Source organism: Danio rerio, chromosome 11, assembly GCF_052040795.2.
Source record: "Danio rerio strain M-AB ecotype USA chromosome 11, GRCz13ab, whole genome shotgun sequence".
NCBI lineage: Eukaryota > Metazoa > Chordata > Actinopteri > Cypriniformes > Danionidae > Danio > Danio rerio.
This window is the reverse complement of record NC_141031.1, coordinates 38,043,850-38,094,619: the sequence shown is the minus strand read 5'-3', so window position 1 is coordinate 38,094,619 and position 50,770 is coordinate 38,043,850. Positions and strand designations below refer to the sequence as shown.

General features: G+C 36.2%; 2 protein-coding genes across 4 annotated transcripts; one reads left to right on the top strand and one right to left on the bottom strand.

Annotated features, from left to right (window-relative positions):
* Positions 1 to 4,387: 4,387 nt before the first annotated feature.
* mon1a (MON1 secretory trafficking family member A) lies at positions 4,388 to 17,802 on the bottom strand. 3 transcript variants are annotated; one of them, XM_087271680.1, is made up of 6 exons: positions 17,702 to 17,802; positions 15,046 to 15,307; positions 13,225 to 13,617; positions 10,661 to 11,426; positions 9,351 to 9,498; positions 4,388 to 7,397 (listed from the first exon to the last, which is right to left on the bottom strand). In XM_087271680.1, exons 2-6 carry the CDS (start codon positions 15,188 to 15,190, stop codon positions 7,257 to 7,259), a joined length of 1,593 nt encoding a protein of 530 aa, XP_087127806.1. In that variant the 5' UTR covers positions 15,191 to 15,307; positions 17,702 to 17,802; the 3' UTR covers positions 4,388 to 7,256.
* Positions 17,793 to 26,508, top strand: traip (TRAF-interacting protein). The gene is given in 16 exon segments (NM_205607.1): positions 17,793 to 17,942; positions 18,042 to 18,146; positions 18,651 to 18,708; positions 18,791 to 18,877; positions 19,055 to 19,094; positions 19,174 to 19,301; positions 19,402 to 19,496; positions 20,925 to 21,038; positions 21,245 to 21,332; positions 21,427 to 21,516; positions 22,887 to 22,975; positions 23,063 to 23,215; positions 23,301 to 23,343; positions 23,436 to 23,546; positions 25,665 to 25,715; positions 25,816 to 26,508. Coding segments are annotated over 15 exon segments (1,362 nt in total). The 5' UTR covers positions 17,793 to 17,942; positions 18,042 to 18,048; the 3' UTR covers positions 25,933 to 26,508.
* The last annotated feature ends 24,262 nt before the right edge of the window (positions 26,509 to 50,770 follow it).

The window sequence follows — 50,770 nt, the reverse complement described above, 5'->3', positions numbered from 1 at the left end:
CTCAATCTATATATTTAAAATGAGCTGAATCAACACAGTTGAGTTTTTTGTGGGGACAACTTAATTATTTAGTGTTCAATCCACTTATATTTGTAAATAATACTACTAATAATAATAATATGCTAACTTAATTCCCAACCCATATTGATTACGTAGAACACAAAAAAAAAACCAGTGCATAAACAGTGTAATTGTAACTATGAGTAAACGCTATATATTTTTTGTTTGACTAAAGGGATAGTTCACCCAAAATGTTTAATTTACTAACAACTTACTCACCAATAACTCACCCTAAATTAGTTTCAAACCTTTATGAGTTTCTTATGTTGAACACAAAATAAAAATGTACAAAATAAAAATGTACAAAACCAATAACTAGAAGAAATAAAAGACATCATATCAAAGACAACATTCTTCAAAAGATCTCCTTGTGTGTTCCACAGAAAAAGAAAAACTGGAACAATCTTTGGAACAAGCAGGACAACCCGTTACTATACAGCTAAAGTCAGAATTATTAGCCCCCCTTTGAATTTTTTTCTTTTTTACACATTTCGCAAATGATGATTAACAGAGGAATGAAATTTTCACAGTATGTCTGATAATATTTTTTCTTCTGAAGAAAGTGTTATTTGTTTTATTTTTGCAAGAATAAAACCAGTTTACATTTTTTTATGATTCATTTTAAGGTCAATATTATTAGCCCCTATAAGCTAATTTATTTTTCGACAGTCTCCAGAACAAAGCATCGATATAAAATAACTTGCCTAATTACCCTAACCTGCCTAGTTAACCTAATTAACCCAGTAAAGCCTTTAAATGTCCCTTTAAGCTGTATAGAAGTGTCTTGAAAAATATCTAGTCAAATATTATGTACTGTCACCATGGAAAAGATAAAATAAATCAGTTATTAGAAACGAGTTATTAAAACTATTGTGTTTAGAAATGTGCTGAAAAAAATCTCTCCATTAAACAGAAATTGGGGGAAAAAAATAAACAGGGGTGCTAATAATTTTGACTTCAACTCTAAACGAATGTTATTTGACATTTGTGTCGTGCACAAACTTATTTTAGGAAATGTTTTTGAATGTAATTTTTATTTGCATGTTGCATTTCCCCTACAGGTGAAAGCAGATGTAATCTTTACAATCTCAAAGCAAGAAAATTTGCAAGCCTCACTGATTACATGCTATGATAAAACCCCCCTTTTCCTACATTCTGCTGTATTTGAATATTAGCGTGGGCGATATTCCAAACTTTACCCTTTCATAAACATCAGTCTAATTTAGAATTATTTATTTTCTTATACACTACCTGACAAAAGTCTTGTGGTCGATCCCTGACTTTATTAATCAGTTATTTGAGTCATTGCAGAGATGTATGGATGCAGTCCTCCAAGCTCACAGGAGTCATACACAGTATTAATTATTTTCTCACTGCAGCATGACTTTCTATTCTTTACTGTACATCATTTCTGTTAAGTGACAAGACTTTTGTCTAAGCAAAGTCAGACCTTACTGTCCTAATTAAATAATTAGAAATCAAGGCATGATCATATTTTATTTTGGTAAAATAATTGTAATCTAGAGACATTTGCCTTTCGAGCCACTTCTGAAACCAAATGATCATCTAAAAGCAAAGTTATTATTTGTTGTTCCTAAAACTTGGATAGGCCACAATACTTTTGTCAGGTGGTGTACAGTATACTGTACATCTTAGACAGAACAGAATTTTTCTGAGAAAAACAATTGAAATCATAATTAACTCACCCTCTTTTATTCCAAACCTATGCAGTATCTCACATTCATCTGTAAAACACAAAGCAAGACAAGATGGGTACTGATTTTAAGCTGAACTAATCTATTCAAAGACAAAAAATAAGAAGTTACATGAAGAGAATGTCTATCAGGAAATAAATAAATAAATAAATAAATAAATAAATAAACAAAAGAAAATTATTATTTTAATATTGATTACATTTTGACTGACACAGATTTATAGTTACCATCACTCTGGTAAAGAAATCTATCAAATATCCATTCATCTTAATGATTTTAACCCTTGTTTACATAATATCATTGTTGTTTTTTAATCAATAATAACATCAATATTATTATTATTCCATATACTAAAAGCTACGCAGGTATTATTTGTATTTTTTGCACTAAACTGTAATCCAAAACAAAACAAACTCTGATGTTCACCACCCACATAAGTATAATTGTATAAAGAATAAAAAAATAATTATTTGGCAAATTGTAATTTGACAGTAAATAATATTTGACTAGATATTTTTCAAGACACTTCTATACAGCTTAAAGTGACATTTATTGGCTTAACTAGGTTAATAAGGCAGGTTAGGGTAATTAGGCAAGTTATTGTATAACGATGCTTTGTTCTTTAGACTATCGAAAAAAATTATGCTAAAAGGGGCGAAAAATTTTGACCAAAATGGGTTTAAAAGAATTTTAAAATGCTTTTATTCTAGCCTAAATAAAACAAATAAGACTTTCTCTATAGAAAAAAATATATATTATGTGACATACTGTGAAAGTTTCCTTGCCCTGTTAAACATCATTTGGGAAATTTGTTTTTTAAAGAAAGAAACTATTCAAAGGGGGGCTAATAATTCTGACTTCAACTGTAGTTTGCATCCTTTTATTTCTGCTATATTGTGATAAGCTTCACACTTATTTGCATAATTTTCATTTCCTGTTTTGTTTTGTTTGTTTCTGTCTCCTCATGAAAAGCTTGTTTATTTGAAAAAGGGACAAAAGGACAACTATTTTCTTTAAGCATCAGTTTCCATATTTGTTTCTCCAAAGACACATGTGAGCAAACAGTTAATCAAGTATACATTAAACTGATCAAAAGTGAAAGTAGAGATTTGAATTGTTTTCATTTTAAAGAGTGCTTTAATAGCTTTATTTTTATTCATAAAAATACTAAAAGCAAGATGTAATGTTTCCAAAAAAAAAAAACAAGCAAAAAAAAAAAAAAAAACATTTCAACAATCACAGTGCCAGTAAAGACAATGGTAAGGTTTTAAAAAGTTTAACACATGCTTTCACAAATATACAGAGCAAAACTTTTTACGTTTTCATACATTATATTTTTTAAATGATTTATATTTTATCATATATTATTTGAAATGTGTCTGAATTAGCATATTACAATAACTTCTGAAATATAGGATGACAACTGATGTGATGTTGCTAAAAATTCTTTTTTTTTTTTCCAGCCACAACCTGGGACAACACCCATACACACACATTCACACACATACACTATGGGCAATTTAGCTTATTCAATGCACCTATAATGCATGTCTTTGGACTGTGGGGGAAACCAGAGCACCCGGAGGAAACCCACGTGATCTTGGGGTGAACATTCAAACTCCATGCAGAAATGCCAACTGATCCAGTGGCCCTTTGCTTTGATTTGCAAAATTCATATAATCTGGAATAAATTACCAATAAAATCTTGAAATATAGAGAAGCTGAAATTTGATTATTTACAATATCACTAATTTTACTGTATTTCAAATCAAATAAATGCAGGTTTGGTGAGCAAGACTTGTTACTAAACACTAGACCACATACTTTTAAACAGGACAACATGAAAATAGTCTGGGTTCTACACAATCGATCATGTGTTGAGACAACATAAAGAAATTAAGTTGACTTGTTAGTTTTTAACAAATTTGTTGTTTTTTTTTTGTCAGAATTACACTGTAAATAATGGGTTCTACGCAATTGAGTTGTGTTGGGACAACATAAAGGAATTAAGTTAGCCTATTAGTTTTTTTTACGAATCTAATTGGATAAAACATAAAAGAATTAAGTTGTCCCCAAAAAACTTAAGAATTGTGTTGTTTCAACTGCTTTTAAATTAGTAGTTTGAACAACTAGCAATTTCTTTTTTTTTTTTTTTGGAGAGTACACAAAAAAACACTTGATTTGTGTTGGGACAACATGAAGAAATAGAAGTTACTTATTAGTTTTTACAAATTTAAGTGGATTGAATGTAAAACAATTAAGTTGTTCCCCCAAAAAACTCAAGATTTATGCTGTTTTCATTCATTTTAAATAAATAGTTTGAACAAACATGCAAGTGTAAATTTCTGACTGAAGATACGAGCCTGTAGACTTCTAGCTTTTGTAAACGACACAACAACCATAAAGAAAGATTTAATATTTGCCCATTTTTTCTAACAAATGACAACATCTTATACATCAACATGTTGATCTGATTACTCATTAAGTCAGTTCTAGTTTAATTTTGCTACTGCATATGCTTTACTCTTATTTTACTCATGTGTAAAAATATGAGAATAAAAGTAATTTGACAAATGATTAAGACATCATGCAAAAACAAACGTGGCAAAATGTTTAAGTCTTCTATAAATGCATTTAATTTCTTTAAATGTTTGTTAAATTGATATCGAAGCATATAAGTGTCGCCACCACCATTTGTGCAAAATTACAACCAATTTTCCTCTGGCTTCATTAACATTCAAGTCCTACAGCACTGAAATAAACAAGAACATGAATGGATGAGCACTTCAGAGGTCCTCTAGACACACACAATGTCACTTTTCTCACTCTTTCAAATTAGTAAAAATAGAAAAAAAATCTGAAAATCTAAACATGACAAGTTCCATTTACCTCAGATTGATTGGTCCTCAGAAATTTACTTAAATATCACCTGATCAGTCACTGACAAACATTTGACAGAAATACAGACCGATTCACCTGTGGAGCATCTTCAAGTTAGTAGCGTCTGAAATTAAACACCTATTATAAACAGTCAGTTTGGTGAGATAAAAGATACTTTTAGTCCCACTACACTTATTTATACACCTGTTATATACCCCTCATGAAAAAAATTTCATATTAAGGCCACCGTAAAATATATTAAAGTAATTAGTAGCAATTATTTAAAGGATAGTTCACCCAAAAATGAAAAATATGCCATTATTTAAATGCTGTAGTGCGGTTGCACGCTGTAAAAAGCCATAACACTGCAAAAAAATGTTGTTTTTTTACTTAGGGTTTTTGTCTTGTTTCTAGTCCAAATATTTTTTTAATTCTTGAACCAAGGATTGTTTAGACAAGCAAAAAATATTGTCTTTTTTTTTTAGAAATAACATGTGAAAATTAGGTGTGTTTATCATTAAAACAAGCAAAATAATCTGCAAATGAGGTAAGAAAAAAATCTTATATCAAAGAGAAAACAAAATAATTTTTCTTACTCCATTCACTTTAAAAAAATGAAGGGTTCCACACAATTCCATCATATTGTCCCAACTTAAATAATTTGGTTAACTTGATCATTTTTGCAAATTTAAGTGGATTGAACATAAAACAATTACGTTGTTAAAAAAAAAACACAGAAATTGTGTTGATGCAGCTCATTTTAAATATGCAGTTTGAACAAGCACCAACAATATTTTATGTTTTTGAGTGTTGGCTGATTATTTTGCTTGTTTTAAGAGAAAATCTCGCTTAATATTTCTGAAAACAAGACTTTTTTTTTTTTGCTTGTCTAGAAAATGCTTCTTGATTTAAGAATTTTTTGACATTTGGACTAAATAAAAGACAAAAATTTGAAGTAAGAAAAATATTTCTTCAGTGTAATTGACTGTGCTTTAAAAAAGTGAGTAAATACATTGCCTTAAAATTTTTAAGTAAATGAACTATGCACATAATTATAAAAATTAAGTCAACTTAACACTTTCAAGTTACAAATTTACTCACTTTAAGTGAAGTCAACTTGTTTCTTTTAAGCCAATGGCATTTACTAACTTTTTTCCAAGTAACTAATTGCCTTTCACAGTGCAATGCCATAAGCCCTTTTGTCTCATTCAAAATATTCAACCAAAAATAACAGGAAAATAATGGTGCATACTGTAATTAACAACTAAGATAAAGTTATTTAAAAAGATGCAAATATATCACAGAATTGTCCCAGATGATATGTGTCATTTATATTTAAACTATTTAGTGGGATACCAAAATTGTATGTATTATTCGATAAATGACAAGATCTACCTGATGTTTGTCTTCATGCACGAGCTCTGTTAGTGTGTCAGTTTGCTCAACGTGACTAGAAAAGATGCATCAAAATTAATAAACATGAAATCAAACTCATAATAAAAAAGTGAGCATAGTTCCATCACATCGGATGAAAGTCTGAATGACAGCTGACACATGAATGCAATAACTTTATGCTGTGAGGGAAAAGAAATTGAATATTCCCATAGAGATGCAAGTATATAAATTTGTGGAGTTGTTTTTCTACTTATCTTAATTTTTTACAACTGCAAAAATGTAAACAAGCAGCTTTGCTTGTGGCTGTTGACTACTTTAATACATGAAAAAAGCAGGAGGATGGGGGGAGACACACATAGGAACAGCACAAGGGTGAGTGAATGATGATCTTAATTTTTGGGTAAACTATAGATTAAACTTGGCTCATATAAAACATCTGATGTAAAGTTGAAACAGTGGTAGGTCTACTCAATTAAAAAGCAGAGGTCTAAATGTTCAGAATGCAACATTGTGAGCATTTATAAGATCTTATCTACCTCCCTCAATGTTTTTTCACTGAATTATAGGCGCACTTAAAAGCATTTATTAAGGGATAGTTCACCCCAAAATTGAACATTTCTTCATCATTTTCTCACACTCAAGTGGCTTTAACTATGCATTTCATTCTTCTGTTAAGCACAAAACAAGATATTCTAAAGAATGTGAAAAAAAGCTGCCACATCTATAGCAGGAATAAAACAAAATCATATGAAAGTCAATGGATGCTTTGGGAAAAAAAATCTCTTGAAAAAACTTTAGTGTTCAACAGAAAAAAAAATTAATAAAGACGGAATTTTGAAAAATGCCAATGAAAGACTAATGCAGGAAATCAATGAGTCCCAGCAAACAGCATTTTTAAAACATCTCCTTTTGTGTTCAACAGAAGAAACTCAAATAGGTTTTGAATAAGTGAGGGAGTAAATATAGACAGAATGTTCATTTTAGGTGAACTGTCCCTTTAAATGTTGCAATTCATGCTTTGACAACTGCTAATAGGAATGATTAGATACTCTTTACTAAGTTTAAACCTTCCTGATTTACACTGACTGCCGTTTATGAGTGTGAGAAGCCCTCAAACAAGCAAGCAAGCCCTTTATATCACCATTGATTCATTCAAGTATTAGCACATTCACTAGTGTTTCTGGCGTTCAGGAGTGCTGAACTGGCTCAGTATGTTAAGGGACTGAGTATAAACAGTCGGTCCTCCTCTTTCCTGATCCACTTCAGGAGTCTGTTGACAGCAGATACAGCGAGACTCTTTGTTCCCAGAGGACTGAAGCACAGGTAGAGCTCAAAGCCACTGGTTACCTGAAGAAACAGTGGGGTTTGACAAAGTAAGAAACACAGAAAGCAGCAAAAACAAGGGATAGTTCACCCTAAAATGAAAATTGACTCATGATTTATGCAGTTTAAAACCATTATGTCGTGTTCTTTCTTTTGTTGAACACAAAAGATGCTATTTTGAAGAATGCTGGTTTATGGCACCCATTGACGCCATATTAGGAAAACAAATAGTAAGGAAATCAATGGATCCCAGCAACCAGCATTTTTCAAAATATCTCTATTTGTGTTCAACAGAAGAAACTTAAATTTGAATGATGAGTAAATGATGACAGTTTTGAATAATGAGTAAATGATGACAGTAACTTAATTTTTGGGTGAACCGTTATTGTGCTGCCAATCAAGACAATCTAAACGTATGTGTGTGTGTATAGAATTATGTGATTTACAGGGACACTTACACACACCGGCCACTTTATTAGGTACACCTGTCCAACTGCTTGTTAACGCAAATTTCTAATCAGCCAATCACATGGCAGCAACTCAACGCATTTAGACAGGTAGACATGGTCAAGATTAGTTGCTGCCGTTCAATCTGAGCATCAGAACGGGGAAGAATGATGATTTAACTGGCTGAGTATTTCAGAATCTTCTGGGATTTTCATGCACAACCATCTCTAGGCATTACAGCGTATGATCCGAGAAAGAAAAGATGTCCAGTGAGTGGCAGTTCTGTGGGTGCAAACGTCTTGCTGATGCCAGAGGTCAGAGGAGAATGGCTAGAATGATTCGAGCTAATAGAAAGGCAACAGCAACTCAAATAACTATGTGGTACAACTGAGGTATGCAGAAGAGTATCTGTGAACACACAACATGTCCAACCTTGAGCTGGATGGGCAACAGCAGCAGAAGACCACACCGTGTGCCACTCCTGTCCGCTAAGAACAGGAAACTGAGGCTACAATTCACACAGGCTTACCAAAATTGGACAATAGAAGATTGGAAAACGTTGCTTGGTCTGATGAGTCTCGATTTCTGCTGCAACATTCAGATGGTCGGGTCAAATTTTGGTGTTAACATCCATCCTGCCTTGTATCAACATTTCAGCCTGGTGGTTTTCTTGGCACACTTTCGGCCCATTATTACCAACTGAGCATCATGTAAACGCCACAGCCTACCTGAGTATAGTTGCTGACCATGTTAATCCCTTTATGACCATAGTGTACCCATCTACTGATGGCTACTTCCAGCAGGATAATGCACCATATCATAAAGCGTAAATCATCTCAGACTGGTTTCTTAAACATGACAATGAGTTCACTGTACTCAAATGGCCTCCACAGTCACCAGATCTCAATCCAATAGAGCACCTTTAGGATAAGGTGCTATGGGAGATTCGCAACATAGATGTGCAGCCGACAAATCTGCAGCAACTGCATGATGCTATCATGTCTATAAGGACCACAATCGCTGAGGAATATTTCCAGTACCTTGTTGAATCTATGCCACGAAAGATTGACACTTTTCTGAGGGCAAAAGGGGTCCAACCCGGTTTTAGTAAGGTGTACCTAATAAACTGCCCGGTGAGTGTGGTTGTACAATGACAGGGGTATGATGTAGTAGTACTTTATTAAGGTGATTTCAAATTCAAAACGATTAAAAATCTTACTTATTGGGGTCTTTTGGCTTTCATTTTGCCACAGGTTTGCTGTTTGAGGGTTGGGTTTAGGTATAGGGCCATACAATAAGCAGTTTTTAAAGTATAAAATACATTACAACTTTGCAATGTCCCTGTAAACCATGTATACAGGTGTGTGGGTGTGTGTGTGTGTGTGTGTGTGTGTGTGTGTGTGTGTGTGTGTGTGTGTGTGTGTGTGTGTGTGTGTGTGTGTGTGTGTGTGTTTGTGTTTGTGTCAGACTTTGAAAAGGCAAAAAGAGTATCTTATAATGTTAGTATACTGCATATTACTGCAGACTCACCAAGGCATAGAGATTTTCGGTGTCTGTGCAGCGGTAGATGCAGCGCAGTGGACGTGTGGGGTGATGCAGGCAGCTGTGCAGGTGCTGATACAACCCCATCAACCTCTCCTGTTCCTCTCCCCCCTCATACAGTGCTGGAAGATCAGGGCTGAAGAGAAAAACAAAACAGGAAATGACATCAAATATTTTACTTACTTACTTACTTACTAACTATCTACTTTTCTGCCTATCTCTCTCCGTCCATCCATCAATCTGCTTATACATCCATCCATTCATCCATCCATCTACATTTTTGCCTCTCCATCCATCCATTCATCCATCCATTTATCTATTCATCCATCTATCCATCCGTCTATCCATTTATCAATCTTTCATCCATCCGTCCATCCTTCCATATGCCTATACATCCATCTACTTCTGCCTATCCATCTATCCATATATCTATGCATCCATCTATCTATCCGTGCATCTACTTTTCTGACAATCCATCCATCTGTCTATCCATCCGTCTATCTATCTATCTATCTATCTATCTATCTATCTATCTATCTATCTATCTATCTATCTATCTATCTATCTATCTATCTATCTATCTATCCATCCATCCATCCATCCATCCATCCATCCATCCATCTATCCATCTATCTATCTATCTGCCTATCCATCCGTCTATCCATCCGTCTATCCATCCAACTATCCATCCATCCATCCATCATCTATCCATCCATCCATCCATCCATCCATCCATCCATCCATCTATCTATCTATCTATCTATCTATCTATCTATCTATCTATCTATCTATCTATCTATCTATCTATCTATCTATCTAACTATCTATCTATCTATCTATCTATCTATCTATCTATCTATCTATCTATCTATCTATCTATCTATCTATCTATCTATCTATCTATCTGTGTCCATCAATCTATTTATCTGCCTATCCATCATTCAATCAATCCATCATCCATCCATCCATATAACTATCTATCTATCTATCTATCTATCCCTCATCCATCAGTCTATTTACCAATCTGTGTGACCGTCAAATCTAATCCTCTGCCTATTTATTATTCTATCAATCCATCGATCCATCCATCCATCACTATATATCTTCCACTATATATCTATCCAACCATCTAGCCATCATTCTATCAGTCCATCCAACCATCCATCCATCCATCAAATTGCTAGCCTATCATCTATCCATCCTCTTATCTAAGCCTACATTTTTTAAACAATTAGGTCCCCTAAACATATACAATATTGTCAGTTGTTTTCATGAGCGGTAAACACAAACTCTCTTACCTCGTATAGAGCCCAGAGCTTTTAGATTTGTAGACAAAGTGTCTCAGCTCAGGTATGCCGACCTGTGAGAGGGAGTAGCTCGGCGTGTTCAGCGCCTCCTGCAGGGACTGATAGGCACTGCGTCTGCGCAAACGCTCCAGGAAGCGCTTCTTACAGTCAGAGAGGTTAAAGAAATCCTCACGATCGGTGGACACCAGGATCAGACACAAATCTGAGGCTGGCTCTAGGTAAGAAATATGGGCATGGAAAAATCCAGCCGGGTTAAACTTGGGCAGACATATGGGCGTCCATCCCTCACCTTCACGAAAGGAGGATGAAGAGCCGACCAAGTTGAAGAGCAAGTGCAGGTCCATGTGGTGCAGGAACTGGTCCTTTTTACGCACAAGTGTCACCAGCCTGTTTCCAGCGAGTAAGATGGAGAACACTAGGTTTTTAGCTTTAGCAGCCTGTAAGCTGGAGGAGACAACGTCACGGGCTGAGCTGGCCAGAGGAAGACACATCACGGCGCTCAGCAGCAGGCCGGGGTCTCGGTCCAGGAGGCGCAGCAGGTTGTCGGTGAGATGCTCTGAGCCGGCCAGCAGGCGGCGCAGGTCGTAGCTCTGCCGGTGCTGGAAGACGTGGTTCAGCTGTGTGAGGGTGAGCAGGCTGACTATCTGGAAATACACATACTGAAGCTCTCGTGTTAATTCCCGGTCTGAACAGCTTGTGCGAGAGACTCCCACCAGGATAAGAGGGGTCTTCCTGAGAAATACCACCCTGTAGCCATCTGAAAAAAAAACAATGAAAAATATTATAGTGTTGAATATGGAAGAGATCTAATTTATTATGCTTCCTTTTTGTTGGCTTCAGTTAGAATACAACAAAGCAAAAAATAAATAAATAAATAAATAACAAAACGGGTATAGACAGATTTTATAGACTTTCAACGTGGTCATGTCACTGGCTGATGAACAATTCCTGCTGGCTATCAAACTATTTCATAACTGTAACAAGAGGTAATACAATCATAACTTAATGTTAAAACAGCTATCATAACATTATTTATCAATGTGTGGCTCTTTTTGGATTGTCTGAAGCTAAAAAAATTAAAAATGCAAAACAAGAAATAAGCTGGGATGATTGTTTTGGTTTACATCTCTCAAAATGGTCTAAAATAGTTATTTTTTACAATAAAAATTATGATTTAAAAAAAATCAATATTATAAATAAATTATACCTTTAAAAAAAGGTCATGTAATCTGATGTTCATGATAAAAATGATTTTAAAAATCTCAATGATTATACACTAATGTTATCTGTAAACCAAATAATTAAAACTGCAGTAAAAGCAGCAATACTGCAATATACCATTACAATTTAAAATATACACAACAAATTACAATTTAGGGGTCAGTTTTTTTTATTAATAATTAATAATAATTATTATTAATTTATTAAATGTAAAAAAAAAACGTTTTATATATATATATATATATATATATATATATATATATATATATATATATATATATATATATATATATATATATATATATAATAACATTTTAAACAACTGCTTTCATATTGTATGTAGTTTCAAGTTTCAAAGTCGCAATGGAACAACAAAAACAACAATAATAATAATAATAATAATAATAGAGTAATTTCTGAAGGATCATGTGGCTATGAATACTGGAGTAATGAAGCTGAAAATTCATCTTTAGAAACACTGGAATAAATTATTAAATTAAATTATAAACTACTACTGAAGTTTTTTTATAGTGCAACATTTCACAACTGTACAATTCGTACTGTATTTTTGATTAAATAAATGATGAGCAGGAAAAGCTTATTTTAACAAATTTAAAAATCCAACTGACACCAAATTTTTGACCGGTAGTGTATCTTTAATGTTTTAAAACATTTTAATATATATTTTTTCTGTGATTAATTATTATTCCAGTCTTTAGTGTCATGTGATCCTTCAGAAATAATTATAAGATGCTAATTGGGTGCTCAAGAAAAACGTGTAACACAAATTTATTATTATTATCTGTATTATTATTATTGAAGACAGTTGCGTTGCTTAAAATGTTTGTGGATATTTTTTTAATGGGTAGAAATAGAACATTTGTAACATCATAAATGCTCTTATTGTCATTCATTCCTTCAATCATTCATTTTCCTTCGGCTTAGTCTCTATTTCAGAGGTTGTCACAGCAGAATGAACCGCCAACTATTCCAGCATTTGTTTTACACAGTGGATGCACTTCTAGCTGCAACCCAGTACTGGCAAACATCCATGCACACTCATACACTAAGGCCAATTTAGTTTATTCAATTAACCTATAGTTCATGTCTTTGGAAAAACCGGAGCACCCAGAAGAAACACACGCCAACACAGGGACAACATGCAAACTCTACACAGAAATGCCAAAAGGCCCAGGCAAGACTCGAACAAGTGACCTTCTTGCTGTGAGGCGAAAGTGCTATCTGTCATTTTATTAATTTAATTACTATCTCCAGACATACTTTTGAATAGTATGGTACATCAACATCATATATTTCAACTTATTATGTCATACCTGCATGAATAGAGCGTATGATGTTCTTCTTATCTTCCACAAATGACATAAGCAGCATCATGACCCCCATAATGCTGGAGAGCGCCTCCTCTGTGCCGTAGCGTGTGTAGATTGGTTTCCCTGCCTCACTCAAGATGAAAACATGCTTTCTGTGACTCCGCCATGTTTCGCTCGTCACATCCTCCTCCTTTGCCTTTTTGCTGTTCTTCAACTCCTCTTTCCCCTTTTGCTCCTGCTCAGCCTCTAAGTTTTCCTCCTCGTCTCCTTCTTCCAGAGCCTCTTCTTGAACTTCGTCCACCTCTGCAGATTTGTCATCAGTGTTGGGCTCACTATCAGCAGTCAGGTCCTCAAAAGACTGAGCATGAACGAACATGGCACCTTCCTGTCCTGCACCTGTAAATAAGCAATGCATTGCTTGGGAAATTAACAACATTTCTGCTCAGCATATCACATAATCAATAACTATACAGCACTTATTTATTATAATTACTGTTTGTTTAAAAGTTATGTATGTTTTCTTGATATTAATTGGTATTTCTCTTACTTTAAGGCAAACTCTGCCTTAAACTTGCGCCTAATTCTGCTCTGTCAGCTTTATAAGCATAAGCTGAATGTGCATCTGCGTGGCTCTTTGTTTCCAGTGCGTGTCTGGCTGATCCTACTTTTTTGCTCTGTCGCAAGCATGACCAGCGGAGGAGCCATGCCGGTGTTGTTGGTGCTTATTTTCATTCTGTGTTGATCTATGTTATGTTTGTTTGTTTGTTTATTTAATTAATTTTGATTCAGTTAAAGTTATTGTTAAGTTAATAATATATTTTATATATAATTATAAGACATGTAATTTTGTCTATAAATAAATAGAAAAATGTATTCCCTTAGTTGCGCGTCGCTTTTATGTTGCTCACCCCTCCCTAGACAAGCTTTTTAAATGAGGTTCATAATAATTTTAAGCTGAAACTTAATTAAGGACATAGGAGACTTATTTTACATCTTGTAAAAAGAGACATAATTGATCACCTTTAACTTGAACCAATTTTGGATGCAACATAAAAACAATGGCAGTAAAAAAAAAAAATATATATATATATATATATATATATATATATATATATATATATATATATATATATATATATATATATATATATGTATATACAGTTGAAGTCAGAATTATTAGCCCCCCCGAAATTTTAGCGCCCCTGTTTATTTTTTCCCCAATTTCTGTTTAATGGAGGGAAGATTGTTTCAGCACATTTCTAAGCATAATAGTTTTAAAAACTTATTTCTAAAAACTGATTTATTTTATCTTTTCCATGATGACAGTAAATAATATTTTACTAGATATTTTTCAAGACACTTCTGTACAGCTTAAAGTGACATTTAAAGGCTTAACTATTTAAATAAGGTGAACTAGGCAGTTTAGAGTAATTAGGCAAGTTATTGTATAACAATGGTTTGTTCTGTAGATTATCGAAAAAAAGTAGCTTAAAGGGGCTAATAATTTTGTCCCAAAAATGGTTTTAAAAAAATTAATAACTGCTTTTATTCTAGCCAAATAAAAACAAATAAGACTTTTTCCAGAAGAAAAAATATTATCAGACATACTGTGAAAATTTCCTTGCTCTGTTAAAAATCTTATAATAATTCTAATAATTCTGACTTCAACTATATATATATATATATATATATATATATATATATATATATATATATATATATATATATATATATATATATATATATATATATATATATATATATATATATAAGAAGTATAAATTGGCTTTATAAACAAGATTATGAAGGAATTGTTAAACTAACCTGGCTCAGTGCCCTCCACCAGGCCTGGGGTCGGACTCTCTGATCTGTCTTGCCGGAGTCGATCTGATGGCATCAAGGTGTCATTTTTAACCTCCCAGGACACACCCTTGCTGTGGACATATGCCGCCATCCTGACATCAGGCATGAGCGAAAGCCAGCAGAACAGAAGCCGCAGTCAGAAGTTCCAACCTTCGTGCCAGGAGCCATTCACTGCATGACCCCTACAGCTCCGAGGCTCTTACAGTACAAATAGTTTACATCACTGGAAGTGAAATTACAGAAACAATCATTAAAAGAGGAAGCAGAATTCAGTTAATTCCTCAGTTCTTCATACTGCCACATTCAAATTCATGCATTGCACAATATTGTAATTAACTGGATTCTGCTGCAGTACTTAAAGGTGCAGTATAGAAGAGAAGTTTGACACGCAGTAGCTGAACTAGGCATTGCATTCCTGGATCAAAATAAATGCAAGAGCAGGTTGCCAGATTAAGGACCAACCCGAGCAAGTGTTCTGAATAAAAGTGACGGCACGCGATAGAATTATTTTCCAAATTAAAAAGGAGTTTTTGTTCTAACAAATACCTCAAATTCATTAATTAGAAAAGGCGTCTATTTCTTGCAGGTGAACAACAGAAAACTGACCATGATCACCTCAAGTAAACCCCATGTGCTTTATTCAGTGTTAAATGCTAATAAAGTGAGGTTGAATGCCATTTTACATTACATTTATTTCCATACTACTAAAAGCAGCAGCAGATAGTTCACCTCAGATCTTGAAAATAAAATAAACCGATATTAGAACTGTGAATCATATCAGTGATTCAGCATATAAATTTAATAATGTTAAAGGAAATTGGTAATTAATAGGTAATGATTTTATGAGTGAGTGCATATTCTGTGCTTCTTAATGGCTGGTTTTAAATTTCTGTTGTGATTCGTCTGGTGCAAACAACTAAATTGCTTACCACTGCAAATCTCGTAACATAGCGTGTTGTTAGGACACGGGGTTACAATATAACCTGCTCACTTAATGTTTACGTTGGTAATATTTAAATTATTTGCTCCTTAATAACCACCTCATTTGGAACTCTGAATCTGCGTCTCACTTTGGAGTCTGCTACAGTCCAGTGAAGGTCGCATTTGGGTCAAGGGCGCATGCTTTGAAAGCCTTTCTGAATGAATGAATGAAATATGCGTTTTTTTTCCAAGACAACCAGGGTTGCTGAAATATAATTGGCTAAAGTGGCAGTGGGTGGGTTAAATGATTAAAACAAAGACAGTTGTTCTGGCACATAACACACGTTTTCAAAGAAGAATATCTGACTTCAGCATAGTTGTTCAGATAAACATAAATGTTTTCTTAGCATGTTTCTTAAATATCTGCAAACATATTATGGCATTTTTATGCTTCAGTAGAATCAAAACCTTACATACAGCACCTTTAAAATATAAATGATATAAGCTAGGAAAATATGCTGCTAATAGTGCATGAATATTTTTACTTTATCACAAATAAAAAAAGATTACTAAAAATAGTGTTTTTTTTTCTTCCTTTTTTAAAGAGAAAATACATTTGCTTGAAAACTTTGGGCAAGTACAATTTACTCTGGTCGGCACCAATAGCCAAGTGGTAAAGTGCGCTGACATATAAGCTGCTCACGGCGACCGAGCTCGATTACCGGCTCGAGGTCCTTTGCCGATTCTTCCCCCTCTCTGCTACCCATGTATTCCTGTCTCATCTCATCTCTACTGTCCTATATATTAAAGGTAAAAAACCTTAAAATGTATTTTTAAAAATTAATAAAATACTCTGAACCGCTGTTATGCTTATTTATGTTGATATATCACTTTATTGCTAATAACTTATTATTATTATTATTATTATTATTATTATTATTATTATTATAACAGCAATAATAATAACAACGACATATTAGTAATCAATAACGAAATCATTACCATAAATTTACATATGATTTATTAATTATTTACATATTAAAATTACATAAGGATTAGAGTTGTACAGCTAATTATTATTGGTAGCATTTATTATTATATAACAATTAAAATAGTGTAAATATACTAAATATAATAATTATATAACTGATAAATATTGAACATTTTAAATTAAACGTTTAAACCTTCCCATTTAAAACTATAAATCGAAGTGTACTTTTATGATAATCCTTCATATTTGTAAAAAATTAACGCATATAGACGTTTTGTTGACATGTTCTCTTCATTTGTGAATAAATCCCATGACCGACTGACAAACGCATTAGCCAAAGAGCTAAACCTTTAAAACTGTTGATGTCACTACTAAATATCTTCTTCTGCGCCAGCTTTAATTTAACCACGTCTAACAGATGTTGTTTGGATAGTTTGGACTCTTAATAAGACATTTTCTAGTTACTGTACCTTAAAAGCTCTTCATCCAAATCACTGAATGTTGACTTATCTTAGGTCAAAAACCAACTCAGACTGTCACAGGCGGCATCACGCAGCGGAAATCGGAACTCTGGGAAGTGTAGTTTTTGAGTCGATAACGTTAGTAGTTTGTTTGAGCCGGTTTGAGCGTGTTACCTCCACTGGATGTTACTTTGCTCTATATGTCGCTTGATCTGAATGAATTAAACGTGTACATTTTACACACCTGGATTAGCTTCTTCTTTAACAATAATAAGAGAATAACGTGTTGTATTTAACTTCTCACGGCGTCGTGTGTTGATGACGTGACTAAAGAGGAGGAGTCATTAGGTTTGAACTCGGCGCGCCGCTTAAGTCAAGTCGGAAGCTCAAAAAGAATTACAGACAAACAATATAAACACAATTATGGAGTTTAATTAAGAAAAATTCCATTCATAAGACATTTCATGCGTTTCAGTATCACCTGGGTAAGTAAATACAGCACATGAGGATATAAACAGGTATCGCCAGATCGCCACACGATCAGTCAACACGAAACGTGCCATAAACAGAGATGTCTCTTTCAGATCAACAATGCCCATTCGAGCATACTGCACAATCTGCTCAGATTTCTTCGACAATTCCAAAGATGTGGCTGCAATTCACTGTGGCCATACCTTTCACTATAGCTGGTAAGTGTCTTTACCCTAGCTCGTATTTGTTTTCGCTTGTGAGAGTTCATATCTTTATATATAACGTTGCATCAAGCCATTACATTAAGTACTGCCTTTGATCCACATTAACACAATGCATGTCTATCTATCTATCTATCTATCTATCTATCTATCTATCTATCTATCTATCTATCTATCTATCTATCTTTCTATCTATCTTTCTATCTATCTATCTCTCCGTCTGTCTGTCTATCTGTGTTTGTAAAGTTAAAAAAAACATTGAGACAAATTTTCATTATTCAAATGTACAATTTATGGTTATGTGTTCGAGTAAAACATTTTTATTTATTTCATCCTTTTTACATAAAATAATTGGGAAAAAGTAAGTGTTTTGGCATCTCTGACATGTTTATGCAATTTTACATTGTGTGTATATATAACTACCAGCATTTGTGTGTTGTTAACCATTAAATAATGTGCCTTGGTGACATTTATCCATGTTTATTTTCTTTTTTAACACAGTCTTCTCCAGTGGTTTCAGTCAGCCCCAAACAAAACTTGTCCACAATGCAGAAAACAGGTAAAACATTGGCTTGATGTAAACTGAATTACCCTTCTGAATAAACCAGACTAAAATAAAACCATTTCTTTTTCTGTTTTAGGTCAGCACACGGCACATAATTAACAAGCTGTTCTTTGACATCGCCCCAGAGGATGATGGGGCGCCAGTGGATCCTGAAAGTTTACAGGTGATGATGTATACTGGTAAAAGGATAGTTCACCCAAAAAACACAAAAGAAGATATTTTGAAGAATGTTCTAAATTAGCGGCTTTTCAGTTTTGGGTGAATGTTCATTTTAAATGTATTCAATTCCCAGAGTGGGTTACACAGTATATATGACAGAAGTGCATTGTTCTGATTTTAGAATGAGCTCGATCGCATGAAAGCAGTGCTGTCTGAAAAAGGTAAGCCTGAAATCATAATCTTGTGTTCTTTATCAATTCGAAAACATGTATTCATAGCTTTGTGTGTTTTGCTTTACAGAGAAAGAATGGAGGGAAAAGCAGAAGACAGTTGACACTTTAAAAGACACAATCGAGAAGCAGAAGAAGGATCTGGATAAAGTCCGGAAAGAAATTGGTGATAAAGAGATGCTGTGTTCCGTTCTCCGGGTATATTTGCTTTAATTGATGAATTCAGTTTATTGGTTCAGCAAATGTTTTGCCTGTATTTTAAAGCTGGTCTTGTTTTTGTTATGCTTGCAAATCTTAGAAACAGATGAATTTCTTGGAGAGCCAGAAAAATGAAGGACAGGCAGCAAAGGAGGAAGCCAAGCGGCTCCGAGTCAAAATGAAAACCTACGAGAGGTACTAAACATGTAGCTAAGATGGGATTTGACCAACATTGTTAACAATTTTGTGTAGTTTTATGTAAACCTAAATTAATATTATTTTATTGATGAAATGGAAGAAACTTTTTAAAACATAATTTTGAATCACTGTTGAGGTTGCGATGAAAGTTTACACCAAAATACTTCATTTGGAGGAAAATTGATTCTGAGCTTAGTTTTTAACAGCAGGTGGTGCTGTATGCTTTAAAAAGCTGTACTCTGCTTGCATCCAGGTCTTTACAAATACCACTTGAACCTAAAATAATCAATAATAAATTTAGAAAAGGTTTAAGCAAATTACAAGAGTGTAGTGAGCTGTTTGCATTAATTTTGTGACCTAAAAGTCAACTTGCATGACTCAGCTGAACACACAAGTGCTCTTCCTCGTGAGCAATTGAGTTTATGTTAAAAACTAGCCTAGAGTGCCATCTGCTGTTAAAAACTAGCACAGAGTACTACATACAGTTTAAAAACAAATCTAGAATGCTTACCCAGCCTAGAGAGCTAGCAAACTTACCAAAAAAAGCGTAGAGTGCCATCTGCTGTTTAAAACTAGTCTAGAGCGCCATCTAGAGTAGTTAACTAGTCAAGCTCAATCTGCAGTTTAAAAACTAACCTAGAGCTCCACTTAGCCCTAGTGTCATCTAGATCAGTTTAAAACTAGCCTAGCACAACAGTTGCAGTTACAAACTAGCCTAGAGTGCCACCTTAGCATTAAACTAGCATGGTAAAAAAACTAACTTAGACCCCATTTGCAGGTAAAAACAAGCCTAAAGTGCCATCTTAGTCCTAAAGCACCATCTAGAGCAGTTAAAAATGGCCTAGAGCAGTGGTCACCAAACTTGTTCCTGGAGGGCCGGTGTCCTGCAGATTTTAGCTCTAACCCTAATCAAACACACCTGAACAAGCTAATCAAGGTCTTACTACGTATACTTGAAACATCCAGGCAGGTGTGTTGAGGCAAGTTGGAGCTAAACCCTGCAGGGCACCGGCCCTCCAGGACAGAGATTGGTGACTCCTGGCCTAGAGCATCATATGTAGTTTAAAAACTAGCCTAGAGTGCCACCTGCAGTTAAAATACAGCCTAGAGTGCCATCTTAGCATTAAACTAGCCTACTTAGCAAAATAAAACAAGCCTAGAGCATCATTTATAGTTTAAAAACTAGCCTAGAGCACTATCTTAGTCCTAGAGCATCATCTAGAGCAATTAAAAACTAGCCTAGAGTGGCATTAGCTGTTAAAAACTAAGCTCTGAATCGATTCAAGAGAGAATAGTGATGTATTTTGTAAATCTCAGAATCTATTTCTGGAATGCCACAGTTCTAGCCACATGGATATTTACTGGCCATTTCTGGTTGCTTTTCTTATTTGTTTACATGCTTTATTGTGTGTTTCTTTCTTTTAGTTTGGATGTTGTCCTTCAAGGCCAGAGGTCAGAGGTGGAGGCCATGATCACTGATATGGGTGTTGGTCAATCTGCTGTTGAACAGTTGTCTATATACTGCATCTCACTTAAAAAGTAGGTTTTACTTCACTGAACTGCAGTCAGCAAATCCCGCACTTGTATATTTAGCATAGTCTTGTTTTGAAACTTATAACCTCTTTATTTTTTATTTCCCCTAACCTTTTCAAATGACACCAGTTGGGCTTTCTTACATGCGGCTTTAGCATTTTATACATAAACTAAAAACTCAACCTCAAATAAATGTGTTTTTTTTTTCTCAGGGAGTACGACAATCTGAAAGGAAGCCTCAAATCATCGAATGAGATGTGTGAGAAGCTAAAAAGGGAAATGATCTCTTCTAACAGCAAGGTTTTTCTTCTTCTTTCCAACACTGTGCATAATAAACATACTTTTGCATCCATGTATTTGAGTTCATTAAGTTTTTTTGTTTGTTGTTCTCTAGTTGCAGAAAGCCACTTCAGAGACAAACAGGACAAAGGAGGACATGAAGGCACTTCAGAAAGATCTGTCCAGCGCAGACAAAGAGATCACGGTTAGAAACTCGACTGTTTTTATATAATAAATATATATAGAAAATTTGGAAACTTGGTTATTGACCTTATTCTAAAATGCGGAAGTGCGCCTGTTTTCGCGATTGTCTTAGAACTTCCGATTCAGTCGCCTATGGGAGAAATGACTAGGAATAATAAACGGCAGAAAATGGCCAAACTACTTGCTCAACAAACAAATGTTTGCATGACTACACAGACCAAGTAGCATAATATAATAAGAAAATATTAAATTGCAACATCAAGCAGCGTAACAAGCAGTTGTTAACGTCAAAAAATGAATGGAAGTGAATGTGACCGGAAGTCGCGAGACAAAAAGATTCAAATGGCAGCGTCCGCTCGTCAGCTGAGAATAAGGTGAATAGACAATTGGGTTTCAACCTGCTGGCTTTGAGATGCCTTAAAGGCATAATTCACCCCAAAATTTTTATTTACTCACTATTTATTCAGACTCAAGTGGTTCTAAACCTTTTCATGAATTTCTTCTGTTAAACACTAAATAAAATATTGTGATGAATGTTGGGGTGGGGAGCTGCCATTGACATCCTTAGCAATCACGGCTCTTTTTTTTTTTACAACGCTCCTCAGTATATCTTCTTTTGTTCAACAGAAGAAAAGAACTCAAACAAGTTTCAAAAAAGTGGAAGATGAGTAAATGATGACAATTTTCATTTTGGAATGAACTATACCTTTCTAATGAATTAAAATAATACAAAATGTGCTGTAAGAACAACTTAAGCTCAGTATGTTTGCTGATATTGTGTTTCCTGTTTCAATGAATCCCTTCAACATCTGACATGTAAGAATGAGGTATTGGTATTGAATAACATTAATATACATGAGGATTTTTAATAAGTAAGGTCTTAAATACGAAAATTTATATAACAAAAAATACCATTTCAAACACAAAAAAATACTATATCGGATAGAAATCTAGATTTATGAGCAAAATAACTTTTTACAAATGTAATCATATCTCTTTTTAATTACATATAAATAAATAAAGTATTAATTTATATATTTATTTTAATTTTTTATGTATTTATATATGGGTAAGAAAATAAACAGCTTTTTCTTTAAAGTAGATTTATATTTAGAAATATATTAGGGCCTTGGAGCAGTTAACTACTGTCAGGGATTATATATGTATATTTTGTTGTTTCGTATTTGTTATTAAAATGCTTTAAGGTTAAAATTTGCTTTAGAAATAAAATGCAAAAAAAACATAAATTGTAAAATCCCATTCATGAAAAAGGCATTTGCGCTACATAGTCAATCAGCCACAAGAGGGTGCAATTTCTCCAAACTGACTCCTACAGCTTTCTTAACTCTTGATTTGATCTCTGTTTTACAGAGTTTGAAGAAGAAGGTGGAGATTCTTCAGCGAACGTTAAGCACTCCAACTCGCACTAACGAGGCTATCAGTAGATTAGTGTTTGAAAGGTCAGAAATAAGCTGTATTTTGAATCCCTTTGGTTGATAACATTTTGAAATAGTTTTTAAAGAGAGAAATTGTTCATGTGTCTCCAGCCCTGCACCTCTGGAGCTGAAGCCTCCTGGTCATGGTCACATGACAGACTCTCAGGAAATTGACCTCAACCTGACGTTTGACATTAACACCCCTGAACATGTGGAGAAGAAACCCGTTCAGGTGCCCAAGAAGATGCGTCTGGATCCTTCAGTGTGAGTTTTCACTCTACACTCCAGTGTTTAATCACTCTGCTCTCATGATTCCTACTGATATCTGTTCATTTTCACTTTTCCACAGATCCTCTTCAACACAAAACACAGAAAATACACAAGGCCGAAATGTATGTGTTCTGTTGGGCTGTTAAAATATTGAAGAATAGTACTTTTTCATGTTGAGAGTTTCATATTTTGCAATGCCTGTTTTTGTTTTCAGAACGGTCGTGTTAAAGATGATGATGTCATGATGGGATCCTTGTTTAGAAACTCGCTGCTCTTTAGAAAGAATGCATTTGGAAGCATGCTGGACCCCTGCAAATCTGGCACTGTAAGAGACTATTCAAAGTTTTTGTAGCATACAGTTAAAGTCAATTTTTATATTAATAATATATTCATTCTTTTAGAATATTTCTCAAGTGCTGCTTAAAGGAGAGAAGTTTTTTCAACAGTTTGAAAGATCTTATTTCTAACTAATTTCTGTGGGGTTTTTTGCCATGATAACAGCACATTATATTTCACTAGTTATTTTGCATGATACTAGTTTTCAGCTTAAAATGCAATTTAAGGCTTAAGGTTAATAAAGTTAACTAGGCAAGTTAGGTTAATTTAGCAAGTCATTTGGCTAACAAGTGGTTTGTTCTGTACTAAGTCGAAAAAAAAATTCTTAAGGGGTCTAATAGTATTGACCTTAAAAATTATTTGAATTTAAAATAAATGATAAAACTGCTTTTATTTTAGCCAATCTAAATAAGAAATAAGACTTTATCCAAAAGAAGGATAAATATAAAGATAATATATAGGACAATGGTTCTCAAACTTTTTTTAGCCGAATCCTTTTGGGCCCCCCAAATAAATAAAACGATGCAAAAAAAAAACCTTATTGTAACAACTTTACTTAAATTTTAAATTGTACTATTCATGCTTCAATTAAATTTTGGTGTGAGATGTCAGTTGAGTTGACATGGTTTCAGTGCTTCAATCAATTGATCAAATCTTCAAGCGCACTGTTCACTGTGGTCTGCCTTCACCATATTTTGTGTACGAGTGATCACGTTTACGCAGTTTTTTTCTTGCTAGGCTCTTCTGTATTAACCCTTTCAGCTTTCAACAAGTTTTAAAGAGTTTTGTCATTCATGAGCCTGTTAATGGTTAACAGTTAACTGTACTGTTGTAACTAGCAATACTACAATGGAGGTTGTAGTAGTTCAGTGTGATGACGTTTTGTTTATTTATATTCCTTTTTGTCTTTGTGCACTTCATAATTTACTCAGGTCGACAATCCTGACTTACACTGATATAAAATATTTTCCTAAATGCATTCTAAAACGAGGTATTCAAGTTCAGAGGCACATTTAAACCACTTAAAATGCAAAGAGCCACACGCTTTACTTTTCATAGTTTTAGCAGCATAGATGACTTTAAAATGTTCATAACCAACTTGTTCTATTAAAAATAATATTGAACATTACATTTAAATTACTTAATTAAAAAAAAAAGTGGATTAACAGCTTGAAAAAAATGCATTTAAACTTTGAGCAGATATGTTGAGCTATAATAAATATAGAGCACTATTAAGTTTTATTATTAAATAATTAATGAGCCCTATAATGTAATACAATCAGATACATTATATTTTTATAGGTTACAATGGTTTTACTCAGGGTGTATACTATTTTGTTTTTTTTGATCCAGTTATTAACCAATATTAGTAAGAGGTCAACTGATCAGCTCATCCAGCTGTCATTATTGTAACAGGAGATCAAACTCCGTGAACTCGCTGATGTGATGACCGCTCCGTTCATTGTTATTGCAGCACTTTTTGCTTTACAATTTTAATATGTTTGTTTGTCAAGCTGCAAAGAGGACCGTCTGATATTTGCACAATGTAAAGTGTAAAGCCTGTCGCACTGTGGACGAGGTGCAATGTTGTGCCATGTCTTTAAAATGCTATTCATTTTCTATGAGTGAAGCCTACACAGAACCGCTGATATAGGAAATACAGTTTTTTTTTTGTTTTTGTTTTTTTGACCTAGAGAATCATAACTTTGTGGTCAGTAACTTTTTTTATTTTTATTTTCTTATGCTCATCTAGACTGCATTTGTTACAAAATATAAAATACAACATGCCTATTTTCATTTGATACATTGGAAATCATTTTAATATGCAGATTTAGTGTCATTAATAATATTAGTTTACAATTATTTTTGACTATTTTTAAGTTTGAAAGCACTGCGTTGATAAACATCATTACTGTGATCATTATCAGATGCATGCTTGTTAAACACATTTATATTAATGAATTTAATATATTATTAAATAATGTAATGTTTGTATTTATAAAGCGCATTTACTGTGTATGGCCATACACCCAAAGTTCTTCACAGTCCAATAAATAAATCAAATGTTTGCAGTTTCCCCTCATGCATTTTTCTTTTTTTGTTGAAGGTAAGATCCGGCTATGATGGGCTCGGAGGAAGAGCCAAATTCATCCAACCCGTATCCTTATCACATAAATATGCCGTTTATTACCATTATACTTGTAAATCATTTTTGTTCATTCTTTTTGTTTATGATATTTGCTTAACATGTGCACCAGTCTCCTCTTTCTGAGATTCGACCTCTTGTCTTGAAGTCTAAGAGGAAGAAGGTCTCCAGGCCTGTTACAAGCAAACCCACCTCCAGCCTGACTACTCTGGACGGGTTCTTGGAATAAAACATCACCCTTTTGAGGCCCAAGAGAGAACATTGATTTCCCATGATGCCACCCTGAAATGCATTACGGGAAATGAACATTCACAGATGCTTTAATAAGGAAAGTGGTCTTCGTGAATGCTTGTGGAGCTGCTGATAAATGCAAAACACTTTTTAGCGCTAGCTTTGGTAAATTTTCAATAGAGACTGAAAATGGAGTCTAATGCGAGACTGTGTTTGTGGAAAAATCTGTGCGTTTATCTTGATGAGTTTTTCAGCTTGGACAGATTGAATGGTGCCATCGGGTAGTGGATGCCTTATAATATGCTGGATTTTACTAGTCGAAAGAGTTATTTATTTGACTTGCTTGCCATCAAAATTAAACAGGGCTGCATTTCTGTCTTTGTATTTTCAAGTGTCTTTAGGTTAGAATTTATGTCTATCTTTTGTTTGTTTTCTGTTTCGTTTCTTCTCTAAATAGTTTGATATATCAAATATTGTGTTTGTTTTTAAAAATTTCTTTGTTTGAGATTAGTTTTTTCTTGTGTCTGTACAGATGATTATTATGTGAAACAATAAACTATAGTTTTTATTAGTATTTCTTTGCCATGGTTACTTTTAAGATTGCATTAGTCACTTGTAAATAGATCAACAACAAAATAGTGTACAAAGCCATATTAAAAAAGGAGTCTTCCCATATGTATGCAGCAGGGGGCGCTAAAGGTTTGCGTATTTGAATAGGATTTAATGGACTTTTTAATAAAGCAAGCTAAAAAACACTGGATATGCTAAAATAATCAACGAATTGTGTATATTAGTGACTACAATAAGAGAAAATACACTCAAATACATTTAAAAAGTGTTACAGGAAAGAACTCATATTGGAATGATTTAGGAAACATCATGTGACACAAGTAATAATACTAAATATTCACATTTACTTCACAAATAAAATTACTTTTTAAATTATATTTAATTATAATGCAGCAGGACACTCACTTTATTTATTCAAACAGAAAAAAATTACAAACCATTAATGGATCAGTAAATAATGATGAAAGGTAGTCTGAAAAAGATTTAAAGAATTACTTTTATTTGTTATGATAAAAAATAATTATATAGGAATATATATATATATATATATATATATATATATATATATATATATATATATATATATATATATATATATATATATATATGTGTGTGTGTATGTGTGTATATGTATTTATATATGTATATATATATATGTGTGTGTGTATATATATGTGTATGTGTGTGTGTGTGTGTGTGTGTATATATATATATATATGTATATATATATATATATATATATATATATATATATATATATATATATATATATATATATATATATATATATATATATTCCTTTATCTTTGTCATGGTGACGGTAAATAATATTTGACTAGATATTTATCAAGAAACTTCTATACAGCTTAAAGTGACATTTAAAGGTTTTACTAGGTTAATTAGGTAGGCAGGTTAGGGTAATTAGGCAAGTTGTTGTATAATGATGGTTTGTTCTGTAGACTATCGAAAAAAATAGCTTAAAAGGGCTAATAATTTTGATCTTAAGATGTTATAATGTGTCAATGCTTTTACTATTATTTATTCATAAATAAGTGCAGTCATGGTAAGCATTTTTTCAGAAAAGAATCTAACAAGATTAAATACAATTTTAAGCAAAAAAAATTATTGCATGTTTAAAAAGTTTAAATTTTCAAAGAAATCAACTATTACCTCAAACATCCATCCAGCTAAATATTTGTTGAAGGAGCCGTATCAGCAGATAATAAGCAGACAGTCTACTAATACCCAAATGGACCATCAAAATAAAGTGTTACCATACACCTTACTACAGAATGGTTCAAAATACTTTACTATTCTTTCACATGGGATAATTCAGTACTGATAACCCATCTATTTTTTGATCTCACATCTAATATGAAGTCAGAGTTTACAGATGACTGCAAAGGTCTTGTGGCGTCCTGTAGAGAATAATTTTGATCTTATCATCAGTTCTGGCACTTCAGTATCATTACGCGCATGTAAGCCTCTTGTGCATCAGTCCATCTCACTTCCAATTTTGTCCTATATTTTTTAATTTACGAGGAGTGCGGGCTCCCGCTGAATGCTGTTCATACCCGGGAAGGCTTCCATCAGGCAGTGAAGTCTGGGATTTATTCAGAGAGCACAAAGAGAATCTGTTTCTGATGGGATGATTACTGATCTTGAGAAAGCCTCTTATGGAGCTGGTAATTGTATCGTAGAGGTTATTATTTCGCCACAGCCTCCCAGTGCATTTAGAGTATGGAGTATAATTCTCTTTGAGATCCATGAATGGAGAAGTGAGTGATGTTTACGTGCAATTTTCACCTATGTCTTAAGGTGGTCATATTTAACCGTGTTCAGACATTTTCTTTCATTTTTTTTTTGCAGCCAAAATCCAGTCGTTCCATTTCAATCGGGAATTTAGTAATGCAAATGTGCTGCACTGAAGTTAGACAAATGACAAATGTACACCTTAAAGGAACACTCCACTTTTTTGTAAATAGGCTAATTTTACAAGTCCCCGGTTTAAAAATGAGTTTCAGCATTTTTTAATTCATTCAGCCTATCTCAGGGTCTGGAAAGAGCACTTTTAGCTTAGCTTACCATAGATCATTGAATCGGATTAGACCATTAGCATCTCGAAAAAAAAAAATTCCTATTTAAAGCTCGACTCTTCTGTAATATCGCATCATGTACTAAAACCAATGAAAATATATAAAAAGTTTGTATTTTCTAGGTCAATTTGGCTAGGAGGGAGGCTCAGTGGTTAGCACTGTCACCTCACAGCAAGAAGGTCGCTGGTTTGAGTCCCGGCTGGACCAGTTGGCATTTCTGTGTCGAGTTTGCATGTTCTCCCAGTGTTGGCGTGAGTTTCCTCTGGGTGTTCCGGTTTGCCCCACAGTCCAAAGACATGCGCTATGTCAGTTGAATAAATTAAGTTGGCCTTAGTGTATGTGTGTGAATGTGAGAGTGTATAGATGTTTCCCAGAATTGGGTTGCAGCTGAAGGGCATCCGCTGTGTAGAATATATGCTGGATAGTTTGGTGGGTCATTCAGCTGTGGCAACCCCTGATGAATAAAAGGACTAAGCCGAAGGAAAATGAATGAATTAATTTGGCTGGGAAGTACTTATTCTGGCGTAATAATCAAGAAAATTTTATGCTCTAACATGGCTTCAGCAGGCGCAATGATACAAAGCTATGATAGGAAGTGATATGGAATGGAATTGTTGGAATAGACAGTTTTTCACAGCAATAAAAATTAGACTTCCTGTAGCTGAAATAGTTGCTGCACTAGCATAAGCATGGTAAAAATGAATTCCTTCAATGCCATGTTATTTACATTGGATAAAAGCATCTATCAAATGTAAATGTATGTTAGCGTTCATGCGTTTACAACTGCAGGTGACAAAAAATGCAGAGCTCACCTAAAACACTTTTTCAATATACTCTGAAAAATGCTGGGTTGCTGTAAACCAACGTTGGGTCAAATATGAACAAGCTTAACCATTGGGTTACAACAACCTAGAACGTTTTAGAGTGTAGTTATCATAATCTCCAATGCTCCAAAAATTTGGAATTGTGTCCCAAATAAAGTAAAAGAATCTCCTAGAATTCATGTTTTGAAAAAAAAAAAAAAAACAAAAAAAAAAACGTTGAGACGTACCTTTTTAAAATTGTATAAGTATAACAGCATGTGAAGAATACCCATTTTCAATGATCACGGCAATTCGTAACTTTTTGATTTAGTTGCTAATTCAGCTGAAATCATACAATCTCACTCATCCATAAGGGTGGGGTTTGGTACCACGCCTTCTTTTAAAAATCGTACATTTTCTTATAACTGAACTTGTACGAATTAGCCACTAAACTGGCAAAACTTAAAATAGTTACGTTTTCTCATGAGATCAGGCTGGCATTATATATATATATATATAGTGGAGGTGACACCGTGGCTCAGTGCTTAGCACTATGGCCTTACAGCAAGAAGGTCCCTGGTTCGAGTTTGGGCTTGGTTAGCTGGTATTTCTGTGTGGAGTTTGCATGGTTTCCCCATGTTCGCGTGGGTTTCCTCCGAGTGCTCCTGTTTCCCCCAAAAGTCCAAAGACTTGAATTGGAAAAAACTAAATTGGCCATAGTGTATGTGTGTGAATGAGTGTGTATGGGTGTTTCCCAGTACTGGATTGCAGCCGGAAGGGCATTAGCTGCGTTCAACATATGCTGGATAAATTGGCGGTTCATTACGCTCTGGCAACCCCTGATGAATAAAGGAACTAAGCCGAAGGAAAACGAATGAATGAATAAATGTATATTGTGTATGTATGTATGCATGTACAGTTTGTGCATGTATATACACATGTAAGTACTACTGTGTGTAAGTATATGTATATATGTGTTTACATGTATGCATTTATCTGAATATATATTTGTTGTTTATTTTGCTCTATTTGTTTATACATTTGTTTTTTGTATTTGTTTATACTGATATTGATATTTGACCTGATATTGATGTTGTTTCTTACTTTTTTGCTTGTGAAGTGCTTTGAGCTGTCTTTATGTTGGAAAAGTGCTATACAAATAAAAGTTTATTATTATTATTATTATTATTATTATTATTATTATATTATTATTAACTATTTCTAGCTTTCCTGTCCCAATCAATGGGCCATGGGAGCTACAAATAGACTTGAATTTGTTCTTTCCTTGTTTAAATCACATAACGAATCCATGTATGTGTATACTTAAATGTTTTTGCCTTCCTATCTCCTCAAAACTTTCCTTCTCCAATTTCTCTGAATGTTTCTCACAATGTGTTCCCGCCAGATCACTGCGCTCGCTTTATAAGAACTATCTGGGGCGACTCGTGCTCCGTAACTGTTTTCATTAGGTTAATGAAGCTGTGGAAGATAAGATACAAGGTCTTTTTATGGACCACGAGGCTCATGGGAAAGCAGAACTGGCAGGAAGAAGTCCCACAGAACATACTGAGGTCCAGCTGACCCCTCGCTCTATTCCTGTTTCATACAAGGGTCGAGACGAAAGTTTAATAGCACAAAATATTTACTGGCACTTTTAGCAATGAGTTAAGTCACTCACTTCCTGTGGAGGGCAGCAGCTGGAGCTCCAGTATAAACATCTGTGGCTGATTTGGTGGTTCTGCTCCTCTGGGCTATTTTAAAGCAGATTCTGGAGTGTTTACATAGAGCCTGTGGGGGAACGGCCAGGCAGACAAGCATGTGAACCGAAGCTAAAGCAGGACAGGGTCTCCGCTGGGCCTCCGTTTCCGCTATTATATGTCTATACAGATCTGGAAACTAATCATAGATCATGTAGATTTGTGTTGAGATCTATGTGCAAATGCTTTATCGCAGCTAACCTCCTGCGAGGACACTTGACAGGTGGTATAAGCAAGCGAGAAGTGAGCATGCTGAATTTTCTCCTCTTAAATAACAGGGTTTGCTGCCTTCGGCTAAAGTTGCATCATGTTCAAGTATATGACACCAAAAATATGTGTGGGTAGAGATGTGCACATTTACATTCCAGTTTCCTGGAGACAGATTCATGAAAACTTTCTTAAGAAGCTAAGAAGTTGGGAAGAATGTTTGCAAGTACAAGGGTTGAACAATTCTTGAGACATTTTTAAATATTTAAGATCATTTGGAAAATGGCGGAACAGAAAATGGAAATACTTTCCTCAGCCTACTTATTTGTGAAATCACAGGTTTGGAGGTAAAATGAACACCACAAGTAGTATAATTCCAACTGCTTTTGCTCCTTATCACACTAATGATATTTTCATCAGCATATCAATGAGGCATTTATTGTGCAGTTTTTGTGTAAAACACCAAATAAATACTACAAAACAACTTAAAGATATCTATGATTTGCAATCTAGTACATTTGCCTCACCTATTGTATCTATCTCTATATGGAGAACTTTATATATGATCAGTTTGCTTCGTAGCTAAGGTCTTGTACTTTGTTGTTGGGTCCACTGAAGCACAGTTCCAAAAGTGGGATAAAACCAAAGAAAAATGAAGGTAAACTTATATGGTCACAATGCACTTTTTCTCAATGAATTATATGGACATCAATAATCAGATTATTTGCCCTAATCTGATTAAGACAGGGCGATGCGGTGGCGCAGTGGGTAGCACAATCGCCTCACAGCAAGAAGGTCGCTGGTTCAAACCTTGGCTGGGTCATTTAGCATTTCTGTGTGAAGTTCTCCTTTCTGTGTGCATGTTTTCCCCATGTTCGCGTGGGTTTGGGTGTTTCTATTTCCCCCAGAAGTCCAAAGACATGCGGTATAGGTGAATAGGGTAAGCTAAAATAGGTGTGTGTGTGTGTGTGTTTGTGTGAATGAGTGTTTGGATGTTTTCCAGTGATGGTTGCAGCTGGAAGGGCATTCGCTAAAACATATGCTAGAGAGCTGGCGGTTCATTCCACTGTGGCAAACACCATTAAAAAGGGCACTAAGTCAAAAAGAAAATGAATAAGACATTATGAAGATGTTTACATGAGTTGTTTTTAGAATGTTTGAACATTTTTGCCAGAGTTTCGTGTTATTTTGGGGGTTTCATTTTTGCATTTTTGACTAACTTTAGTTTGGCACGTTTACTTTCATTTAGGAAGATTTTACTCAATCCCACATGACAAACGAGATATTAAATGCGAGTGTGAACTGCTGAAAGAGTGTTGTTTTAATGGAATCGTGTCACAAAATGCAGCAGAAATCCTACATGATGACAATAGTTTGATTAAGGTGTTTACTTGTCTGTACTGCACTATAATAATGTGACGCATCCTCCACGCATTTCTGTTTTAATTCAAACCTTATCGGATTACATTAATTAAAAAGTGCTGTTTACATCGTAGACTCTTAATCAGAGTATTGTCTTATCATAATAAAATCTGATTATTGGTGTCCATGTAAACATAACGTTTGCTTCTGAAAACACTTGATTGGGTTTAAAGAAAGGTTTAGGTCAGTGGTTCACTGATGATCTGTAAGACAAGCACCACTTTCTCATGCACAAGAAGGATGTGTATCTGAAACATACAAGAAAAGGTACCCTAAGTAGCATTTCAGATTTGCAGAAATGTTCACAGCGCCCTCTAGTGGATTTGCCATCAGAAACATGAAACAAAATTTACCCGTAGTAACATGTCAAAAGCTGATTCACATATTTTCAATATGAAAAAATGGCTAAATTTAGAATTTGTTTGCTATTTTTGTAAAACAATATGTATCTTACGTTATTTTGTGGTTGCAATAGTCAAATAGTATATATTACTCAAAGAATAGAGTTCTTTGAAATGGCTACCATCAACCAGCTTTTTCAAATAATCTTTTTTGTTCAACAGAAGAAACTCAAAGGTTTAAAACCACATGAGGGACAGTAAATGATTAGAGAACATTCTTTTTTCATGTGAACTATCCCTTGAAGTAAGGTAATTTTCATTTAACACAACAAAACATATTCCATAATACCCCACTTATGATACTTTAAGCTTTTACTTGTCTTGAAAAAAGCTAAATAGAACTAGTGAGGGGCTGCATGGTGGCGCAGTGGGTAGCACAATCGCCTCACAGCAAAAAGGTCTTCAGATGGGTTTCCTCTGGGTGCTCCGGTTTCCCCCTTAAGTTCAAAAATATGCAGTGCAAGTGGATTGGGTAAGCTAAATTGTCAGAAGTGTATGAGTGTCATTGAGTGTGTATGGTTTTTTCCCAGTGATGGGTTGCAGCTGGAAGGGCATCAACTGCATAAAAACATATGCTGGATGAGTTGCTGGTTCATTCCGCAGTAGCGACCCCAGATTAATAAAGGGACTAAGCCGAAAATGAATGAATGAATGAATGAGAGCACAAATGAACATCTTGCATGTAATACTCTAAACAAAGAAATTGGTAATAATTTTCAGTGGTCTCTTTATATTTTCCAGAGCTGTATATTAATGGCCTTTTTTAAAACCATGACTTCTTGTATTCTACATGTACTCTAAATGTCACACTCAAGTAGTTGTTTTACCCTGATCCAGAAGCAGCCTCTCCTATGTGAATTTTAAGGATCAGGTAAGCTGGTCTCAGATCAGTGTACTGACTATTAAATGTCAGAGGTCAAGCGTGATCTGGGCTGATCGTGACTCACCCGCTGCTTATGATTCAGTTTAGTCTGAAAGGCCTGGTGACGGTTTGTTAATGCTCTGACCTTTACCTGAGATGCTGCTGATGTTTATTTAGCTGATCTCGGACTTTGTCAAAAGGTCAAAACAAAGAACAGAATGAAAACAGACCAAGAAACAACTACTTGAGTATGTTTACTAAAAAAGCTTTGTTGTGGATTTAGACAGCTGGACTTGACTTGATTTGAGTTTAAAGTAGTTTAGAGCTTGATGTAGTTTTAATTGCTTTAGTCCAGGGGTCTCAAACTCGCGGCCCGTGGGCCATTTGCGGCCCTCAGTGCAATATTTTGTGGCCCGCGCCGACCGCTGTACACTGACAGAATCAGCGGAGCGGGGAGAGAGAGAGCGCTCCCCGCTCCGCTGATTCTATCCGTACACAGCGGTCACTGGCATTCCCTGCCCGCCGTGTAAACAAAGGGGCGGGGATGCCGTTGACGTCACCACGCACCCCGCCCCTTTGTTAGACGCTGTGATGGGCGGGAAGTGTTAGGAGGGAACTCGCGCCGGCCAGAACCAAGGTAAGCTGTTCCCGCCCCTGCCTGCCACTTAGCTACCTATCTGCAGCCTGCATCTTATAAATATTATAGGTAGATACAGACTGGTACAGACTGATGTGACTGGAGTGGGGTGGGGGTGTTTTATTTATACATGTATACGCCTTTTTTTAGGTGAGGGAATGGAAGTTTTGAGTGAGTTCCCCCACTTTTTTCCCTAGGACTTCAATAAGTCAAAGTACAGGTCTAGAATTGATGATCATCTTCAAGCCATACTGAGGGTCTCAACTGCTTCCGCTCTACAGCCAAATGTGGTTCAGATTTGTGAGAAGAAGCGCTGTCAAGTCTCTGGCAGCAAGAAGTAGGCAGAAGATGCCATGTTCAGAAGAACTGTTCATAATCTTCACTCAATGTTCTATTAATGTTCAGGACACTTCATGTTCAGAAGAAATAATTAAAACTGTTAATAATGACATTTGAGGACTTTTTTTTGTGAAATCCCTTATGCGGCCCAGCCTCACCCAGACTTTGCCTCCTTCGGCCCCCAGGTAAATTGAGTTTGAGACCCCTGCTTTAGTCTATCAGCAAACCAGAGATGGATGGATGGATGGATGAATGGAATGAAGAGATGGATAGATGGATGGATTAAATTAAGAGATGAATGGATGAATGAAGAGATGAATAAATAGAATGAATAGATGGATGGATGGAATGAAGAGTTAAATGGATGGATGGATGGATGGATGGATGGATGGATGGTTAGATGGATGGACGGACAGATGGATGGATGAATGGATGGATAGATCGATGGATAGATGGATGAAATTAAGAGATGGATGGATGGATGGAATGAAGGGATGGATGGATGGATGGATGGACTAAAAAGATGGATGGATGGTTGGATGATGGATGAATGAATTGAAAAGATAGAATAAACAGATGGATGGGTGGAATAAAGAGATGGATGGATGGATGGATGAATGGATAGATGGAATGGTGGATGGATGGATGGATGGATGGACGGAAAGAACGTAGCATATTTAGTTAATAATACATTTTTAATTGTTAGCATGCTTAGCACAACAAGCATGTTGCTAGGGTGCTGCTAGTGTGTTTTAACAAGCATTTTCAGCACGCGGGCTAACATGTTTTAGCAAATTGCTAACATTGTTTAGCTTATCACTATCATGTTTTAGCATGTGAATAGATAACAGCTGTCTTGAGATTTAATGTTTATATATATTTTTTATATTTTATAAAGTCTCCACAAGATTTGAAACAATTTAATTGGGTTTTTTAACACATTCCATTTAACCTAATGGCACAATTTAACTTGTCACTAGCATGTCTCAGCACATGGATGCTTGTTTTAGCATTATTAACGTTTAAAACGTTAAAACATTGTTGTTTTAGAAAACTGTTCTGTTGTTTTAAGCGGTGCTAAAAAGGTTTACCAAGCATGCTTTACCATGTTTTAGCAAACTGCTAATGTGGCATCATGTTTTATTAAGTTATTTTAAATTGGCATGTGACTAGCACATGAATAGCATATTTTAGCATTATTAGCATGGCGATTCGCATGTTTTAACACAATTTAGCAGGTCTTAGTACACCGTTTTCATGTATTGGCAACAAAGCACTGGTAAGACTTGTGATTTTATTTTCAAATTTTACAGTCCTCATAAGATTTATTTAAAAATGGCCATTTTAATTGTGTTTGGGATGCCATGGTGGCTTAGAGGTTAGCATTGTTGCCTCGCAGCAAGCGGGTTGCTGGTTTAAGTCCCGGCTGGTGCTCCGGTTTCCCCCACAGTCCAAAGACATGTGCTATAGGTCAATTGAGTAAACTACAGTAAACTGGCTGTAGTGTATAGGTGTGTGTGTGAATGAGAGATGTGTATTTCAAAGTTCTGGGTTGTGACATTCAATACATAAAAACATATGCCAGAATAGTTGGCCGTTGATTCTGCTGTGATAATTCAGGGACTAAGCCGAAGGAACAAGAATAAAGGATATTTGTGTTTTGTTTTTCTAAACAGTACATCATGACAACAGACTGCATTCTTTTCATGAAACATAAGTGACACACTAACAGAATCAACTGAATAAGATGAAATAAATCTAGAAAAATGGAAACTTCTTGCTAAAGCAACACACTGGTGGTTCTTCTGGTCTCCGGCTGATCACATTGGCCTTATGGGCTGTTTTTGCCACCGCACCTCTCACCTGACCAGATCCATGTCTCAGCCTGTCTGCTAACTGACATTTCAGACAGTTTTGCAATTAAGTAAAACATGGAGACAAAGATTTGCAGGAAATCATGTGACTCATACCTGTGCGCATACAAAATCTGATCAAAACCAGTCTGGCTGTTCATGTTTGTGTCATTATGAAGAGCGTCACTCCTTTGAGTTTGGCCAATGCTGTGGAGGAATTGGGATATCAGAGAGGAAGTGAGGCAAGAGCTTGATTAGTTTCACAGTAAATGGCAAAGGGTATTTCAAAGCAGAAATCGAGACCCATCAGACCAGGCAACATTTTTCCAATCTTCTATTGTCAAATTTTGGTTACCCTGTGCGAACTGTAGCCTCAGTTTCCTGTTCTTAGCAGACAGGAGTAGCACATGGTGTGGTCTTCTGCTGCTGTAGCCCATCCATCACAAGGTTGGATGTATTGGGTTTTCAGAAATGCTCTTCTGCATACCTCGGTTGTAACGAGTGGTTATTTGAGTTACTGTTGCTTTTCTTTCAGCTCGAACCAGTCTGACCATTCTCCTCTGACATCAACAAGACATTTACACCCACAGACCTGCCGCTCACTGGATATTTTCTCTTTTTCGTACCATTCTCTGTAGATCAGCACTTTCTGAAATACTTAGACCAGCCACATTCAAAGTCACTTAAATCACCTTTCTTCCTCCATTCCAATGCTCAGTTTGAACTGCAGCAGATCGTCTTGACCATGTCGACATGACAAAATGCATTGAGTTGCTGCCATGTGATTGGCTGATTAGAGATTTGAGTTAACAAGCAGTTAGTCAGGTGTACCTAATAAAGTGGCCAGTAAGTGTACAAAGTAATATTAGGAAATCCTGAGAAAAAAAATTGCATTATGCTACTTTTCCACACTAAACTGCCAAGGACACATGACAAAAAATAAATCTGATGAATATAAAAAGGTTCCTAACCCTTTTTTTTTTCAATTCCGCACATGTTGGATTCTCTTAAAAAAAAAAGATATTTGGCAGGTTTCTTTCTCCCATTTTCTCTCCCAGTCTATTACTCTGGACCACTGAAAAAGCTTTGAGAGATGTGTTTTTTACTCATTATATTAGTGAAAACCGAAAAGAATAACAGAATAAAGCCTATGAGGTGAGAAGAGGGGGGCATCCAGTAAAATAGCATGAACACATTTCTGAAAAAACTTCTTAGCCCTGCGGTTAAATGACACCACAGTCCTTCTATTATTTGAAGCATCGCACACACACATATGCGCACATATATGCGCACACACACCCCTGCAGCAGGACTTTGCTTTGAGTGGCGTTTCTATTGTTCGAATTGATGTTTTTCCCGGACTGAAGCCGAGGCGCAGGTCTGTGGGCGAGCAGACGGAGCTGGGGATGACGGAGTGTGTAAAGGACGCATTACTGACCTCAGCACCTGCACAGGTAGCCAATCATTGAACAGAACCGCTGCTTTTGGGATTCCACAGGTGTTGGATTTCCCAAAACAAACGACGAAAGCCTGCAAACATCCCGCTGGCTCTAACAGCCGCACCATGCAATCCTTTACACACACTCAAACGCACATGAATGACCTCATGTCCACAATATTTCAGTCACGATTAAATCAGTCTGTCTGTGAAAGCGATACTGCTCTGGTCTCCTTACATGTTGCTTTCAGCTAATTTTTGAAGCCATGTCATTAAGCTTGTGCTGCAAAAAAAAAAAAAAAAAAGAAGAAGAAAATAAACTTTTTTTTTTAAACATCAAAATAACGTTTAAAATCTAACCTAATATTAACGTCCTATGACGTTGTGTGTCTGCTGGAAAGTACTGGTCAGAATAAGTATGTTGAGTTATTTTACATAAATATATCTGTATCGCTTAATGTCAATTAAACATTATTTCACAAATATTTTAAGAGAAATTCGCAAAATTAATATTTCTGAAACATTAAAATACACACTGGGGCATCACAGTGGCGCAGTGGGTAGCACAATCGCTTCTCAGCAAGAAGGTCGCTGATTCGAGCCTTGGCTAGGTCAGTTGCCATTTCTGTGTAAATATTGCATGTTCTCGCCGTGTTGGCGTGGGTTTCCGCTTGGGAATACTGTTTCCAAGGTCCCTAGAGACTATGCAGTGATCCAAGACCTGTGAAGAGATGATCCTAAGATATCCATAATCCTAGACCAATCCGTATCCCGAGCTGAGACTGTGGTCGTCATGGAGGAATGGAGTGCATGAGACTGATTCCTGAAAAACCACTGTGACAGACGAGTCCTCGCATTGATGGTTTGGGCCAGCCTGACCCCCACCGGTGACCTACTCACACCTGCAGCATCTCCACGATGGACATACAGCTTCTCCAGCCTCCAGCGCCTAGACTACAGCTCCCCACCGGAAGTTTGGCCAGAAGGATAATGGTCATGCCCGACAGAGCCTAGTTTCTCTTAAGCTTTTTTCCCCTTCACTTTGTCAATTGGTGAGGTTTTATTTCCTTGCCGCTGTCACCACCAGCTTGCTTGGATAGGGACTTGTGGAGCTCCGGTTCGGTGGATTTGCTCTTTAGTGTTTGAACTTTCAGCTGTGAAACTTACATCACACTGAACTACACTTAACTGAACTTCAACTCCACCGTGGCGACCTCTGATTAATAAAGGAACTAAGCCAAAAAAAGAAAATGAATGAATAAAAATACACACTTGGACTTAATACACTTTTTTTATGTATATCAAGTTGTATATGAATTTGACTGGATACGAACACCAATTTCTCATCTTTGATCCCATTACAAACAATTACGATAATTACTTTAGCAAATTAGGCGATATTCTTAAAGTATTCCAAAATCACAGAAAAAACGTAAAGGTGCAAATTACAGTCTGTAGTACAAATGGCTTTATAATACTTAATACAGCACTTAATATAGTAATAAGAACCACTTTCATGGTGCTCTTTATTTTTGCAGCTTTATTTTTAATAATATTCACAGTTATTTAATGAAAAAAGTAGCGTGATCATTACTTGAAATGCTTTCTTTGGAGTTGCACCCTAGGAAAAAATCCCACAGGTTAATTTTAATGCGCTATTCAATTACCAGTGAAATGTTTGTACTGCAGTTTTTGTGCATGAACTCCTGTAACAGCAAAACTTGCACCCGTAGGCAATTCAACTAATAAAGGTAAAACTTGTGTGAGCAGCCATACACACAAACAAACAAACACACACTCACACGCATGGAGTCAGACACACACATAAAGCCATCTTTATAAGTACTTCCATAGACATAATGATTTTATACTGAATACAGACTGTAAATTATATCCTCATACTCCAACCCTACTCCTAATCCCAACCCTTCATATTTGCAAAATACATCCATTTGTGTGATTTATGACCTTTACACAGGGACCAAAAAATGTCCTCACATGTTCAAAAGTTCTTGGTATTGCTATATTTGAGGACATTTGCTCTCCACAACATAAGGAATACAAGGTGTGCACACACACACACATACACAAAGCAAATAGGGATGAAATAAGGTGAGGAAAGAAATATCCCTCCCCCTACAATAAGTATCAAAGTGTGTGCGTGTGTGTGTGCGCACCTGCCCTGCAGTCATGAAATGTCTTGAATGAGGTTTTGGCACTGGGCCGCTCAGGTTTTCATCCAGCGTGAATCAGAATGTGTGTGTTTTCACAGGCTCGCGTGTCACAGACAGGAGCTTTAGTGCTGACTGAACTCAGTTTCTGTGGATCTGTCTGAACACGCTGGAGAGAAACCACCCACCTATGTCTTCCTCTGCACAAAGCGAGACGTGTGCTTTTATTCTGTCGTGGGTTTCATCCTCAGTGGGGGCGACCTGTGAACTTGAGAGGTATTGAGAGAATCCTATAAGCACTTTGTCCCTGTTTGCTGGGCATTTAACCTCAAATTGGCCAAGAAATAGTGTCAATATGATTACACTTTCAAAAGAAGATGAAAGTAAACATATCCAAACTTCATAAAGAATGTTTTTTTTTTACATTTCTGATATGAAAAGAACTTGTGACACTACATAGACTTATGTAATAATAATAATAATAATAATATGAGTGAATTGACAGTTTTCCACATTTTGTGATTCATGTTTTTATTTTTCCATGTTAATTTATGCATTGAAATTGCATTTTGGCACCTTGATCTCTGACCAAAAACTTTTAACCTTAAAAAGTTGGACAAGTTACTTTTATTAGCATTTTAATAGTGTAAAGTGTTGGGGGTCGGTGTTGTATATTATGGTCCAAAACCCTTGTAATAAACTGCCAGTATATTATTTTATTTCAAACTACTAAAATGTCAATAAAAAGTGAAACTCTAGAACAGAATTTTCAACATCAAAAGTAGACAGAGTAGAAATTCATTCGTTTTCTTTTTAGCTAAGTCCCTTTATTAATCTGGGGTTGCCACAGTGAAATGAACCGCCAACTTATCCAGCATATGTTTTATGCAGCGGATGCCTTTCCAGCTGCAAATCAATACTGGGAAACACCCAGTAAAAACAGCAGTTTTTGTTTTCGCGAATCCACCAGAGGCTCTTTTTGAGACAACGTAGCCCTATATACATTTCTGTATATCACAAATTATGTAGCCAGAAATATGTATGAATTTTGTCTTTAAAATGAAAGCTACGGGGCGGTATGACGCCATTTTTTTTCGCGCTTACCAGCTGACCGTTTACCTCTATGTGGACAGCTTTACCACTGTTACAAGTTTGTCCAGTTGTCACCATGCGGACTTGATAGGCAGATCAGAGTTGGCCAGGCTGACAGGGTTTGAGTTTGACGATGAACCGTTCCAAAAGCTGGTAAGACAAAAGCAGAAGCCAAAAAATAAAAGAAACAGGTAAATAACAGGGTGATAATGTGGTAAAATCTGAAAATGTGGTAAAAATCAGGTGAGGGCTTTTCTTTTTCTGGATTGCTTTTTAAAACTGCTGGGTGAGTTTAGTTTCTTATTGGATCCTAGTTTCTTTTACCAGGTCAAAGCAAACAGGAAAAACTGTAACAGAGTTGTTAAATGTTAGAATTTACTTAGCTTTTCTTTATTCTTTTTTATGTATTATAAAAATGTGCTGGATAAGTTGGCGGTTCATCCGCTGTGGCGACCCCAGATTAATAAAGGGACTATGCTGACAAGAAAATGAATAAATGAATGAATGAATCAATCATCAACAAATCAATGAGTGAAAAGTATCGGATCGTGTTTGGTATTAGAAGATACTCAAAATCAAATGACTCGGTCTCAAGGGCAAAAAACGTGATCGGGACATCCCTATTTAAATTAAGAGCTATGAATGTACAGCAGCATTTCCCTCAGCATGGCCTTCCTCTCAGTTTAACTGACACCTTCGGAACACGTGAAAATCCTAGCTTCCTCTCCCAAAAGGCTCACTGTTTTTTCTTCAAGCAGAGGTGAAAAACGAGCGCGAGGTATCAACAGATATTCTGGCATGCTGAAAAAAGGGCCGTTAAAATAATTACTGTGATTAATCAGAGAGTAAACACACGCAGGCGGCTCATTATCTGGCTGAGAGAGGGACTGGGACGTGTTTTTTCGGGGCTCAGCTGGAAGTGAAATAAATAATACGACTTCCTCGGCCCGCGCCGAGATGAATGGACGCACATTTGTGTTTGCTCATTATCTACACGTCCAAATGAGAGAAAGCAAAGAAAGACAGAGGATCTTGGGTAGACTTCAGTCCTTGGGTTACAGACGGATTGTGTTCTGCTCAGATAAAACCCTCAATGAAGACTGATTTCACTTGGAAGGAGATTATAGTGAGGAGCGAATGTATGGTGAAATGTGTGTGTGTGTGTGTGTGTGTTGTTTAAGAGAGATGTCTGATGGTCTGTCAGCACTATCGGCTGGAGTCCTGGCTATGGAAAGCGAGTTGTGTGTGTGTGTGTGTGTGTGTGTGTGTGTGTTTGTGTGAGAGAATATGTGTTGTGTGTTTGAGTGTATGTGTGTGTGTGAGAGAGAGAGCGAGAAAGAAAAAGAGAGAAAGTGTGTTTGTATGTGTTGTGTATGTGTGTGTCTGTATGTGAGTGTGTTTGTTGTGTGTGCATGTTTGAGAGTGTGTATGTCTGTGAGAGTATGTGTTGTGTGTGTATCTGTATGAGAGTGTGCATGTTGTGTGTGTGCGCGTACTTGTGTGTATGTATGTGTATGTATGTTTGTGTGTGAGAGTGAGGGAGTGTGCCTGTGTATGTTGGTGTGTATGTGTGTGAGGGAGTGTGAGTTTGAAGGATTGTGTGTGTGTGCGCGTGTATGTGTGCTTGCGTATGTGTTATGTGTGTCTATGTGACAGTGTGTGTGTGTGTGTCTGAGTATTTGTTGTTTGAAAGTGTGTGTGTGTGTGTGTGTGTGTGTGTGTGTGTGTGTGTGTGTGTGTGTGTGTGTGTGTGTGTGTGTGTGTGTGTGTGTGTGTGTGTGGGTGTGTGTGTGTGTGTGGTTTTCCTTGAGTCTGTTTATGCACACTCTTACTGGAGGACTGCCCGGCCTTCACATGCCTGCCAAAGGAGTGTGTGAGGGAGTCAGGTCAAGCACACACACTCACACACACTCGTACACACATAGATTATGACTTCCCTCCACCTGGCTTGGCTGTTTGTGAAAGAGCCGCTGGGGTAAACGGTTGAGTTTGGTCTTTGGATGAAGGTTGTGCTGGGGTTTCTCCAGAACTGGGCCGCCTGTCTGACCTTGAGGTCTGCTACACATCACACACCGGAAACAGAACCACTTTAAAACATGCAGGAAACCAGATCTGGACGTTATACACTCACACACACTTACAAACTCACACAAACCCCCTCACACACATGCACACACTCATTCATGCAGACTCTCTCTCTCTCTCACACATACACAAACTTTTTCTCTATCTGTCTCTCTCTCACACACATTCTCACACATGCACACACACTGTCGCTCACACACACAACATGTACACTCTCACGTACATACATCACACACTCAAACAACAAACAAAGAGTTTGTAAGCGTGTGTGTGAATGAGTGTATAAGTGTTTCCTAGTACTGGGTTGCAGCTGAAAAGGCATCCGCTGTGTAAAACATATGCTGGAATAGTTCATCCTGCTGTGGGGACCTCTAATAAATAAAGGATTAAGCCAAAGGTAAATGAACAAATGAATATCATGAACATGAATGAAGTCAGAAAATACCGGACTTATGGGTGTGTGCTCTATGTTCATATATGACCATATACAGAATGAGCACATATTTAAAATTATAGCTAATTATTTGAACATATTCTGTAAAAAAAAAAACTATCAAATATATGGTAAAAGACTGGCAGATGTGGTTGCCAGAATTGTTAGTTAAAAATACAGTAGAAACTATAAAAGAAATTACAGTAAAAAAATGCAGTAAACTGCATATTTAATTCCAGTGGTTGAAAAAAACAGATATAAATGGCCTTTTTGCAATATTTTGCAATACACTTACAGAAATATACAATCACCGGCCACTTTATTGGGTGCACCTAACTAGTACAGAGTTGGACTCCCTTTTGCCTTTAGAACTAACTTAATCCATCGTGGCATAGATTCAACAAGTTACTGGAAATATTCCTCAGAGATTTGGTCCATAATGTGGCCATTTGAGTACAGAGAACTCATAGTCATGTTCAAGAAACCAGTCTGAGATGATTCGTGCTTTATTACATGGTGTGTTATCCTGCTGGAAGCAGCCATCAGAAGATGGGTACACTGTGGTCATGATGGGATGTGGTCAGCAACAGTACTTAGGTAGGCTGTGGCATTTACACGATGCTCAGTTGGTACTAATAGGCCCAAAGCGTGCCAAGAAAATATCCCCACACCATTACACCATCACCACCAGTCTGAACCATTGAAACAAGGCTTTAGGATCCATGCTTATTTTTGTTAACACCAGACAGATTTCACAGCAGAAATCAAGACTCATCAGACCAGGCAACAATTTTCCAATCTTTTATTGTCCAATTTTGATGAGCCTGTGCAAATTGTAAAGTGTGGTCTTCTGCTGCTGTAGCCCATCCGCCTCAAGGCTGGATGTGTTGTGTGTTCAGAGATGCTCTTCTGCAGACCACAGTTGTAACGAGTGGTTATTTGAGTTACTGTTGTGGTTCTATTCGCTCAAACCAGGCCATTCTCCTCTGACCTCTTGCATTAACAAGGCATTTGCTCCCACAGAACTGTCTCTCACAGGATATTTTCTCTTTTCGGATCATTCTCTGTAAACCAAATGGTTGAAAATCCCAGTAGATCAGCAGTTTCTGAAATACTCAGACCAGGCCGTCTGGCACCAACAACCACGTTCAAAGTCACTTAAATCACCTTTCTTTCCCCATTATGATACTGGATTTGAACTGCAGCAGCTCGTCTTGACTATGTTTACATGCCTAAATGCATTGAGTTTCTGTCATGTGATTGGCTGATTAGAAATGCGCATTAACAAGCATAAAGTATTTCACACAAATGACATTTTAAATATGTTAAATTCAAAAATGAACTTGTATGTCATAAATGTGATTTGCATATATATACAGTATAATTTCTAAATAGGTAAAGAACATAAAATAGCTCAAACCACCCAAATCACATTAGTAACCACACAAAGCAACAGCATAATAATGCAGTAAAACTGTATGCACTAGCAACCATCTACAATACTGTAGTAAACCAGCCAAAACAACACAATGATCACATAACTACAACATGGTGACCACCCAAAATACAATAGCAACTTGGCAGTGAGTTTTGCATAGGGAAACAAATTTATTTGCAGAAAATATTACAATTTAGTTCGTTGAAAATCCTTCCTGTATAGCACTTTACGTCATTGTTGTCAAAAGCAATTTTCTTTTTCATTTTTTCTATTTGTCCCTCACTCCTCATCTCATAGATTCGCTTTCTCTCTCTGCACCATCTGGTTTCCACATGTCATTCTAGTCCAAAGCTCATTCATCAGACTGTCCCTAGTCTCACATCTTCATAGCAGCCAAACACACTTTACATTCATCATACACACCAACTTGACACAAAAACACACTCGCTTCCAAGCAGGAGAACATTCTCCAAAAAGGATCTGCAAGCAACTTATCCACTTTCCATTTTGACTTTTAAATATGTATTTTGAACAAGCAGAACAAATTTTTTTTAATGTATTGTACATGTTAGAACAGATGTTGATCCTGGACCATCAAGAGTAAAATTCACTGATGTTGATCCTGGACCATCAAGATTTAAATTCACTGATGTTGATCCTGGACCATCAAGAGTAAAATTCACTGATGTTGATCCTTGACCATCAAGATTAAAATCCGTCAACGATGTTGATCCTGGACCATCAAGATTAAAATACACTAATGTTGATCCTGGACCAAGTTCAATGATGTTGACCCTGAACCATCAAGAGTAAAATCCACCGATGTTGATCCTGGACCATCAAGAGTAAAATTTACTGATGTTGATACTGGACCATCAAGATTTAAATTCACTGATGTTGATCCTGGACCATCAAGATTTAAATTCAATGATGTTGATCCTGGACCATCAAGAGTAAAATCCACCGATGTCGATCCTGGACCATCAAGAGTAAAAATCACTGATGTTGATCCGGGACCATCAAGATTCAAATTCACTGACGTTGATCCTGGACCATCAAGAGTAAAATTCACTGACGTTGATCCTGGACCATCAAGAGTAAAATTCACTGATGTTGATCCTGGACCATCAAGAGTAAAATTCACTGATGTTGATCCTGGACCATCAAGATTCAAATTCACTGACGTTGATCCTGGACCATCAAGAGTAAAATTCACTGACGTTGATCCTGGACCATCAAGAGTAAAAATCACTGATGTTGATCCTGGACCATCAAGATTCAAATTCACTGACGTTGATCCTGGACCATCAAGAGTAAAATTCACTGACGTTGATCCTGGACCATCAAGAGTAAAATTCACTGATGTTGATCCTGGACCATCAAGAGTAAAATTCACTGATGTTGATCCTGGACCATCAAGAGTAAAATCCACCGATGTTGATCCTGGACCATCAAGAGTAAAATGCACCGATGTTGATCCTGGACCATCAAGAGTAAAAATCACTGATGTTGATCCTGGACCATCAAGAGTAAAATTCACTGATGTTGATCCTGGACCATCAAGAGTAAAATTCACTGATGTTGATCCTGGACCATCAAGATTCAAATTTACTGATGTTGATCCTGGACCATCAAGATTTAAATTCACTGATGTTGATCCTGGACCATCAAGATTTAAATTCACTGATGTTGATCCTGGACCATCAATAATAAAATTCAATGATGTTGATCCTGGACCATCAAGAGTAAAATCCACCGATGTTGATCCTGGACCATCAAGAGTAAAAATCACTGATGTTGATCCTGGACCATCAAGAGTAAAATCCACCGATGTTGATCCTGGACCATCAAGAGTAAAATTCACTGATGTTGATCCTGGACCATCAAGATTCAAATTTACTGATGTTGATCCTGGACCATCAAGATTTAAATTCACTGGTGTTGATCCTGGACCATCAAGATTCAAATTTACTGATGTTGATCCTGGACCATCAAGATTTAAATTCACTGATGTTGATCCTGGACCATCAAGATTTAAATTCACTGATGTTGATCCTGGACCATCAATAATAAAATTCAATGATGTTGATCCTGGACCATCAAGAGTAAAATCCACCGATGTTGATCCTGGACCATCAAGAGTAAAAATCACTGATGCTGATCCTGGACCATCAAGAGTAAAAATCACTGATGATGATCCTGGACCATCAAGAGTAAAATCCACCGATGTTGATCCTGGACCATCAAGAGTAAAATTCACTGATGTTGATCCTGGACCATCAAGAGTAAAATTTACTGATGTTGATCCTGGACCATCAAGAGTAAAATTCACTGATGTTGATCCTGGACCATCAAGAGTAAAATTCACTGATGTTGATCCTGGACCATCAAGAGTAAAATTCACTGATGTTGATCCTGGACCATCAAGAGTAAAATTCACTGATGTTGATCCTGGACCATCAAGAGTAAAATTCACTGATGTTGATATTGGACCATCAAGAGTAAAATTCACTGATGTTGATCCTGGACCATCAAGAGTCAAATCCACCGATGTTGATCCTGGACCATCAAGAGTAATATTCACTAATGTTGATCCTGGACCATCAAGACTCAAATTCACTGATGTTGATCCTGGACCATCAAGAGTAAAAATCACTGATGTTGATCCTGGACCATCAAGAGTAAAATTCATTGATGTTGATCCTGGACCATCAAGAGTAAAATTCACCGATGTTGATCCTGGACCATCAAGAGTAAAATTCACCGATGTTGATCCTGGACCATCAAGAGTAAAATTCACTAATGTTGATCCTGGACCATCAAGAGTAAAATTCACTGATGTTGATCCTGGACCATCAAGAGTAAAATTCACTGATGTTGATCCTGGACCATCAAGAGTAAAAATCACTGATGTTGATCCTGGACCATTAAGAGTAAAATTCACTGATGTTGATCCTGGACCATTAAGAGTAAAATTTCCTGATGTTGATCCTGGACCATTAGGAGTAAAATTCACTGATGTTGATCCTGGACCATTAAGGGTAAAATGTACTGATGTTGATCCTGGACCATCAAGATTCAAATTCACTGATGTTGATCCCGGACAATTAGGAGTAAAATTCACTGATGTTGATCCTGGACCATCAAGATTCAAATTTACTGATGTTGATCCTGGACCATCAAGATTTAAATTCACTGATGTTGATCCTGGACCATCAAGATTCAAATTTACTGATGTTGATCCTGGACCATCAAGAGTAAAATTCACTGATGTTGATCCTGGACCATCAAGATTCAAACTCACTGATGTTGATCCCGGACCATTAGGAGTAAAATTCACTGATGTTGATCCTGGACCATCAAGATTCAAATTTACTGATGTTGATCCTGGACCATCAAGATTTAAATTCACTGATGTTGATCCTGGACCATCAAGATTCAAATTTACTGATGTTGATCCTGGACCATCAAGATTTAAATTCACTGATGTTGATCCTGGACCATCAAGATTCAAATTTACTGATGTTGATCCTGGACCATCAAGATTCAAATTCACTGATGTTGATCCTGGACCATCAAGATTTAAATTCACCGATGTTGATCCTGGACCATCAAGAGTAAAATCCACCGATGTTGATCCTGGACCATCAAGAGTAAAAATCACTAATGTTGATCCTGGACCATCAAGAGTAAAATCCACCGATGTTGATCCTGGACCATCAAGAGTAAAATCCACCGATGTTGATCCTGGACCATCAAGAGTAAAAATCACTGATGTTGATCCTGGACCATCAAGAGTAAAATTCACTGATGTTGATCCTGGACCATCAAGATTCAAATTCACTGACGTTGATCCTGGACCATCAAGAGTAAAATTCACTGATGTTGATCCTGGACCATCAAGAGTAAAATTCACTGATGTTGATCCTGGACCATCAAGATTCAAAATCACTGATGATGATCCTGGACCATCAAGAGTAAAATCCACCGATGTTGATCCTGGACCATCAAGAGTAAAATTCACTGATGTTGATCCTGGACCATCAAGAGTAAAATCCACCGATGTTGATCCTGGACCATCAAGAGTAAAATCCACCGATGTTGATCCTGGACCATCAAGAGTAAAAATCACTGATGTTGATCCTGGACCATCAAGAGTAAAATTCACTGATGTTGATCCTGGACCATCAAGATTCAAATTCACTGACGTTGATCCTGGACCATCAAGAGTAAAATTCACTGATGTTGATCCTGGACCATCAAGAGTAAAATTCACTGATGTTGATATTGGACCATCAAGAGTAAAATTCACTGATGTTGATCCTGGACCATCAAGAGTCAAATCCACCGATGTTGATCCTGGACCATCAAGAGTAATATTCACTAATGTTGATCCTGGACCATCAAGACTCAAATTCACTGATGTTGATCCTGGACCATCAAGAGTAAAAATCACTGATGTTGATCCTGGACCATCAAGAGTAAAATTCATTGATGTTGATCCTGGACCATCAAGAGTAAAATTCACCGATGTTGATCCTGGACCATCAAGAGTAAAATTCACCGATGTTGATCCTGGACCATCAAGATTCAAATTCACTGACGTTGATCCTGGACCATCAAGAGTAAAATTCACTGATGTTGATCCTGGACCATCAAGAGTAAAATTCACTGATGTTGATCCTGGACCATCAAGATTCAAATTCACTGCTGTTGATCCTGGACCATCAAGATTCAAATTTACTGATGTTGATCCTGGACCATCAAGATTTAAATTCACTGATGTTGATGCTGGACCATCAAGATTCAAATTTACTGATGTTGATCCTGGACCATCAAGATTTAAATTCACTGATGTTGATCCTGGACCATCAAGATTTAAATTCACTGATGTTGATCCTGGACCATCAATAATAAAATTCAATGATGTTGATCCTGGACCATCAAGAGTAAAATCCACCGATGTTGATCCTGGACCATCAAGAGTAAAAATCACTGATGCTGATCCTGGACCATCAAGAGGAAAATTCACTGATGTTGATCCTGGACCATCAAGAGTAAAATTTACTGATGTTGATCCTGGACCATCAAGAGTAAAATTCACTGATGTTGATCCTGGACCATCAAGATTCAAATTTACTGATGTTGATCCTGGATCAAGTTCAAAGATGTTGACCCTGGACCATCAAGAGTAAAATTCACTGATGTTGATCCTGGACCATCAAGAGTAAA

Bases quoted from the DNA above. Each gene is read 5' to 3' on its own strand.
- mon1a (XM_087271680.1), bottom strand. From the start codon at position 15,190: ATGCCTGATGTCAGGATGGCGGCATATGTCCACAGCAAGGGTGTGTCC. The intron at 13,618-15,045 runs GTTAGTTTAACA...GCTTATTTACAG, and splicing joins GGTGGAGGGCACTGAGCCAG to GTGCAGGACAGGAAGGTGCC. The intron at 11,427-13,224 runs GTATGACATAAT...TTTTTTTTTCAG, and splicing joins CATACGCTCTATTCATGCAG to ATGGCTACAGGGTGGTATTT.